Here is a 72,089-nt window from a genome sequence, read left to right on the forward strand (position 1 = left end):
CCATGCATAAATGCATTCTTCTTCTCACAAATTAGCCAATCTGGATCCAGTCCTCAAAATGAGAAAGAGCTTTAGCAAGCATGCTTATTTCCCAACTAATCAATATGCAATTAGCTTAATGATAGGCCACTTTCTCTTCTTGCTTTGTCAATATGTGCAGGCTCTGGGAACTTGATCAGAACTTCCTTTGAGGTTCCTCCCTATTGATAAGAAGTATCTAGTGATGATGTAGTGATCTCAGCATACAATGTCAAAGTGAGAGGCTGCTTCACCCCCATTTCATCCTTCTTCCTCTCAAACTCGCTCTCTTCTCACATTATAATATCAGAGAAGTCATCATCAGTGATCACTTGTGTTCGAGTAAGATTGTCTTCCAAATGTAGGGTCTTGGCAGTGGGTCCATAGATGACTGTAGAGACCTATTCTTGATCTGCATGTTCTTTCACAGTGAGGACACCGGTTTCCAGATGGAAGGTGGTCCCTGGCAAGGTTGGCTTGACATGCCTTCCTCTTGACATGTTTCTTCCTTTCGCCCTCCATTTGTGCCTCCTTCAATCCCACAGCACTGTTGGTAACAGCTGACCTCCATTTAGAATACTCATGGGCCAGGTTTTCCCAGCTCTTGGTGTCTATGGCACAGTTTTTAAAGTTGGCTTTAAGCCCATCTTTAAAGCTCTTTTCCTGTCCACCAACATTCTATTTTCCATTCTTGACTTGAGAACATTGTAACTGTTTTGGAGATGGTGATCAGGCATTCGGACAGAGGATCATCGCTTCAGTGCTGGTGGTCTTTGCTTTTTCCAGCACACTGACATTTGTCCGCCTGTCTTCCCAAGAGATTTGCAGAATTTTATGGAGGCAACGCTGATGGAAAGAAAAGTATCAGAGTATCAAACTCCCCTTCTCCATTTCCATTACCAATAAAGAAGGGACACAATTATCATAAGAACCTAGATGAGGTCTAATGACTTCATTACATGAACTTACAGATTTGTAGAGAAGCGTGGGGGCTTGTCCCTATAGCAATGGCAATAATGCTTTTTGATAGCAAATCGATCTGTGAAACTTTTACTCCTTCCAATCCCACTGTTTTCTTGAAACATTCTTGACTCTTTGTTGCCCACCTTCACATTCATCACATGGGAGAAGGCTTATCAAGACTTCCCTGCTTTCCCCCCTTATCTATCAGTCAAAAAACCTTTTTTTTCTCTCTCTTTCTCTTTTTTCTCTGCTGACTGTCATTACCTTCCCAGCCAAACACTTTCTCCATTGCTCTGTGTCTGCAGCAGCACTTTCTGGCTTTGCAGCAACAAAATGGGACAGGGAGGGATACTCCCCATCCCATGTGTTTTCAGCCTTAAAGAGCGAATCAAATTGCAGTAGCAGCTCACAAGACAATTACGTATCCATGGTGGGAGCTCCCTCCTTCAGGCTCATTTCAATGATGGATAGGAACACATGATAGCCAGAAGTAGTTCAATGTCATGTGATTCGCTCCGTGCCTCTCCATAATTGAAATTAGCCTGAAGTATCATTGGACGGGAAAATAAATCAATGTGATGAGGTGGTAGATGCATCTCTTTTAGTAACATCTTCCAAACATCATCCATATGCATGGTTCCTGGAGGACCATGGAAGGTCCTCAAAATCAACAGATTTCCTGTGCTGCTCCTCCCTTGCTATTCAGACATCTGCTTCTGAATATGGGGCTGAATAGTGGGAGTGTATTTATGTGTATCTAAGATGCCTAAAGGGAGATTTCCTCAAAGCTTCAAAGAGAGGTAATAAACCTAATTTATGGCCAGAAGAAGTGTTCTTTGGGGAGTCTGATGGATCTAGAACTGTAAAAAAACCTTGAGTGGCTACCTGTGCTCGCCAATAAGTTTCAGTTGATTCACATGAGAAGAAGTTCTCAACCGACCAAACCAAGGGAAAACTAGTTATGCCTAGACTTTGACACACAGTAGCTGGGCTGAGACCACTTCATCTCTGCTTGCCTTCTCACCTTACCATTTGTGTCACTGTTGCTGCTATGAGATGGTTTCAGAGCTCAATGAGAGCTTCTAGCCATTGCAGGCCCCTCATGCTGATATCTCTTCTCCCCCTTCTCCCTTTTGTATCCAGTTTCGTTCAGTTGCTGCACACTGAATTAAAAGTGCAAAATTAGTTTTTTCTCAGGTAACTCAGAAAAAGGAAGAAGAGAAGAAGCAGAGCTTTGCCCTTCCCACTAGGCATAGGCAAAAGCAAACTGCTGCAGCATGTATGTTTTTCTTCATTAGTAATTTTTGCCATCTTGACCATATTCTGATGCTCTGATTTTCATTTTGGAAGTGCTGGGAAGTGTCAGAGTGATGAAACAAGTTCTTTACAGCGGTTCTTTCTTTGCCAAAGTGTGGGACAAAGCAGTACAGGTGCAATCTCACTATGCCCTTAATCCCCTGGCAAAGAGCTGAGGCCGACGTATGCTGTTCCACAGTTCTGTAGTCCCAGTGAGGCTGCTAGCTGGGAGCCTCGTGTTCTTCTTTCCGGTAGGGAGAGTAAATGGAGTAAACTTAATTTATCCGCAGCAGTGATGTTTGTCTTGTTTATGAAATATTTACACATGTTCATCATTAAAGATAATCTTCATGTTAAGTCTTGCTCTAAAAGGCATTTCTGAGTTGCTATGGCAAATACAAAGACCTCAAAGAAGCGTTAATCATTTCTGTCTTAACCAGGATCTAGTTCATAAAATTAATACAAACAATCCCAAATGACAATTTGCCATGACAATTTTCTGTCTGCAATATATATCATGACACCCTGCCAACATCTAGATAATGGCAAAATACTTCGGGACATGGTGTAAAATAGTCCTTATCACATCCCATGTTGTGCATGAATATGCTGGTACAGCACGTCTCACGAGTGGCTTATTAATTCACTGTACATAATTAAATTATTTCATTCTTCTAATATTTGATGAACTATTATGGCTAGCATTGTTACTTTTTGATTTTGTTCACAGAAGCTAAGCCTTAGCCTTCCACATAGCAGGAAGACATTCTGACATTTTTATTGTTGCTCCCTCTTCTCATAGAAAGTATCATTAAAGGAAATTTTTCATTTAAAAAAATGGAATTCAGGTTATATTTATCACACTCATGAACTAATAGCTAAAATAAAACAATGGATTTTGACACTAATCTCTCTGTGCCAAAGCTTTTAAACTTGCACTAACATCTACTTCAGATGTTAAGAAATAAATCCCTGGAAATATAAGCATATATTTATGTGATTGTTTGTTTGTTTAATGTTGCCATATTCCTCCCAAGAGCTTAACATAATGCCCCCTTCCATTTTACACTCACAATAATTCTATGAAGTAGATTCCTATCATGCTACACAAATCCAGCACTATGATTCAATTTGATCCACCATGGTTCCATACCATGGATTCCTGGAATGTGTAGTTTAGAGAGGGGCATTTACAATTCCTAGCTATTCTAGTGCCTTCCCAGAGTACCAGTCCCAGAATTCCATAGAAAGGAGCTATGACACTTAAAGTGGAATCATAATGCTGGAATTGTATAGAATGGGAAGTCCCAAGGTGGAGAAAGATAGTGGTTGTCTCAAAATGTCAATGTCCCACTGAGCTCCTGGTGGTGCAGTGGGTTAAACCCTTGTGTTGGCTGGATTGCTGACTTGAAGGTTGCTGGTTTGAATCCAACCCGGGAAGAGCGCAGATAAGCTCCCTTGATCAGTTCTAGCTCCATGTGGGGACATGAAAGGAGCCTCTGACAAGGATAGTAAAACATCAAAACATCTGGGCGTCTCCTGGGCATCGTCCTTGCAGACGGCCAATTCTCTCACACCAGAAGTGACTTGCAGTTCCTCAAGTCGCTCCTGACACACACAAAAAGTCCCAGAACGTTACTCAAAAAATTCCACCTGGACACATATTTATTGGAACTTAGATCTTCACAGCTGCAACTCCTAAATGTTAGAACTATCAACCGCATCACAAGGACAGATTTCAGCAGCATATACCATCTCTGCCCTACATCTTCCACAGAGCCCACTGGCTCCCATTAAATTACACTGGCATGGCTCATGGGTGATGTAGGGCAGGGCCAGCGCATGCCGCCACCACAGAAACACAGGAGGCTTCCCATGTTGCCATCAGAAACAATGAGAGGAGCAGCGTGGTCCATGCTCCCCCCCCCCATGGATCAGCTGGAACAGGAGCCGGGCAATGCGGGGCATGGGGCACCGGGGTCCCGATGCCACCCGACAACTCAGGGTAATTCTGGTGACCACGTGACAAGGTTGTTAAGCTTTTACAAATAAATAAAATACAGCTCCATGCCATCTCACAAAGAAAACAAGGGGTTCCTTCTTTGGAAAGGACTCTTAACATCCATTTCAAAGCTCACACATCTAGTTAAGCTAGAAAAACTATATCAATTTTCCTCTTTAAAAGGAAAAAAAGATTCATAAGAGGGCAGCATCATTTGAAAGATTGGATCAGAACATGTTTGAATTTAGAGAACCTTTGTGTTATTGTGGTTGGAATGTTGGGCTATAGTTCTGGAGACCAGGATTCCAACCTCTGCTTGGGCATGGAGTGACCCCAGCCAAATCATACTTTCTGAAATTCAGAGGAAGCAAAGGCAACCCCTTTCTGAACAAAGCTTGCTAAGAAAATACCATAGGTTTGTCACCATAAGCCAGAAATGACTTGAAAGCACCCAGGTATCCTGTTCCTTGTTTTTCTATTCCATTTTGTCATTTTGTACCTTTATTATATACTAGCTGTGCCTGGCCATGCGTTGCTGTGGCTTTTTTTAGGTGGTTCCATGTCTTAGAGGGGGGATTCCTTTGTTGGGAGGTGTTAGGTGGCCCTGATTGTTTCCTGGATGGAATTCCTTTGTTTTCAGAGTGTTGCTCTTTATTTTGTGTTTTGAGACGAGAGAGTGATGAGTACCGAATGGGTTTGGACCTTCAAAGAGTGGGTGTTTCCCTGTTTGAGGGGGGGGATCCTTTGTTTAGCGTAAGAATGTAGAGACGTGGATGAGGGGTTGTGTTGTCAATTTTCTAGGTTGGGGGGCCTTTCGTTTTGTTGTTTTGCCTGGTGGAGCGACATCATTATCCTTTTATATATATAGATGGTACATAGAGACACGTAAGCATCCCAATCCCAGCAGTCCAGACAATATAGAAGCTAATTTATGAACCACATTATTTCACCAAGAAGCTTTTCTAAACAGCCTGTTAGCACATAGATTGATCTGCAAAGCTGTCAAGATATGTGCCCTTCACAGCAACCATATGTACTGTTCTTGCAATTTCAGCAGTGGACCTCTCTTTATTAATGTTACCTGGTTGGTCAGCCACATCCCACCTTACCCTGGGAATCTAAGCCTCTCATGCTTCAAGGAGCTTTAAGTACCGTTTTATTCCTATTAGCTGTTTATTGTACATGAGTCAGTTCATGACAGCAGTGGAGGAGAAGAAAGGGCCTTTCTTGTTCTGGCCCAAAGGGTGTGACCAGTCACCCAACTGGTTAGATCATCTGTTACCTAAAGCATTTTGAGGAAGTTGGTTCCCATGAAGACAAGGGGCTAATGATAGTGGTGAAAGCCAGGTAAAGTGTGGGCAGAAGCTATTCACTCTCCTAATGGGAAGATCATAATTTGGCTGTTGCTATCAGCACGCCTCAGCTTTCACTGCTGATGGGATGTGATAAGCAGCGCTCATCCGCTTTAATAAGCATGTGTCTCCACTGACCTACAAGCCAAAGCTGCCTCTCCCATGGAGAAAGTGTTCGAGTAACAGGACAGCTTTGTACTGGTGGCAAAAGACTGCAAGGAAGAGACCTGTGCTTTATGAGTTCAGCAGGGCCTGTCTCTTGTAACATCACTGGGGGGTCATTCTTAGGTCTCAGTTTCTGCCCCTGAAAAATCAGGTTACAAGATGTTCCTGACCTGGAAATCCTAAAGGAAAGGCTTTTCAGAGAGTCAAGATGGGCAGGAAGGGATAAGTTGTTGAGAAAGCCCCTTTACCCTTGGAGAAGCATCCTGATTGCCGACTATTTTCTTTTACAAATATCTCCTTAATGTTATCGCATTATCCTGAATGAGATGTGCATTATATTTTCATCACAGTGCTGGTAGATACTAATACTACCTTGGTGTAGTATTAGTGCTAATATTTTCCCCCCAACTTTCCTTCCTAGTGTCAAATCCAGCTGGAAGAAAGAGACAGATTTTTCTGAGTAATACTCCAGACTTGGCATACTCTCTATTCTTTAGTAACTTGAATCAGCTTTTGGATGAAAAAAGGAAAAATGTTGCTTCATCTGCCTTTAATAACAGCCACCAACCCACGCTCTTCAAATGGCTGAGCACTTCCATTAACAACAATAACAAAAAAAAAACACCTCTTGGTACATAAATAATTGCAGGAGAGCGTTAGTCCTAAACTGGGTTATCGGTACATGTTTGGGCATAGACAGGCACACACTGAAGTCAGTACAAGTGAGGAAAGACAAACACCTCCTACACAAACCGGAAAGGGGAAGGGAGCAGCAAAAAAAACTGGAGATGGATCAAGAGACCTGTCAGGACAAGATTAGACCATTTCAGAAAGCACACTCATTGAAAGGAACCAGCATAGTATTTAACTGGGCATGTTTATTATGTTTTCAACTTAGACGTTCCCATTTATTATCCCGTCACCCCCTGCATCAATGGCATTTCTTTCTTCCTGACACACACACGTACACACACATCTTTTTTTCTACAATAACACAAAAGGTTTTTTTTCCTACCAATTGCAACACAATATTGCTAATGGTTGATATGAGATAGCATTTAATGGATCAGAGTGTTCCTGGTTCAGATCTAGCCCCTCAAATGCTGGGTAGTTTAAGAAAGCCTGCAATTTACACACACAAAAATGGAACTTTTGGAACTAGAGCTTCCAAGATCCCATAGCCCACATGATTACTGCCAGTGCATAATGGGTTCAGGGATGTGTAGCCCAAAAAGTAACATTTCCAAGTTCTGTATTTCTCATATTCCTTTACAGAATGGAGATAATAAATCTGATTTATCTTACAGGATTTAATGGATAAGTGAGATAGCATGTGTGAAGTGCTTTGGACTTTCAGAAACCTTTAAGCCGTATTTTTCTACTGTTTTATTAATAAGTGGGACCTCAGAAACCACTAGGCAATCTTGTCCCCCCATGAATACCAAAATTTGTGAGTTCTTGCTGTATTTACATAAAAACCATTTACTGGTGTTATTCTATTGTCTTCAGCTATAAAAACTTCCCACAGCGCTTCCTTGGGATTCTCGTTTGGCAAGGCACTAAAAATTATCTGTGTGAGATCTATAGCTTTGTTCTGGGAATAGCCATCCCCAGAGTCCTCTGGGAAGAGCAGGAATAGCTGTCAACCCAATTGCCTGAAAACAGGAACCCTGTTCCTCCTTGAACTAAATTTCTGGAGTGACTCTTACCTCATGCTTAAGAGGCCAGTACTATTGTTGGTGGTTGTATCAGTATCAGTACTGCATCCACTTCAGGACACATGAAGAAGAGCTAAGCCCCGCCAGCCCACCTGTGGTTTCTTAGCATGGATAGCAATCTGTGTCGTGCAAAAGATATGACAAATGGTGGATCGTGATAATTATGAATTGATTTCTCAAACTCATCAGACAGCAAAGCCAATGTTCAGGAATTCTGATACTATCCCAAACATATGAAAGGTCGAGTCTTGAAAACGGCTGCACAAACAGGTCTTTTAAATCAAATTCAGCTACTTCTGCTAATGTTCTTATGTTGAGTGATTTCAGCTCTGCTAAAACTTTGGATTTGGAAGCCCAGCATGTCTAGCCATTCCAGAAAGCCAAATCAGACACAGATGGGGTAGAAGGCAAAACCAGAGGTTTGTTCTCAATGGCCAAAGAGGATGTCAGTGAAGAAAGCACTCCAAAGTACTGACATGCCACAATTTCAAATGCAGAACATTTTTATTTCATTTGACTGCTATTCAAGAAACCTGCACCAGTTCCTGATTGGCTCAGAAACTGTCCAGCTAGGATCCATATCCTGAATGACTCAGGACTTCGTCGAAGATCTTTGCTGATTGTCTCTTTGTATGACTGGAAATTTAAAAAAAATTGTCATTGGATCATATGAAGGGTTAGTCTGTTTAATAGTCCATCTCTGAAGGGGGTGAGATCCCAAAGGAATGTAGTGTGGCAATATGTAAAGAGTCTTTGATGGACTTAATGGGTTAGCGCTGGTTGGCACAATAGCGTTAGTCCAGTGTACACAATGATCTTTGGGGAAGATGACAATCTCAATAGATGAAGCTGGCTTGAGGCATGTGCCAGATCTTTCCCACAGGGAGCAGGAAATGAACCCAGGGAGCTCTAACATACATCCATTGAGTAATCCCCCTCCCGCCTCTCATCTCACAGTCCATTGTGAAGGAATTGAGGAAATTAAAGTAGGGGTCTTGAGTGTGACCCAACAATATTCCAGAGGAAAGTTATACATGAGGTTAATGCACACTAGGTTTTGCAGAGCTGCGGCTTCTATTTTATACAAATTTTTATATTTCATAATTTGTGGGTTCGATTCTCAATATCACTCATACAGTCCATATACTGTAATCTGTTTTTCCGAGCTGTAGTCTTACATGCACGAGTTCAGGTGTGCAGCTACTAGGGGTGGGTAGCATAAAGGCACTATTACCTTAATAAGAATCCCTCTTTTGATGAAATTTTCCTTCAGCCTCCAAATTTCTGGAATTTCAATGTTTGAGCCATTGAAAATTGTTTACCTTTAAAACTTGTACATTTCCTGTGTTCATGCTCCTTTGGTAACTTTCCATGCCCCCTTTTTTGGGGTGCCTAAATTGTGTTTCTAAATTCTCCACTGAATGTTTAAGTTATTGCAATATTAGACATTTGGGGATTGAGGGAAAATTCCATTCAGGAACATAATTGTTATTTATGGGGGAAGGGTGCCCCTCATCCCCTCTCCCAGTGCTATATCTCTGGTTTAGAAATAGCTGTGAATCCCATTCCCTTCTGCTTGATCACTGGGGAAAAAGAGTCTAGATTTTCCACTTATAGGAAATGTACCTCTTGGTAGTAAGGGCTGCTCTCAAAATATATCAGGGCTGATGTTGCCTTGGTTCCACAAACAGAAATGAACCCATTAAACAATGCCGCAGCTTATAGTTAACAAGATGCCATGATTGTAAGACTAAATGAAAAGATACATGTGCTCCTGACCCAGAACTGGCAAGCCAAGCCCGCTGGGCAGCCTCTTGTTATGAATGCTAAAGTGATTTCTGGATGACCACATTGTCAACACGAGTTTAATCTCAATCTGTTTAATCTGCTATTTATGATGATATCCTTGGGGCATCAAGTAAACTGAAGTTTAATTCATGATAGTTAAAATAGCAGATTCATTTCAGTGTAAGAGCAATATTCCACTCCATATATTAGTGGAGATATTTAATTCTCTAATCCTTCTTAATTTGAATTTTTCTGGAAATTTTTCTACAGACTATAATCATGAGTTTAAGCATAGGCTGCAAAGTGCTTTTAAACAACTCCATGACCCCATGACAATTGGAGTGTTATTATAATGCTAGAATTATGTTGTGTGATCATCTGAATCCTTCATAGGATCCCTATAAGTTGAATGTTATTTGATAGCTCAAGAACAATATTGTTTTTCAGCCCCCTATGCTGAGGAAGCATACTTGTTAGTGAAGTTGGAGAATGTTAGCATTAACTATCACAGAATTGTGACTTTACTTGCTATTTTTTTTGGAGTTCTATAGCAGTTATTATGATATTTGCCTTACTTATAAAGCATGGGATCCACAGACAGTGTCATTCATTCCCTCATTGATAACTTGTGAATTTCCTGAGGTATCTTCATATTATTCATATTTTTAAAAACAATTTCTTAGTGATTTCCTCCTCAGCACTTCAATTGTCCTTTCATTATTTTATTTCATTGATGCCATGTTCTTTGGATGTTTGTTTATATCAAGCTAATGGCTTTTAGACTTCCTCCATGTGAATACGAGTTCACTTTTTACATAATAAAAATTATATCGCATGAAGGGGCATCAGGAATTTAGAGATACTTAGGTGAAGCATGGCCAAAAAAGGTTGATATAGATCAGGCATGGGCAAACGTGTGCCCTCCGGGTGTTTTGGACTTCAACTCCCACAATTCCTAACAGCCTACTGGCTGTTAGGAATTGTGGAAGTTGAAATCCAAAACACCCTGAGGGCACACGTTTGCCCATGCCTGATATAGACTGTGTGCTGATGGATATATTACTATTATTCAATATTTATTTAAAACCACTGGTGAGCTGAGTAGCGTAGCCTCCACAGATGAAGACTGGGACACATGTGACCAAGTAACATCCAAGTGTGGTCAAGAAGGAAAAAGAACCTTATTTAAGCTGAAGAGGGCCTAATCTTTATTCCTAAAGCTGCCACTCCTCTTCTCTCTGGGTCTCCATCTCTTTCTGAGTTGAACCAGGGGCAAATGTATCTTCTTTGGGATTTCCCCAGTGGACTAGAACAAAATATTAATTCATCAGGTTTCAATTTGTACAAAGTAGTTATAGAAAGCTTCCTTAGGCGATCCTTCGTTGTTCGAGTATGATTGTCTTCCAGGTGTAGTGTCCTGACGGTGAATACGAAGGTGACTGTGGAGCCCTATCCTTGACCCACATGTTCTTCCACAGTGAGGACATTGGTTTCCAGGTGGAAGGCGGTCCTGAGCAGGGTTGGCTTGATGCACCTTCCTCTTGGCACGTTTCTCCCTTAAGCCCTCCATTTGTGCCTCTTCAAATTCTGCAGCACTGTTGGTAACAGCTGACCTCCAATTAGAGCGCTCAAGGGCCAGGGCTTCCCAGTTCTCAGTGTCTATGCCACAGTTTTTACCTTTCCCGTTCTTGAGTTGAGAGTATAGTAGCTGCTTTGGGAGATGGTGATCGGGCATTCAGACAATGTGGTCAGTCCAGCAGAATTGGTGGTGAAGGAGCATTGCTTCAATGCTAGTGGTCTTTGCTTCTTGCAGCATGTTGACATTCGTCAGCCTGTCTTCCCAAGAGATTTTTTGGAGGCAACACTTATGGAATTGTTCCAGGAGTCGAGTGTGACCCGAGTATAGAAAGCATAGTGGGGAATCAGCAAGTACTGAATTTGGTGCTCCTCCAGTGCTTGACACCTGATACACTTAAACACCCTTCCTTCTAACAGTTAGCAATTGAACCCTTTAATGTAGTGGGTGTGATACTGCAGGTTAGACTCTGAAACTATAATAGCTCATCCATTGTACTAAAGAGATTCATTCTCCAGTCTGTAATCTGTATCCTTGCGATTTTTTTCCTTCACCAAGGGCAATGAGATGGAATTCTTTGTGCCACATTGTTCCCAGTGATAACAACTGACATCCTCGGGAACTCATCCACCCATGGTATGTATTGCCCATCCGTACATCCCAGACTTTCCTCTGGGAACTGCGATTAAAGCTGAATGCCTCACAGCACGTGCAATATTGCTCAGCAGAGGCCACGTTATCTTCATCAAAATGCCAGCCCTTTGGGGATGTAATAAATGATGATCTGAGCAGCAACAATACCAAGAACAAACAAGAGACAGGAGGAGGAAGCTGAACGGAAGAATAAATGGCACCATCTGATAAGGCTTCCTTCAACATGCACGTTCCCCACGTGAGCATGGCAAGTTATGCTATTCTCAAGGCTGTCTCCCCACCCGTGTTTAGCCGCAGTCGTTTGCTACACCCAGAGTTATTACAGTCCAGTTTTTGGGAAAATAAAGGACTGGCCATCAGCCTCACGTAGCACACAGCCTGTGTTCCTCCTGAGCTATTCTCTGCGAGGAGCTATCAGACAACCATCTCCTTCAGCATCCTGAAGGGAGCTAACATTGCGACGTCATTTTGGGACAATGGGGGGGGGGACATAAGCAATATCTCATCTTTTTAAAAGGTGCTTGGGAGCCACTAAAAATAAAACAGAGAAAGGAAGGAGATAAACTTTTTGAAAACATCCAGGGCAAAAAGGCAGGAGAAAAAGACCAGGGAGTTTGGGGGGGGGGGGGGGGGGCAGAATTTAGACTAGCTCCAGTGAAAAAGAGGAATTAATTCTGAATCAAAGAAATTGGATTTCTGAATGAAATTACATTTGCTTATTCAATGCCATGGCAACTGATAATACTGTTATATTAAAAGTAACTTCCTGGGAAACCAGAAGTGAAGTATCCCTGGCTAGGATAATTTTTCATTTCAGATTAGAATATATTCTTGGCTGTTCTTTTTTCAAGGCCGTATGGACGCCAGGGATTTGGCTTGCAGTCAAACCACCTTGGGCTCTTATCCTATTATCTCTTATAGGCTAGCCAGGGTCAGTTCAGGCCAGTTAAGGAGATCAGCAAATTAGTCCCATTGGTCTGACTGCTTTTTCTCTATGGGTTATATAAACTAGCACAACTTCTTCATTCAGCACAACTGATTCCCTCGAGGCACAACAAACCATCCATGTGCAGTTCATGCTGATCTGTGCCATCCCTGAAGGATGTATTCAGAAAATACCATCTGGGTACATTGCAACGTTGCCCACTCAGAAGAAGACACCATGCTTTCACAAGTATTTTTTTTTCTAAGCCTCTATTTCTGAAAAATACAGTTGCCATCTTTTCCCATATGAAGCTCCTGTGCATTTTTACAGGCATCCATTCAACAGCTCTTGGAGGGCAGATTGGTGCCAATGTTAACTTCATTGGGGCACCAAGCTAGAAACTCCAAACTTCAGTTGAGGAGTTCTGAACTCCTTGTGCTTCATGGTTTTAAACTGTTTTTAAATGCTTTTGTTGTCTGCCACTCACCCTGACCTTATATATATATATATATATATATATATATATATATATATATATATATATATGGCTGAATATAAATATTTCAACAACTAACAAAACAACATTATTTTCCCTATCACAGAGATTCTAGAAATACATTGGCCTATTGAATTCTCTCTGTTGCATTGTTCTAATTTGCCAGAAGAAGAAAAGGAAGAAATGGCAAGAAACTAAACTGATTTTTGCCCTAAAAACCTGGCATCAAATTAGGAGCACAAGTATGCCCTCAAAACTATTTTCAGAAACACAACTGACTAAAACTGTATTTCCCCTGCTTCCTCCCCATTGCTCTTCTCTAATTCATCCTATACTGTAAATCCCTTATCACTGTGGAACCCATATCAATTGTTCTACTTACCTGGGCTCTGGGGAAAATGTTCTCTCTAGGAATTTGCTAGGTCCTCCATTGGGATTTTTGTGCTTTCCTTGGAAGCTATCCTAGAGTCATGCTGGAGGATGTAGCAGATTTCTAGAGAGGATATATCCCCAGGAATCTCTAGGTCCTGCAGTCCAACTTTATGGTATGCTGAACCCAAAATCAGGTAATTTAGTGGCATTTGGATTGCCACATTTGGTTCAGAAAAAAATTGTGATCCAGCTAGAAATGTGTCCCCCACAGATACGGGGACCTTACTGTATATCCATTTGATATATTTCCCTCACTATAGAGATGCATTGTTCCCTCCTTTGATGGAAGTTATGCATTGTCTCATAGAAGGAAAAAGGTGCAACATATCCATTATGGGCAATTGCAGGCAAAACGGGTGTCAATCACATTTCCTAACAATCTCTTTTTTGCAGTGGGGGTTTTCCAGAACACACCCCAAAGGATGCTAAAACATCTACATGGCAATTCTGTCAACAGTAGGCAAGACTGATGGCTACATCTACATTTGCCTGTGGTGTGCCCCTGTCTTTTAAGTGACATGGGCATAAGCCTTTGAGGCCACATCTACACTGCCATATAATGCAGGTCCAAACTGCATTATTTGGTTAGTGTCGACTCATATAATGCAGTGCAGTTAAACTGCATTATATCTGTCTACACACTGACCATATAATGCAATTTCAAATGGTATTATATGGCTATGTAGATGGGAATATAGAGTAACCAAGATTAGAATATGTGTAGTTCACATGCAGCACTTCACATCAAGCATGTGCCAGTCTGCTATAAATAAAACAAAGTGTTGATTAGCAGAACTATTTACATGGTCTCACATTTTCAAGGCTACAAATGTGAATAAGTGGGAGATGAAGAAAAACCAAGCCTGCTGTCATAGAAAACTCGGAAGTGACATTTATTGCCTGTATTAAAAGTATAATTTCTGTATTCATTTTCCTTAATTACAACATGGAAGACACACTCATGTTCTGATAGTCAGGGTCCCACTGTTCATATGTCACACATTGGCTGTGGCAGTATATCAACTGTCAGATGCGATCAGATATCAGCATCCACCATATCAAATGTTCACTTTTATATGTCAAATATAGTCATATGTTAATTGTAAACCATGTCTACTGCAGACAGAGTGCTAAATAGATACTACAAAATGCTGGATGCTGTTGCATGTCATTTAGCAGATATTAGCTGCTATGTCAGATGTTAAATGCTAACTGTTCTTACATGTTCATGTCTACTAACAGAACTGTATCTGCCAAATATAGACTGATATTGAAAACTAATTGGATATGAAATGTCTAATGCATAAACATTCATCCACACGCGGAACGTTTACTGGTATTTAAATTTACAGTTGAGAATTTGGGGATGCAAATCAACTGTTTGCATTCAACTCTTGTGTGAATGAAAAACAAGGTCCCTTCTATACCACCATATAAAATCTAGATTATCTGCTTTGAACTGGATTATATGGCAGTGTAGACATATAATCCAGTTTAAAGGAAATAATGTGGATTATCTGCTTTGACAATCTGGAAAGTGTAAAAAGGGCCTAAGAGTCTAATAACAATCTATTCCTAGCAGGCCAGTTTACTTGGTGACCTTTGTGGTTAAAGAACTTCCATTCCTTCCTTCCAGGTTTATTGACGACAAGTACACACAGATCAGAGCAGCAATTTTGCTTAGGAGAAGCCACATTTGGTTCAGCTAAAATATGTTCATTCAGTTCTTATTAAAACTATTCATTGGCATTTACATAGAGACAAATGGAAAGCAGGAGACCATTGCATAAAATCATGGCCATAGCCTGCACATTATTTTTGTAGTTATTTTCAGAGACCACCTAACATTGAAGCAGATTTGCATACTAGTGCGATCCTCCACAATTATGAACACATTCTGTTTTTAAAATAACTCCATCTGGGTATATTTGCAAGAGCTTTCTTGATTCAGCAGCAGCAAAATCTCAAATCAGTTATCAGAACCAACTACTGAGAGCAGGATTTCACAGAATCAAATGTTCATCAATGAGCAAAGAAACATCTGCTCCTCTGGCTCTGGGCACTGGGAGCTCAAGGAGTGCATGGAGGTAAGACAGAGGACTAACCAGAGCATACGATGCCTCTCATACCCTGCTCTACTATTCATTGATGTTATGTTTTTATTGATATGACATTGTTTTATTGCTGACTTTGTTTTATTGTTTTATTGCTGTTATTGTATTGTTGTCGGGCATGGCCCCATGTAAGCCGCTCCGAGTCCTTTCAGGGAGATGGGGCGGGATATAAAAATAAAGTTATTATTATTATTATTATTATTATTATTATTATTATTATTATTATTATTATTATTACTAGATAGTTTTGTATGGGAGAAAAGCGGCAGAGAGGATGACTAATCTGTTACCAGAACTATGTGCTAAATGTGAAGGCATATCATAGGCGATCACTGTGTCCGAGTATGATTGTTTTCCAAGTGTTGTGTCTTGGTGGTAGGTCCACCAGGTGACTGTGGAGACCTATTATTGACCTGCATGTTCTTCCACAGTGAGGACACCAATTTCCAGGTGGAAGGTGGTCCCAGTCAAGGTTGGCTTGATGCGCCTTCTCTTGACACATTTCTCCCTTTCACCCTCCATTTGTGCCTCTTCAAATCCCACAGTACTGTTGATAACAACTGACCTCTAGTTAGAGCGCTCAAGGGCCAGAGCTTCCCAGTGTCTATGCCACAGTTTTTAAGGTTGGCTTTGAGCCCATCTCCAACTTTACTAACAAGTATGTTCCCTCAGCATAAGGGGCCAAAATAAAATATTGTTCTTGTGCTATTCAACTTATAGAGATTCTATGAAGGATTCAGATTCTCACACAACATAATTCTAGCATTATAATAACACTTCAATTGCCAAGGAGGTCTCTGTTAAAAATTCTAAATGACCCTCACTAAGCTGTAAAACTCATGATTTCATAGGAGATTTTTTGGAGAATGGTCCAGAAAGCACTCCGATTCATTGTGTCAAATATGAAGACATATAATTATATGTGAATAGGGTGAATTGGAGTGTATAGAGCAAGTAGGAAAGAGCTGGCCTCATTCTTGTCTGGGACAAAAAATCCCTTTGATTCTTGTAGCTGAAGAGAAGCAACACTGGAACCAAAACCAGCATGAGCTTTAACAAGGATGTACCCATGGAGGGGGGTGGGATTCTGCCGCTCATGAAATTTCATTCAGCCTTCAAATTTCTTATATTGCAGTACTTTGAAACTTCATTGGAATATGCAGAAATACAGTTTTTTCATCCACAAAAAAGAAGGATGAGAATGGGAACACAGCAAATAGAGATGCTCCAAATGTGAACAATTTTCACTCTCTGGTATAGTAGAAATTTGGGGACCAAAGGAAAATTTGATTGAGGTGCCATAATGCCCATTATAAGGGGCAATACTTTCACTTTGACCCACGTGCTGCTTAGTAACAGTAACAATAAATATAGGGATGTACAGTAGTCCAATTGATTTGACACAAATGTTGAAATAATTGGAGCTATGCACCCCTCCGTTATGACATATGCATTGCAGACAGTCCATTTGTCCTAACATCTTGACACGCTTTCCATTTCAGCATGTGTATCAATCAATCTAAGCAGGATTTTCATGGGTGAGCAGGGAGTTGAATTCCTAGTCTCCCACCATCTTATTTCAGCACTGGAACCACTATGCCACACTGGTTCATTTTCTCAGCTAATTACTTTCTAGAAAAATACTTTATTCTATCACCCATTTTTCTCTAGCCACTTGGCAATGTGTACTAAGTCTTTCTCGTGAAATATCTCTTGCAATGCCCCCAAATCTCTTTCCCTGTTCTATACTTTGCAGCTCATCCTCCATGCCCCTGCCTTTTTTCTTGCTTTGACTTCTTTTGGGGTTCTATTTCTAATTCCTCACTATTCCTTCTGTTAGAAGATGGTAGAAGAAGTACACAAAGCTCTCAATTTTCCAGCAATTTTTATACTTTGAGAGCATCTCAGAGGTGGGCCCCACCACAATGAAACCAAGAAGCTATTCCAGTCCCGTAACTGTCAGCTTTCCTACTTTTCTGCCTTTAGTTCTCTGGTCCTCAGTGCTCCTAGAGGTATGTTTCCATCCTGTAAGAAGGAAACTCCAAGAGCTCTTTACAGAAACATTTAACCACACAGCAGAGTTAACAAAATGCTCTATCTTTGTTTCCAGCAGCCGGGGCCAAAAAGGTTCTCTGTGACCACTGGAAGATACTATGAGGGTGTGAGGATGTGGAATAAACCACATCATGCCAAAGAGGACTGGTCATTCAAACCCACCAAATTTGTAACATTTCTAACTACAGCATGGCGGTCAGCGTAGGACAGCCTTTGAATCAAACAGTTTAAGTAACACAGAGTTGCTTCCACAGAAAATTAAGCTTATGCTTATGTCTTCCAGTTAGATGCCTAAAAATAGTGGCAGACGGAAAGCCACAATCGAGCTACTGTGAAGAAAGGAGAGAGAAAAAAAACCCCTCTTACCTCAGATAGCTGATCCTAAATGCTATTCTTAATCTGAATTCTGTCCAAGATGTCTTAAGAGAAAACCAAGAGAGTAATACCAGATCAAGAAGAGAAAACAGACTGACTCCAACAAACTGTGTGATCAGCAAGAAATATGCAAGCTTTTCTAGAGATTCCTCAAGAGCCATTCTTCTGTGTAATCTAGTAAGAAAGCCATTAAAAGCAGTTCCCGGGCCACAAAGAAAACATTTGCTTATTGAGTCATATCCTTTGAAATATATTTGTGCATTAAGCTTTCTGTGGGGAAACCCACAGGGGCAAAACACAAAAACACACACACATGCCTCAGCAGACTACTCTTTTAACCTCACCCGATATATGGCATAATGGATGAGTGCTAACATTGTATGCACTTAAATCAAAATGTAGATATGAAGAATTGTCTTTCTTCCACCCCCTTTTCCTACTGCTTTAGCACATGAGATGAAACATTAATAGAAGGAGTTGGATGTGCCTAAAGATAAAGCTGCCACCTACTCATCATCCAGAATGCTGACTTCCTCCTCCAAGCTGTCAAAAAGTAAAAATAAAAAAGGACCTACTTACCTCTCTGTAATGACTTTTCAGAAACTAGTGAAAAATCTTTCCTCTTTGGTTTGTGGATTCTTCTTTTGTTGAATTGGTTGAACTGGGATGAGGATGATGGTAACTGGGATGAGGATGATGGTTGATGCTGCTGTGTTTCCTGCTGGCCCAGGGTTTTTGTATTAGATTGTAGGTGATGCATTACATTGCTAATGACATTTCACCTTTATTCTTAGCTGTCCTGTTTTCAGGAAAGTCAGGGTATCAGTCTTATAAATAAATAAATACTGCTGCAAGGTGAATATATGACACTCAGCAGAAAGATCCATCACAATCCAGCTATCCAAAGTCATAATAACCTTTCCATGAAATCCTTTTTGTCTCAAAGAATTCCAGGTTATGCAAAATAACCATCAGCACTCAATTTATTTGTCAGATTAGGCTCCTTTTGGGCCACCCTGATGTGGAATTTGGTTAGCACCTTAAAACTTGTTGTAGTGCATAAAGAATTACAAAAGGAAACGGGGGAAATCTGTAGCGTCCAAACACGTTGTGACCATGTTTATTTTAGGTAATTTTACCCTCTTTCTAGATGAGGATACAAGAAGACTCCATATCTATGGGGGATATGTTCCCTCCCAGACCATGGTTACCTGAAGCCGGGGAGATGACTGAACACTATTAAATTATCTGACTTCTATTTCCGGCATAGTTGCATTGGAGGATCTAGAGATTCATAGAAAGTTGTCTTCTCAAGAAATTTGCTTGGTTCTCCAATACATCACTTTTGGGAAAGCATACTATAGAATTTCTTGGAGGCCTATCAAATTCCTAGAGAAAGCATTTTTCCTTGTGTGCAAATAAGTGAAACCACAAATATGGGTTCTGTAGTTACAGGGCTCTTACTGTAGTGTTTGACGCATCCACTTGCATGGAAGCTGTCACAAGATTCAGGTTATCCCTGCAAAGATGGCCAGGGTGGCTTTTTCTAAAGCTTTGTTGTTTATAGATAGGGCAGATTACGTGCCATCTCTGATGAGGATGAGACTCAGCCTCTCACACACAGAACTTTAGCCCAGTTCATTCAGAAAAATTCAGGAACAGCTAAGATTATGTTTCCTTAATAATCCCTTCTTTCAATTCTGTGCTGAAGGTGCAGAACCTAACTGAAGGGAATTTCTAAATTCCAGTATTTCCTGTCATGGCACTGCTTGAAATTGAGTCTCTGGACTTGCATATAACCAGACACCAAGGAAGACTGGAGGCTTTGGGAAGAATTTTGTATCCTTGCTGCTTTTGTTTATGGGTGCTGCTTAATACAGTATTTTCTCATGCTTGTAAGAGACACTTATTTTTGGCATTCACTTTGCCTCCTCAGTGCCTTTAATGCACATTGTTGTCTCTGTACCTGAAAGATTGCAAAGTGTGATGGGCATAAATTGTACTGGGACATGCAAATGGCCACTTTTCTTCCTCCTGAGGAAAGTCAGTTCAATTTTATTGCCAAAGAGGGGAGAACAAGGCCATCATGTTGTCAAGTTCACTGGTAAATTGCCATGAAAAATTATAGTTTTGCTCTTGTTGACAGAATTTCTGACAAAAAGGATTCGGCACAGGTAGAAAAGGGAACGCTTGAGATGAAGTTGCGTCCTGCCCTCCCAGTCCAACATGCGATTTCAAGTGCCATTCACAATAATACTCATCCTGCTGAATGAAGCAGCAAGAGTCATGACCCTGTCATGGTTCAGAAGCACCTGCCATCCTCCCAAATAGTGACTTCTGTCAGGAGCTTAGCATGTCTGTAAGGATCAAGCGCTGGGAGAGCTGGATTAGCCAAGGTACTAGCCATCTACAAAGATCCTATCAACTTGGGCTGCAATTTTTAAAGGCTGAACCCTTCTTACAGCTGAGACTCCCAAGTGATTTAACCGATATAGCACATCTATATCCACCATTAAAGTAGTCTGCAAGATCTCCCCAGGAACTTGTTTCATGCACATACCATCCAAAGAATATGTTTTGGCCAAGGAGAGGCGCTCATGTCTTTCAAAGTATTCTTTATGCTTCAGCCTGATTCAGATGCTTTCTTCCTAGAGTCTACCACAAGACCTTTACAAAATTAAACTATATGTGTAACCTGATGCCACAAAAAACACTGGCAAGCAAATACAGAGTAGCATGTTAAATGCGAAGAGAATATATATTTTTATTTTCTTTTTTTAAAGGATGCCTATCTGGCAGAGCAAGGTGTGTTATGTGTGTGCATGGTGTTTTGAAAACACAAAACCCACAAACATGGTTTTTAAAGAAAAAATAATTTTTATTTGCAATATAAACAAAGTCCCAACCTTGGGTTCAGGATATACAGGGCCACTCATTTTTCCTTCATAAACACATAAAGCAAAAGTTGTTCCTCACTAACAAAGTCTCATTTGTACGAAGAGGATGCATCTTTAAGACAACCACCATTGGCACAGGAAGCCTTTATGCAAATCAGCTTAAGATACAGATGCACTAAATCCCTGAAAAATAAAAAAGCTCTCCTTGAGGTAAGATGCAGTTAGGAGATTCCTCATTTGCTTGCTCATCCACATGTAGTGCTCCACTTTCTCCTGCCCTGATGATCCCACAACTCCAACATTGTTACATTTTAAAAATAAACAACAAAAAATAAACATACCAACAACAAAAAGAAACCATTCCAATATTCTGGTAATATTTCTTTTTCCTCCAAAAATACACGCGTACACACGCACACACCAGTTTCATGATGTGACAGAATTAAACATTCTTCCACATAGAAATTTATTTACTGGGATAGGGGAAATATAAAAACTGAATATTTGGAGGGAGGGGGGGGCTCCGTGGCTTTTTAGAAGTTATTTTGAGAGTGAAAATAGAAAGACAGGAAAAAACGAGGGACTACACTGCAGCCAGTATTATTTTTTCCATGTCCATTCTTGCCCTCCTCCCCAAAATCCCACAAAATTAAGCACCACTTCTCCCTCTTCCAGTATTGTACATTAATGAGAAATATAAACAAGTCTTCTTGTTGTAGAAGGCACAGCAAAGAAGTTACTTAGAAAAAGCAGTTCAAAAAAAAAGCTCCAATGGCCTCAGAAATTCAGGAGTTCCCCCTCACCTTTGCTCAACAGCATAAGCTCCATGCCCTCTTCTCCTTGTGGTTCATATACAAGTTGGCTATGCATTTTCAAAGTCTCCGCTCTGGCCAAAGATTTTCAAAGAGCAGGATTGTTTTACCCCTCCCTGATACTCTGTCCTCGAATACATACACACACACAAGAATCAACTGTGCAAGATAAATGACAACATCACTGAAAGTATTTTCATTGCTTTGGAAGCTGGAATGATTTCAGGCCAGCTGGGTGACGTTAACAGTCATAAAAGGTTGCACACAGCAACCGAGAGCCTTGAAACATGCTTCTACCAGCTCTGGGTGATGGTGATATGAGATGTCATCTCAAGTAACACCAAACAGAGTGGTAACTGGTGGCAGGTTGGGTTGCGGGGTTGGTGTTTTCTGGGAGGGTTTTTTTTGGCAAAGGTGTTTTTTTGTTTGTTTTTTTTAAGAAAAAGCACATTGGCACTTAGTCACCTTGGCTGATTCAGTGCAGAAGAGATTGTGAATGTGGGCAAGGTGGAGAGGGGCACTGTCACAAACCAGTCCTCATAAGTCATGAGGAACTCCAACCAATTGCTAACAACCATTAGCAACAGATCTCTTTCTGCCTCTTAATCTCTCCCCTCCCCAGCCAAGTACCCAGTAACATGCCAGAAATATATCAAGGCTTTACAATGTGTGCAAAATGCATTTGGTCAATAGAAACATTTGATTTTTTTGTTACTTTCTCACTTATCTAAAAAACATGAAATCAAACAAGAACAGAATAAAATACTGGTTTTGCAACCTTGTCTGTACAAACAGTCAGGAAACATACATCTTTAAAAAGAGTTTGAACTCTATAAAGAGTATAGATTTACCTCTTTTTTAAAAAAGTAAACTCAGTTTTAAAACAACAGTCTTAGGCCAACACTTATTGGTCAAGGTTGCCAAGTGCATAAGTCTCCTTTGCTCTCCACATTAGCTAACATACACACACACACAAGTTGATGTTTTTTACATGTGCGTGTGATACCTGTGTGTCTGTGTGTACACACACACGTGTATGTGTGTTGTGTGTGCATTACATCAGTCTCGACACACACAGACAGGAAAGCAGTTATTGCCAGTAACAGCTGCGTTCATAATGCCAGGCCATCCCCTGCATTAAATAACTCTGATAAGGTAACTCCTCTGAACCCATTTTGATTAGCATCAGAATACTAATAAATGGCATAAACCTTTTTTCAGTAAAGCAGCAATCAGACAGCTCTGCTTGAGGAAACCAGTTCTTTCAAGAGTGACTGGAAAGACTTTTCTTCCCCACTAAGGAATTTGAAATGCTCAAGAGAAGCTATTCACGACTTGGCGTCACCCAAAGAATATCTCCTTCATGTGGATTCCAAGGGGTTCAGCTGGAACAAGTTGTGATTAGTTGGAGTGGTGAAGTAGAGCTGTTCAGCGGGTGAGCGGTTGTCGCATGGACTGTTGAGTCCCAAAGTCCTTTCAAAGTCCAGCAGTTGGCCCATGAAGTTAAAGTTTGGTGAGATATTGGACTTTTTCCTCTTTACGAAGTCATAGGCGTCATTCAGGGACAAGTTGAGCTTCTGCATTAAATAGGCCACAGTTACGGTGACCGACCTGCTGATACCAGCGAGGCAGTGAACCAGGATCCCACACTTCTTTGAACGAGCCTCATCTGAAATAAGGAGAAAGGAAAAGTTTAGCACTCTGGACCAAAGAAGCAGCCATCTTTCCTTAAATAGACAGAGCTAAGCTGACACCTCTATTTATCAGGTTAGCTCAAATACTGCAATATTCTCATGTTGTATTGAATCAAGTGCACTTTTTATTATACAAAGAACTGCTTAGGGAATCAGAATTGTGCTTCTGCCTGCAAAATTTCATAAATAATCTTAATATTCCAGATAAGAGAAGAATAGGTTTAATTGTAGCCTTAAAAAAAGTTCAGCTAGCTAGCGGCAGCTAATTAAATATGGCAGCACTGACAAAATATTTATACAAAAGGCAATTGTCAGCTCTGAGGGCTTTGAGTTTTTTGGACAGTCAAACCAGTTTCAGGTGCAAGCTGATGAACCCTGATTTTCTCTAAGTTATTTTTAAAGGAAAAATAATGGTATTAATGATTAATAATTATCTTCAAACATGACAGGCTATTGCTTCATGGCAGAAACTAAGCTTTGGAGGCTAAAAATTGCACTGGGGGAGAAGAAAGGTTCAAATGCCAAAGTCCCACCAGAGACAATTTGTATATTTCTCTGGAATTAATCTCCAATAAACTCTAGAGTACATTCTTCCAAGTAAATATGCCTGTGATTGCATTGTTATGATCTGTAGCACAATGTTCCAAACAAAGCCCCAAATTTTCAAAACACATTGACGCAGAACTACATTCCATTAATTTCAATAGGATTTACTTCAGAGTACACATGCTTAAGACTGAAGAAGTTTACAGCCCAAGCATGTAAGCCAGAGAGCAAAAGATGAGAGGCTGTAAATAAGCTAGATTGCTGGTAATAACAGGGAAATAAAGTTTGGACTGGTTGACCTTTTAGCTCTCATTGCTGTACAAGTCACAAAGCAGCGTGCCACCTGACAAGGATGGTTTGCTATTGTTAAGTCTCAAGCAAAAATATTTACCCCCAAATATCCTGGTATCCAGGAGTTTGTTTGGGGTTTTTTTTGTTTAAAGTGAGTAACTGAGATAATAGTTTCCTGTTATTAAAATACCCAAAGTACAAAATGTGTGGTTTTCACAGAAAGGATGTTTTTAACTAAACCACTATCTAAATACCATATTACGTCCGCATACCTTTGATAAAAAAAACCTGGTGTGTGTGTGTGTGTATATATGCATCTACACATAAAAGATATTTCCCTTGTTTTTTTAAAAAAAAAACTGGTATAGTGAGGGTTTCATATAACCTAAGATACAGGGTTGTAATTTCTCAGAATATGTAACTTTACAACAGAAAAAGTGAAAGGGAAAGAGTCAGCAAGCACTCTGAGCAGCTTTACAATATCCAGGCTTTACTGTGTGCTCAACCCAGGTCCACTTTCGTTATTATCACAATGAAACAGCTCTATGGTAGGTATGCAGGACTATATTATCAGTTCTATCATATATGACATAGTCACATAAATGTAGGAGTCATAAATATGCCTAGGCCATAAAAGCCAATTAGGACAGGGAAAATTATCCTAAAAAGTTTCCATTTGGACACAATGATGATAGGCACAGTTCAAAGTGATGGTGGCTTCTCTCATGGTCTGAAGTCACTTTTAAAGGTTCATCTTTGTGTTTGCCTACCCTCACTAGCTACCATTTCCCTCACTTTAGCAAAGATCTTTTTAATTACAGCACCAAACTGTTTAAGTAAATCAAGTTTTAACCACTTTAGGTAATCAACAAACAGTAATAATAAGGTCCTAATGTAACGTTTTATGGTGCTAATTCATTCTCTCAAGCATATCTGTCACTTGGTGACTTCAAACATCAAGACATATTCAAAACATTATTCAAATGAGTTAATGACTGTTATATCAGTTCACATGTTCAATTCCAACTTTAGCTATCAAGCAGAAATACACATGTAGACACAGCCCAAAGTTCTCTCATTCTCAGAGGTTTCCAAACTGTGTCCCAAGCCATCTTAGGAGCATTTTAATAAAATTAGTATGGCAAAAGGGGCAAAAATACTAAATAATAGTAGTATTTTTGCCCATTACTAGGGCAAAAATAGGAAGATAGGGTGCTCAGCACCATTCTCTTACTATTTATACAAGAAAGGCTATGTACTGGGCAGCTTTGATGACGTGCTGACACTTGGTTTAGGGTGATAGTGAGGCCCAATGAGCCAGGGCAGTGTCCCACATGAAGGACACATACATTGCAAAACATAGTCCTAGAAACCTCTGCCCTTCTGTAGCAGATGCTTACAGAGCAAAATAATGCTTGGAAGGTTTCCTGGAGGTAAACACTTTTGGAGATAACAGCTCTACTGATTTCCCCAAAGACAAATTGCCTTTTAGACAAGTCAGCTTCTTCTCCCAATTATGACATTTATTTTGTAGCAAGTTCTCATGAATAACTATAATATGGAACTGCAGCATATAGTCAATGCAAAGAGACCACTTAATGCCAACAAATCTTGACTCTTCTGAATCAAGTCTAAAAGTTTTGAGATGTAATCTTTCCAACTCCAAATATTCACAAGAATGTTTTATAACTAAATACACAGCAGAGACCATGGAAGAAAGCAAACAATAAACCGGATATAATCTTTGTCCCACTGCAGTCATATGGAGTAAAGTCATTTATCTTTAAATGGAATAAGGCTTGTAGACAAAGTCAGTTGCCTTTAGGTGCCCATCACTGCCTCATTTATCAAGCACTAAAATTTATGAAATTGGGCAAATTAATCTACACTATGTCAATAATAATAAACAGTTACTCAAGTCAGTAGACTACTTATGGAAAACTACCAATTGCTGAAGGGGCTGTTCTGTAAAGAACAGGATGTCCAACACCTACCAATGAAAGCAATGGCCTCCGGAAAGAATTGGGAGAGATTCTGACTCCAGTGATCCGAGATGGGAATCTGTTTGTACTTGAATTCTCCGTCATGCTCAAACATGTTGGGAAGGTTGGGAGTAACGTTCAGGATGTACTTGATGCCATATTTGCCCAAGACATCCAAGTTGCTGGAATCTTTGGCACAACCCAGATACAAATAGGGAAGAATCTGGACAGGAAAGGCTGGCTGGTTGTTTGGAATGGGGCTCCCGTCCGACTCGGTGGCACTGCTAGGCTCCCGGTCAGACTCCCCATCGGAGCAATCCGAGCTGATCCTCAGCCCTCCCAGACCAAGGACAGAGGCAGGAGGAGAGTTGGTAGGAGAAGAAGTGTCGAGACTGGTCTCACAATGCTCTGAGTATTCTGTCTGAAATTTGTTGAATCCACCTGTGGAAGTGAAGAGACAATGTATTTTAATGTCACGGCAGCTTAAAAGCTACAGACATCCAAACATAAACATTACCAGGGAGAACTTTCATGTTTTAGCATTTCTTTCTTTCTCATCTATAAGATGTTAAATTGCCAACCTCCCTGAGTTCTTTATTTTGAATGCAGTCCACTGCTAATAATGGCACCTGCTCCTAGTGAAGACATAGTCACTTGCTTGGACCCAAAATCACATCCACCAGCACAGCCAATATTCATGCTGGCTGAGTAACCCCAGACTTGGTAGTTCAGAAAGTAACTTTCTGCCAACCAGCATCATTCTTGAGCTTGTAATAAAAAAAAGGTTTTTCCAAACTCCAAGAATAAGGGTATCAAATGAAAAGCCCTAAAGATAAATGAGAGCACAGTCATATATTTGGCTACCCAGGAATAAGTCATGGGAGTGTTACCTGGTTTTCTCAATTCTCTTTTCAGTAGTATTTATTATTACAGGTAAAAACTCACCCCAAACAGGCCTGGCCTGTTCCTGTACCTTGAGAGAGCAATTTAAAACCAACAAGTGAAAGTTTTTCTCAGCCTGAAGCTGAACATGACTGTTTCCTAGTTTTTGCAGATTAAACAGCTATTAATGCATGGGGCAGGCTCCAGCAGAACCAATATAAAAAAAAAACATTCAAGGGAATGCTACAGTTTATACTCAGATCCATGATAACTTCAGTTGACTAAACTGCGTTGGAGTTCTCTTCCCTTCCCTTGACACTTGAAATTAGTTATTTTTAAAGTATGAGAGTACCAAGAATTTACAGAGATCTAATGGCTAGATTTTCTATGTTAACAAAATTGAAAGGGGGCAGCTATTGTGTGCTTCCTCATAACATAAACCCCAGGTTCATCCTAGCAGCCTTAGGTGCAGATTATGAAATGGGCTTAACTTTTAGGAGAGCCTAATTAGAATGTCTGCTGCCTCCTTTCACGTCTTCCTTATGACAGTGTCAGAATGCCGACTCCATGGCATCAGACAGATTCTTCCTTCCTCCATCCTGTTGTATTTAACACCTAGCCTGATGACAAGTTCTGGAGAACTCAAAAGCTTGTACATGGTTTTCTGATATTGCCCTAAAACATAGTTTGAAATCTTATTTTAAAAGATAGCCGGCACAAACAAGTACTCCGCTCAGGCAAAAAAAAAAAAAAAACCCCACAACAACTCTGTGTACAGAAACTTGGTATGTCAGAAAGAATACTAAACTACAATATCTTCCCCACCACTACTACCATCACCTCCTCCTCACACTTATTTTAGGAGGAACACGTAAACACTAGTTTAACACATGCCATGTGTGTTTGATTTGAAGGGAAAAAAGAAGGCAAAATTAAGGTCTCAACAACTCCATCTTGGGATGTATCTACACTGCAAAAGGAATGCTATTTGACTCCACTTTGATTGCCATGGTTCAATGCTATGGAATCCTGGGACTTGTAGTTTGGTGAGGCACCAGCCCTCTTTGGCAAAAAGGGATAAAGACCCTGTAAAGCTACAGCTCCAATGATCCGATAGCACTGAGCCATGGCAGTTCAAGTGTTGTCAAACTGCATTAATTCTACAGTTTAGGATGCACCCTTAGAAGAGCTCCCATGTTTTCTGACAGCTTCATGACATGAGATGGCAGTGTGGGTCACATTCAGTGGCTCTACCCTTTTGTACCTCAACTGTGCTGTTATGAATAAGCAACAGAGTTATGAAAAGCTTCACCTGATGAATGGCTGCCTGTAGACAGCTACTAAAAGCATAGGAGCCCTGCTGAAAAGGAGTAATAGGAACACTGTTTCACTTTTCCTTGAATTACTAACACACAGCTCTTTACTAACTGAATATTTCAGTTAACTGAAGATACAGAAAACACTAATTTATCTGAGTTAGTCAAAGATATTGCTCAACATATGGGGAAGGCATGAAGTCTGCTGGGGAAAGGGAGGAGAGGACAGACCACAGCCGAAGTTTCCTTTTTAAAAAGAGAACTACAAGGGCACTGTTCTGAATCAATTGCAACATCCGTAGTAGGAAAATAAAAACAAAACAGTAGCTATGCAGTCCACAAGTTAAGAAACTTCCTGCCTGTGGTTTTAAGTAAACTCATGGCTCTTTGATGCCCAAAGATAAGTCAGAACTGAGTTCTGCCTGTTGATATTTTTTATCTTTTTGGGTCTCCGTCTTTCAGCTGACCATTAAAGGAGAGATTAACAGGCATTTAGGCATCATGTTGGCCATCTGATAAACAAAGTCTGCTGGAAACTCAAGGGAATAAGGTCACAGCCCTTGACATCGAGGAAAGGGGGAAACAGGCCCCCTCGCCCTCTCCTGAAAGAGAAAGACAATATGGAGAAGCCATTTTGGAATTTTAATTGGAAACATTTCCCACCAAAAAAAAAGCAAAAGGAAAGAAAAGCCATAGTTTAAACTCCTTCCTCCGTTTTTAGGGGATGGTCCAGAAAGAGGAGAACTAGCACAAGAACAGAGTTCAGGTCACAGAGCACACTAAAAATTCATGAGAAGTGTCTCTGAGAACTAAAGAGGATGGATACTGCACTGAGTCACGAAGGTTGAAGCAACTTCCACCACATCGTTGTGTAAATCCAGCCACCCTCTCCAAAAAAAAAAAAGTCATAGGAAAGCCCAGAAGCCCTAAGGTCAGCTTCGTCTTTTTTGCACAGCCCACTACCTATTGCCCAAGACTTCCTTTTCCTCCTGTCACTGAATGTTTTTAATATACATATTGTGCTAAAAGTAACCGCTTGGCTTGGCTGGGTCTTGCCTGCTATTTCTGCCTCAATCCTGCCGCCCAGTGACTAACCACAGAGAGAGAAATGCAAAGCACTCAGAGCAATGTTCCTTGTGAAAGGGAGGACACCCATCGCTTCAGGAAAACTGAATGGAGAGTTTTGATGAATTAAGGCATTTATTCACAAATGGAAAGTAAGAGGACAGAAACAGAATGGGCCAGAGAGGCCCACTAGCTCAACTCATGGCCAAAAAGTTAGCGGATCTACAGGTGAAATGTCACACAGAGGTCTCTCAAAGTAGTCTCAACACACACAAGTGATTCCTCGACTGCTCTAACTCAGCCCCCCCCCCCAAAAGGCAAGGAATGGCAAACAGCATTAGAATAAATTACAGAATGGCCACCAAATTGGGGGGGGGGGGGGTGTTAAAGCAAAATTCTGGGACAAGGGAGGCCCTGAAAGTTAGAGCCATTAATTGCTTTGAGTCTTGATTCCCAAGATAAAAACATCCTATAAATAATAATAATGTGTTGTCGAAGGTTTTCATGGCCAAAATCATTGGAAAATGAAAGGCAGTGCAGACTAACTCAACCAGAGAAATCAGCCATAGCAGAGCACCTGATGAACCAACTTGGACACAGCATATTATTTGAGAACACAGAAATACTGGACCACTCTAACAACCACCATGTCAGGCTACATTATGTGAAATCCACAAGCATGTGGACAATTTCAACACAAAGGAGAAAAGCATGAAAAATGAACAAAATCTGGCTACCAGTCTTTTAAAAAAAACGCTAAAATCAGGACAGTAAATAAAGAACAATAGTCTGAAAACAGAGGAATTCAATCAGGGCCAGCTAACAAAGGATTTCCCCCAGGCAGGAATCAGCCAGGCCTTGAAGCTGCAAGGCCATTCAACGCCAATCAAGATGGCCAACTGCAACATTCACACTTGCCTCAAGCAGTCAATGGGCCAGCTAACAAAGGATTTCCCCCAGGCAGGAAGCAGCCAGGCCTTGAAGCGGCAAGGCTTTTCAATTATACTCAAGGCGATTCATTGCAACATTAACAGGCAAGAGAGTTCTTTCTCCCACCCTGGACTTTTCCACAGATATATAAACCCCGCTTGTCCTAGTTTTCCAACAGACCTCACAACCTCTGCCTGCCAACGATGTGGGCGAAATGACAGGAGAGAATGCTTCTAGAACATGGCCGTACAGTGCGGAAAACTCACAGCAACCCTGTTAATAATAATAATAATGCTGGCATCTCTTTTCCCTGCTCGCTCCATGCACTTTGTACAGGAAAGGACTGCTACAAACCCAGACTGCGAGTTAAGTTGCGGCAGATATTATGGTCGCCAGTGTTATTGTTGTGGCTAAGGATTTGCTAAGCCAGGTATCGGCCAAGTTGGGTCCTCCAGGGGCTTTGGACTTCAACTCCCACCATTCCTGACAGCCTCAGGCCCTTTCCTTTTCCCCCTCGCCGCTTAAAGGAAGGGGCCTGAGGCTGTCAGGAATGGTGGGAGTTGAAGTCCAAAGCCCCCAGAGGACCCAACTTGGCCCATGCTTGTGCTAAACAAGGAAGGAAGGAAGAAAGGCAGCCCTGGAGCCCCTCCGGCCTCTCTCCTTACGCTCAACACATGGAACCATTTTGAAAGAACAAAACAATATACTGAAAAAAAAGGAGGGAGGAAGGAAGCCCTAGTAAGATTGAAACCAGAGCATTAAAACCCCCACTAATTGAAAAAAGACCCCGTTTTGGAAATCCTTTGCCTGGCTCAGAGGTTTACTTTGCTGGAATTCAGTCCTTCCTTTTCCCATGTGTGCCTTTGGAGGAGGGAGAACAGCTTCCCTTCCTCCTCCTCATTATCCCGAAATCTTCAGGAAGTGAAAGGGAGAGAGAGGGAAGGAAGCGCCAAGAAAGAGGAGAAAGAACAGGGAGAGTGTAACGAGGAAGGAACGGGTGACAGTTCTTCTAAGGCCCCTTCCACACAGTTGAATAAAACTCCACATCTTCTGCTTCGAAATGGGATACATGTCAGTATGGGCTCAGATAACCCAATTCAAAGCAGATATTGTGAGGTTTTCTGCCTTCATATTCTGGGTTATATGGCTGTGAGGGAAAAGGGCCCTTAGAGAAGAGGCCCCAAGGCTTGCTCCTTTCCCCCAAATCTGTAGGAAGTGGATAAAGGGAGAGGGGAGAACGAAAACTGGAAAGATCCAGTTCACTGTAAGGGAGAGCAGCGCGGAAATGCGGGAGAAGGGGAAAAGTATGGGAGAGTAACGCGTTAAGCGGGAACGGGAGAATAACGCGTTCGGCGCCAATTCCATGGCGAAAGGGAGAGAGACAGATGTAAATGGGAAGATCCACAATTGGGAAGAGAAAGAGCATGGTAACGCGGAAGGAACGGGAGAGTAACGCGTCAGGAGGGGCACGAGAGGGTAACGCGTTAGGCGCCAATTCCACGGAGAAAGGGAGCGGGACAGAAGCTGTTTAGAAGATCCGCTGTAAAATTGGGAAGAGAAAAAATATGGAAAAGCGGAAAGAACGGGAGAGTAACGTGTTAGACGGGAACGGGAAGGTAACGCGTTAGGCTCCAATTCCATGAAGAAAGGGAGAGGGACAGAGGCAGACTGCAACTGGGAAGAGAAACAGCAGGGCAACGCGGAAGGACCGGGAGAGTAACGCGTCAGAGGGGAACGGGAGAGTAACGCGTTTGCCCAATTCCAAGGAGAAGGGGAGGGGGAGACTCGGATTGAAAGATCCGGTCGGCAATTGGGAAGAGAAAGAGCATGGGAACGCGGAAGGACCGGGAGAGTAACGCGTCAGAGGGGAACGGGAGGGGAACGCGTTAGGCGGCAATTCCTTGTAGAAAGGGAGCGGGACAGCCACAGATTGGACGATCAGGTCCGCAGCTGGGAAGAACATGGGAAGGGACGGGAGAGTAAGGCGTTACTAGGGAGCCCGGGCTACCCTCCTCGTTACCTTTGAGGTAGAAGGCCTTGCAGCCGTCGTCGCGGAGCTTCTGGAGGAGGAGGCCGAGGACGGAGGCGCCGGAGGCCGGGCTCCCGCCGTGGGTGCCGTTGCCGTTCTCGTGGAGGGCGCCCCACTCGGGGGCGGCGCCGGCCTCGTCGTAGAGCAGCACGGTGTCGGCCTTGCAGCGGCGGGCGAAGCGCTCCTTGTCTTCGTGGCTGGGGATGATGGAGCGGATGGGCAGGTTGCCCTTCTTGAGGCGGCGCAGCATGAGGCCCGGGATGGCCAGGTTGATGGCGCGCTCGATGTGCGAGGACTCGAAGAGCTCGTGCGGGCGGCAGTCGAGGAGCAGCAGCGCGCTGCCCCCGCCGGACTCCAGCTCCTCCTGCAGCCACGCCGCGCTCTTCCACGGCGCCGGGGAGGCCATCGCCGGGACCGGGCTGCTCCCGCTGCTGGTGCCCAAAAGGTGGTTTTTCATCGGGACCCTCGCCCCCCCTGCCTCCCCCCTCCCCGGCAAAAGAGACGCCGAGACGCCGGGAAAGCCGTTCCCGAAAGAGTTGCTTGCTTTAAGCGGGAGAGAGAGAGAGAACGCCTCCGCTGCCGCTCCTTCTTCTTCGTCCTCCCGGCGGGGCTTCTGGGCGCCTCTCCCTTGCCTTTCTTTCCCTTTCCTTCCTTCTTTTCTACTTGTGCTGCTTCTGCTTCCTCCGGCTCCGTCGCGAGCTCAGCCTGACAGCCTCAATTAAAGAGGGGGGCTTCGCCATCGGCTCGGCGTGTCGGGCTCCACGGGGCGGGGCCTGCGTTGGGAAAGGCAGGGGGCGGGGCCAGCCTTAAAGGGGACGCACCCTCAAAATAAATATAAATAAAGAGCCGGGGTTTCCCGTTGGGCTCCCTCTATTAATGCAGTTTTGACACCACCTTAGCTGACACGGCTCAATGCTATATCCCGGGAGCTGTGCTTTGGTGAGCATTGTTTGACCTACATAGGAGACTGAAGACTGGGTTTTCCCAAGCTGTATGGCCATGTTCCAGAAGCATTCTCTCCCAACATTTCGTCCACATCTATGGCAGGAATCCTCAGAGGTTGTGATGTCTATTGGAAACTAGGCAAGTGAGGCTTATATATCTGTGGAAAGTCCAGGGTGGGAGAAAGAACTCTTATCTGTTTAAGGCAAGTGTGAATGTTCACCTTGATTAGCATTGAATTGCTTTACAGCTTCAAAGCCTGGCTGATTTCTGCCTGGGGGGAATCATTTGTTGTGATGTGTTAGCTGGCCCTGATTGTTTCATGCCTGGAATTCCTGTTTTCAGTGTTCTTCTTTATTTATTGTCCTGATTTTAGAGTGTTTTAAAATGTAGTACAGTAGAGTCCCACTTATCCAACATAAACGGGCCGGCAGAATGTTGGATAAACGAATACATTGGATAACAAAGAGAGAGTAAGGCGAAGCCTATTAAACACCAAATTAGGTTATGATTTTACAAATTAAGCACCAAAATATCATGTTATACAACAAATTTGACAAAAAACGTAGTTCAATATGCAGTAATGCAACGTAGTAATTACTGTATTTACGAATTTAGCACCAAAATATCACGATGTATTGAAAACATTGACTACAAAAATGCGTTGGATAATCCAGACCGTTGGATAAGCGAATGTTGGATAACTGAGACTCTACAGTAGCTAGATTTTGCTCATTTTCATGGTTTCCTCCTTTCTGTTGAAATTGTCCACATGCTTGTGGGGAAAAACCATGAAAATGAACAAAATTTGGCTACCAGTATTTTTTTAAAAAAATCTCTAAAATCAGGACAGTAAATAAAGAGCAACGCTGAAAACAGAATTCCAGAAAAGAAACAATCGGGGCTAGCTAACACCTCCCAACAAAGGATTCCCCGAGGCAGGAAGCAGCAAGGCTCTTCAATGCTAATCAATGTGATTAATGGCAACATTCCCATTCCAACAGACAAGACTTCTTTTTCTTGTCACCTGGACCGCCCAAGTTTGCCCATGCCTGGCCTAGGCCTTTCTTTAAAGCCAGGCAGTACTTCTAAAAGCGAACCGTTAAAACGGATTGGGTGCATGACTGCCGACTGCCACGGATACGAAAAGGACGCAGCAGAACCAGATGTACGTTTCAGGCAAAGCACGCCACGGGCAGAACGTGTGTATACATCCCGCCTCGCGATTGTGATTGGCAGAAGGAATCCTTGACTGACAGGACTGATGGAGCCACGTGACCTGGTTTAAAAACACGACGGAGGCGGCTTTCCCTACCCTGTTCCCGCCAATGGGCGACTTGCTCGTGGAAGGGGCGGGGCTTAGTGGTAAAGGAGGCGGCCGTTTCGACTGAAGCTTCAGTCGCTCAACTCAAAAGCGCGGGAAGAAGGCGATGGAGGTGGATGGATAGGTATTGCTGCGGATACATTCATATTATTGTTGTACTTATAATCATATTTCCTTCATATTGGGCTGCTGTGAGTTTTCCGGGCTGTATGGCCATGTTCAAGAAGCATTCTCTCCTGACGTTTCGCCCACATCTATGGCAGGCATCCTCAGAGTTTGTGAGGTCTGGTGGAAACTAGGCAAGTGGAGTTTATATATCCGTGGAAGGTCCAGGGTGGGAGAAACAACTCCTGTCTGTTGGAGGCAAGTGTGAATGTTGCAACTGACCACCTTGATTAGCATTGAATAGTATTGCAGTTTCAAAGCCTGGCTGTTTCCTTCCTGGGGGGATACTTTGTTGGGAGGTGTTAACTGGTCTTGATTGTTCCCTGTTTTCTTTCGTGTTCCTTGATTCCTTTCTGGGCAATGATGCGTTTGGTGTAGACTTGTCCACAGCTGCATAGTATACGGTAGACTCCTCCAGAGGTGAGAGGATTCCTCTTGTCCTTTGCTGAACATAGCATTTGTCCCTTATTATTTCTTACCTGCCTTTCCCCATGGGACAAGTCAGGGAGCAGCAACATAGAATCATAGAATAGTAGAGTTGGAAGAGACCTCATGGGCCATCCAGTCCAACCCCCTGCCAAGTAGCAGGAAATCACGTTCAAAGCACCCCAGACAAATGGCCATCCAGCCTCTGCTTAAAAGCCTCCAAAAAAGGAGCCTCCACCACAGTCCACACAACATACTAAATTACAGCGTTTAAAAATACTCAATGCTTAAAATCAATTAAAATATGAGTTCCAAGAACATTGCATTTAAAACAATGCATTTTGAAAAATCACTACCCAGTTTAAAGTCTATAATGTAAAATATACAGTGGCACTTTTGCTTTCAGTGTACCAAACTGTTTCGTGCACAAAATTATTTTTAAAATAATTGTGTATATAATTACGGTAGAGTCTCACTTATCCAACATAAACGGCCCAGCAGAACGTTGGATAAGCAAATATGTTGGATAATAAGGAGGGATTAAGGAAAAGCCTATTAAACATCAAATTAGGTTATGATTTTACAAATCAAGCACCAAAACATCATGTTATACAACAAATTTGACAGAAAAAGTAGTTCAATAAGCAGTAATGTTATGTAGTAATTACTGTATTTACGAATTTAGCACCAAAATATCACAAAGTATTGAAAACATTGACTACAAAAATGTGTTGGATAATCCAGAATGTTGGATAAGTGAGACTACAGTAGTTTCAAGCTAAAAGTTGAACATGAAAGATCAGTGAATTTGGTGTGTTGACCTGGGTCTTATCTTTAAAGCATCACATACACACATCTCTCTCTCTCTTGCTATAGATGTGTGTCCATGCCTTAGTTACCTCTAGACTGGACTATTGCAATGCACTCTACGTGGGGCTGCCCTTGAAGACGGCCCGGAAACTCCATCTAGTTCAACGTTCGGCAGCCTTGCTTCTGACTGGAGCAAATTATAGGGAGCGGTCAACCCTCCTGCTTAAGGAGCTCCACTGGCTGCCGTTCACCTTCCGGACCCAATTCAAGGTGCAAGTGATCACCTACAAAGCCCTGAACGGTTTGGGACCCTCCTACCTTAGTGATCGCCTCTCCCCCTACGAACCTGCACGATCTCTTCGTTCGTCGGGGGAGGCCCTCCTCTCGCTCCCACCTCCGTCACAAGCACGGTTGGTGGGGACGAGAGAGAGGGCCTTCTCCGTGGTGGCCCCCCGGCTCTGGAACTCGCTCCCCAGGGAAATCAGGCAAGCCCCCACCCTGGTAGCATTCAGAAACAGCTTGAAAACCTGGCTCTTTACTCAAGCCTTTAGATAAAGATTGCTAATCCAGAAGCAATCTGTATCTGTGACCATTCTTGTACCGGTTTGCACCTTTTACCTTTGTCAACTCGATATAGACACAGGGTCTATTCCCATCCCAATTTGCACTTCCAGAATTTGCAGCACTTTATCAGTCACCTTGTGTTTACAATATTTATATGGTGCACCTTACCCAGTCTACTTTTACAATCTCTCAGTTTTAATCCATGTTTTTATTAGTTCTTGTTTTTTATTGGCTAATGTTTTATTTTTATTTTTTTTATTTTATTTTTATTGTGCAAGTTGTTGTCTATTGCTGTGTTTTATACTGCTACTGTTTTTATTCGGGCTTGGCCCCATGTAAGCCGCCCTGAGTCCCCTCCTGGGGAGATAGAGGCGGGGTATAAAAATAAAGTTATTATTATTGTTATTATTATTAACTTATGCAAACAGTTGTTCCAAAGTCAGGGAAACCAATATTTCTGCTTCGAAGTATTTCAGTGTATTAAATGACTATCAGGATAATTAAATTGAAGAGCCTTACATTTCTTTTTATAAGCATCTTTAGCTAAGTCTTCAGCTTGATATTGATACTACAAAGTAAAATAAAAAACTGAAGTTACATTTGCATGAGAGATGCCAATATGAGCCCATGCTATTCCAATAAGAGAAAAGCTGTCACGTTCCTTTAAAAATTCAGGTACTGGCCCAATAAGCAACATTGTATTGCTTTGTCCTTTTTGCAGTCACTGTTGCTTAGCTGTGGCAGTTTTTAAAGTAGCAATCTGCCCTTCATTAAACTGTCATCTCCAAGAGGCGGGAAATTTGAATTTTGTAGTTCTAAGGCTGAGTGGAGGAGGAGGGATATAAGCGAACCAACCAGAAGGCTGTGGTGATGGGGTAACTAGGTGATAGGAGGCAGCAATTCAGACACATGGCTTGAAATTATATCAAGCATAGGCAAATTTTGCCCCTCCAGGTGTTTTGGACTTCAACTCCCACAATTCCTAACAGCCTACCGGCTGTGGGAGTTGAAGTCCAAAACCTGGAGGAGCGAAGTTTGCCTGTGCCTGATCTAGACCATAGAAGTAATGCAAATTGACACCAGTTCAACTGCCATGGCCCAATGCTATGGAATCATGGACATTGTAAACTCTTTATAAACTCTTCAGGCTTCTCAAACTAGGAAACTAGTCTTGCATATTCTATAACATTGAGCCATGGCAGTTAAAGTGGTGTCAAACTGCAGTATTTCTACAGTGTAGATCAGTGGTTCCCAAACTTATTTGGCCTACTGCCCCCTTTCCAGAAAAATTATTACTCAGCACCCCTTGGAAATTATTTTTTTTAATTTTAATAGCAATTAAACAGAAAGATATATGTATTAATGTTTCTACCTTTTTCTTAAAATATAGTAAAGAAAGGTGTCAATTAGAAACATTGAAGTTTGAAATTATGGAACTATTTTTTGAACTCAGAATAGAAAGGTAATACAGTTATTCATCGCCCCCAAATGCACCTGTGGCCATCACCGCCCCCCTGGATCGCTGCAGCGCCCACCAGGGGGCGGTAGTGCCCACTTTGGGAATCACTGGTGTAAACACAACCTATATCCCAGAATGGGGAAACAGGAAATGTGTCCTTGGAATCTGTCACAAATGATCTCACTTAGGGACTGTGATTTGAATCCATAACGCAGGATGCATCTACACTGTAGAAGAAATGAAATTTGACACCAATTGGACTACCATGGCTTAATGCTATGGGATCATGGGAGCTGTAATGGAGCCTCCGGTGGCATAATGGATTAAAGCCTTGTGACTTGAAAGTTGGGTTGCTGACCTGAAGGCTGCCAGGTTCAAATCCCACCCGGGGAGAGCGCTGATGAGCTCCCTCTATCAGCTCCAGCTCCATGCGGGGACATGAGAGAAGCTTCCAACAGGGATGGTAAAAACATCAAAACATCCGGGCATCCCCTGGGCAACGTCCTTGCAGACGGCCAATTCTCTCACACCAGAAGCGACTTGCAGTTTCTCAAGTCGCTCCTGACATGGAAAAAAAAGGAGCTGTAGTTTTGCAAGGCCTGTTGACTTCTCTGCCAAAGCGTTCTGATGCCTCACCAAAGTATAACTCCCATGAATTCATAAAATTGAGCCATGTGGAGTTAAACTGGAGAAGGATTTAAGCATTTGTGGATTTTGGGATCCAGGGGAGGATACTAGAACCAAACCCCAGTGGATTCCAAGGCAACAGACAATGGTTGTGAAAAAGGTGAGGAGTATTTGTATCAGAATCTGGTTTCTTATCAAAGAACAAAGAGAAAAAAAAGAAGAAAGTTCATAAAGGTTTTTTTTAAGGCATAGAATGCACAGAGGTGGTTTGGCCAGTTCCTTCCTCTGAAATATAGCCTACAGCACTTGCTAGTCATTGGAGGTCTCCCATCCTAGGACTAAACAGGATTGATCCTGCTTAGCTTCGAAGACTAGATGGGATCTGATGCCTTTAGAATTTTTAGGCTGTTTTTGTTACCTTAGGGTGTCCATAAATCAGAAAAACCTTGAAGGCACACAAGAAAGATTTCTAGAGCCCTGAAGTGGTGAAAAGGCAGGAAATCATTATCCTCATCACCACTACAATCTCTTACGACATTTGCTTTGCTGCTGTTGTCATTTTGGAAAAGCAGACGCATATAGCTCTTCTTTTTCTGTCTTCTGGATTCCAAGTACTAAGGGCACTTTCAGACAGCGTCAAAATGCGGGACAAATAAATGGGGCAAAAAACTGTGGGACCTGACAGCAAGTCCAAACACAGATCTGTCAGTCTCACTAAAAGGTCCCCCGCCATCCTGACACCTTTATTTGTGATGGCTTTTACAAATCCGCAAAATTTTCTTTTTTTGTGTCAGGAGCGACTTGAGAAACTGCAAGTCGCTTCTGGTGTAAACGAACTGGCCATTTGCAAGGATGTTGCTTAGGGGACGCCTGGATGTTTGATGTTTTACCATCCTTGTGGGAGACTTCTCTCTTGCCATCCTTGTGGGAGACTTCTCTCATGGGCTCGGGCTGTGGCGCAGGCGGGAGAGCAAGCCAGCTGCAATTAACTGCAATGAATCACTCTGACCAGGAGGTCATGAGTTCGAGACCGCTCGGAGCCTATGTTTGTTTGTCTTTGTTCTATGTTAAAAGGCATTGAATGTTTGCCTATATGTGTAATGTGATCCACCCTGAGTCCCCTTCGGGGTGAGAAGGGCGGAATATAAATGCTGTAAATAAATAAAAATAAAATAAATAAATGTCCCCGCATGGGGAGCTGGACCTGACAGAGGGAGCTCATCAGTGCTCTCCCCGGGTTGGATTCGAACCGGCAACCTTCAGGTCAGCAACCCAGCCTTCAAGTCATCAGTCCTGCTGGCATAAGGGTTTAACCCACTGCACCACCAGGGGCTCCAGTGATGATGAGACATTCAATGAATGTTGTTCTCTTTTGTAGCAATATTAGTCAAAGTGGGGATGTGTCCCAATATTCCTGAATCTCCTTAAAGGCTGCTGATCAGGGGACGCCCCGATGTTTGGAGCTGGAGCTGACAGAGGGAGCTCATCTCTTTGTGGGAGGCGTCTCTTATGTCCCTGCATGGGGCTGGAACTGATAGAGGGAGCTTATTCACGCTCTTCCCAGGTTGGATTTGAACCGACAACCTTCAGGTCAGCAACCCATCCTTCAAGTCAGCAGTCTGCCAGCATAAGGGTTTAACCCATTGCGCCACTAGGGGCTCCATTATCCACAAGATGGATGGGGGACATCCAATGGAAGTTTACTTTTTTTTAAAAAATTGACTCTCTGAGATGCACTGGACCTCATATGTGCTTATGCTGGTGCCTAAATGTACACACAAGCAGATTTCTTATTATCTCCCCTTGCCCTTATATAAATTCAAACTCTGTTTAATTTCATAAAGATCAGAACAAAGGAATAGTTGCAGAGAGTTCTCGTAATTGTTTTCCATTTCTGCTTCCATTTAGCCACCTTTGTGCCCGTGGCTCCATTGAGACCCCTTTGAGGAGATAAAGCGGGGTATAACCAAATATATTAATAATAATTTCTTTACAGCTCAGATCAGCTGTTTTAGGATTTTAAAATGTTCACATGCACTTGAGCAGTCTACACCAGGGTTTGCGAATAAAATCACATGTTTTCCTTAATTGCAGGGATATACAGTCATGGGAATATGCACATTTTTCAGCCGATAACGGGTTTTAAGTGCATATTTTTAACACACGTTTTTCAGCTGTTAATCCGAATCAACACGCATGTTCATGTAACATCGTTTAGTCACCCCCTTTTTTATCCTGGTTTCTTCCGCGTTTTAGGGTATGTGTAGAAGAGCCCTAAGAATGTCTGTGTTGAAACTATTCAACCAGGGTAGCTACGAGAAGGTGGTACCAATGTTGAAGCATTCTTACTTAGAGCAGGAAAAAAATCAGAATTTAAAGTTTGGTGACAATTTATTTTTATTAGCTTCTAGTTCTCTTTGAAAACAGGCAAATTATTTTCTACGTTTAACAAAAATTATTACACTGTCATGCATGAAATCTTCATTAGGCGCTTTCTCAATGGGCATCATTTTCTGACCCACTTTAGATGTGTGTGAAAAGAAAGTGTACAAAATGGAACCATATCACCATGAGAATTTTATGTGTTTTCTTTATACTGCTATAAACAAAGCTGCCAAGTCTGGTACATACTAGTTTAGTCTTAAAACTTCAGTACAAAAAAAAAAAACCATTAAGACAAATGGCTACTTGTGAGTATATACTTTTATTAAGGCTAAAGAAGATACTTGACTTGGCTCATCATACATTTAATTTATGGCTTCTTGGTCTGTCAAAAGCTTTTGTTTACAGTTCTTCATACACTTTACATGGGTGAATGTTAAATAGAACTCACAATTATTTATTAATACAGATACATGTACTAATGTGCTTTCAGATCTGACCATCATTATTACAACTGACAATTTGAAAATGTTTTAACTATTTTAACCATATTTTAGGGTCACGTTTCTCAACCTTCACCCTGCCACATGGGTTTCAGATTTCAACTCCTAGATGTTTATCCAGTGATCAGGGATTATTGGAGCTGAGATCCAATCCTCCCCTTGGACCCACTGCAAGCCTCGGCTCTCACTGATTCATATTGCTAGTATTGTGCAGCAAGAGTGCTACTATAAAGCTTTGGTTTCTAACCAAAATCAGACATGCCTAGCTTTGCGGGCACCATGTTTTAAAGAAACATCAACATTTCCAGGATTCTCTTTATTTTGCAGGAAGCGTGGGTAAAAACTGTGAAGGGCATAAAATGAGAACATTGCCCCTTTTAAAAAGATCTATGCCCACTATGACCTTTTGCTTCAGTCCCCAAATTTCTACCATTGAGTACCTTAAAATTTCAAATGACCATTTAGAAACACAATTTAGGCATCCAGAGAAAAAAGCAAGCGATGTGACCAAGGAAATGTAAGTACAGCAAATGTGAGAAATACAAGTGTGAATAGTTTCAAGTATCTCACTCTGTTGGGTGCTAGAAATTTGGGGATTGGGGGGAAATTCCAGTTTACCCCGTAGCTACATCCCAACAGTTAATGTGTGCATGTGGAATTGATCTCGGAAAAACAGATGAAAGCCTTGTATGGTCCACATCTGGCTGTGACATGTATGTAAATATCTTAATTCTATTCATTTTTAAGATTGCATGCAAGTGTTATATTGATCTAAATGCCTGGAGTTCTCGTCCCTGCCATCTCAAAGCAAAAGTATGTCAGGGCTGTTCAAACATTGTGTTGCACAGAATAAGCCATACATCTTAAAGTAATGCCGAAGTTTTGTGATAGGAACCACATACTATAAAGAAGTGCTGAAGCAGAGCAGCTGGACTGTACAGTGTTTTTATTCTTTATTATTCAGTGTATTTTCTCACTCAGTAGACTTTCCTCTTATTTTCCTAATTTTTAGGTGTTATTATGAAAAATAAATTTAATAAATAATAGATTTCTCTGAGCTCCCTTGCTCTGTGGCATCTTTCCTCTCAGTTTGGAGAATATATATGTTGTTTTAAAGTTTAGTTATGGGAAACACAAATGCTCTAACCCTAGATAAACCAATGACTGTCATCTTTGATGTGTGTGTGTGTGTAAAATCTTTGTCCTGGTCTAAATTACAGGAGGTAGAATGGAATCTCCTCATGGATTATGACTTTATAGTTCTTTAATCGGTTCTCCCTTTGAAGTTTCTTTGTTCATGGCTTTTGGCCCTATCTATCTACATTGCCATATAATGCAGTTCAGTGCAGTTAAACTGCACTATATGAATCTACTACACTGGCCATATAATGCAGCTTTAAACTGCATAGTATGGCAGTCTCAGATGGGGCTACTGTGGGAATCTAAAATGTTATCGGCAATAACTATTTTCTGAATAGCTGAGGAAAATGCCATGATGTTCTTTCAGCATTTCATTTCTCAATGGTAACTACATGCATCTGATTGATTATAAAAAATAAAGGTTTCCCCTTGACATTAAATCTAGTCATGTCGGACTCTGGGGGTTGGTGCTCATCTCCATTTCTAAGCCAAAGAGCTAGCATTGTCCATAGATACCTTAGATCATGCGGCCAGCATGACTGCATGGAATGCCATTACTTTCCTTCCAGAGCGGTACCTATTGATCTACTCACATTTGTATGTTTTCGAACTAGGTTGGCAGAAGCTGGGGCTAACAGCAGGAGCTCACCCCGCCCCCAGATTTAAACCACTGATCTTTCGATCAACAAGTTCAGCAGCTCAGTGGTTTAACCCACTGCACCACTGGGAGCTCCTGTGATGGATTATAGTTTATAATAAATGTGTTATTTCTATAACACACTATAAAATTTTCTGTCATTTTTGGGCAATGGGCCAACTTGGCTCTCCCTGGAAGGTGTGGGGAATATATGGCAGGATTCATCATATTTCTGTATACTAGTCATTGCTCTGAAGCCAGTACAAAGCCAGGGCTTAGGAAAGCCTACTATATTGATTGTGCGCCCCCAAAGGCAAGAAGCGGAAATCTATATACTGAAAAGGATGTTTACCCCTTAAGCATTATGAAAAAGCAGCTAAGGCCTCTTCTACACTGCTATATATAATCCAGTTCAAAGACGATAATCTGGATTTTTATGGCAGTGCAGAAGGGGCCTAAGAGTTTTGTGGGACCTTAAATCAGACCTTTCTAAGCAGTATGTTGTGACACATGAGGGGAATATCTGAAAAGGAAGAGGGAGGCATCTGTGTCTGCAAAGTAATGTTTACAATTGATTTCAAAACAACAAAAGGAGACCAAGCAACAGAAAATGGCCCAGTGAAGTTGGGTTGCTGTGAGTTGTAAAGGCTGTATGGCCATGTTCCAGAAGAATTCTGTCCTGATGTTTCACCCACATCTATGGCAGGCATCTTCAGAGACTGAGCTCTCACAACCTCTGAGACCTCACAACCTCTGAGGATGCCTGCCATAGATGTGGGTGAAATGTCAGGAAAGACTGCTTCTGGAACATGACCATACAGCCCGAAAAACTCACAGCAGCTCAGTGATTCTGACCATGAAAGCCTTTAACAACACATTAGCCCAGTGAAGACCTAGCATGCACAGTCACCATAGAAAGCTCATTGTCTGTTGAGCAGAATAACCTAGAAGAGGCATAAAGAGAGAGACATCACAACGTTTTGTTGCAAATGCTAGTTGTTTCCATAATATTTGAATATCTTAACAAGAGTCTCTTTAATTCAGATAGGACAGTAGGCTTTATTTGAGAATGTATTTCCTTTTCTTTCTTTTTAAAGATGACACAATCCTTTCTCCGTGTTATACCATTCCTCTTCAGCTCAACCCTGTTTCCCCCTCAAATAAAGCTTAATTTCTCTTGCTACAGTTCTCCAAGCACAAAAGGATCAAAGCAAAAGTGTGTCCTAAAGAGTGAAGATAGACACTTTTGAAACCCTTCAGAACAGGAAGTAGAGTGAGTTTTAATATTCTGAATCTCCTTTTCCCTATTTGATTCCCCACATTGAAAGGTCCCTTCCCAAAGGAGTTGTGAGCACACGCATATCCTTGCCCTGCCCTCTGCTGGGGGGAATAAGTGAGGCAGGATCAAAGGATGGCGTGTTTTCATGGGAGCACACACTGTTAGGCACAAACTCTCTATGTAGGACATCAGATCCCAAGGAGAGTCATCAAAGGAGGACTGAAACTTGGAATGGTTCCTTTTTTTGGCTGTGAAATTCTTGGCAACAATTTCCGAAGAACTTCAGCTCAGTCCTAATCAAGTTTTACTTGCTTACAATCATGTAAAAACAAAAAGATTATATCAATACAATATAATGAATTTAAAATATAGCATTGGATTCCCCACTCTATTTCTAACACTACTTACCAATAAAAATTAAAATACACAAAATAAAGCAATAAGATTTCAAACTTCTGGGAATGCCTTATAATAATGTAGGTTGCACGGGATTTAGCTTAAATGCTATTAAGAAAACTGCAGCTCTTCTAGCAATACTAATTCTTTTTATAGACATGAAAAGATTCTAAATGTGTTGTTGAAGGCTTTCATGGCCTGAATCACAGGATTGCTGTGAGTTTTTCAGGCTGTATGGCCATGTTCCAGAAGCATTCTCTCCTGACGTTTCTGAGGATGCCTGCCACAGATGTGGGTGAAATGTCAGGAGAGAATGCTTCTGGAACATGGCCATACAGCCCGAAAAACTCACAGCAACTCAAAGATTCTAAATTTTGGTAGACACACCAATTGTTTTAAATAAATAACCCCACAAGGGATTTTCCCTAACTTCCTTTGAGGAAAGGCAGCTAAAAATAATAATAGAAGTCTTCAATTTCATCTAGACCACGCATGGGCAAACTTTGGTCCTCCGGGTGCTATGGACTTCAACTCCTACAATTCCTAACAGCCAGTAGTTTGCCCATGCCTGATCTAGACTATTTCCAAAGATACTGTGTGTTTTCTCTACTTTTGTGGTCCTAGTAGTTCAAGGACTCAAAATTTACCATGACCTTTTTGAAAATACATATGATCAAACCTGCACTGGAACCTAGAAAGTTATCATCTCTCCTTCCCATTAGCATCCTGGAATAATAGATCCTTCTTTTTACCAGTTAGTTCTTTGTTATTGTGTGACTTCAAATTGTCTCCAACTATCAGGGTGTTTCCATCAACATTCAAACCACTGCTACACTGGCTCTCTAGTTCATCTCTATTGATGGAGAAATCTCTATGTCATTTTTTTCCCATGGTTACAGGGTTGTTGTTTTTTCAAACCTAATTATAAAAAAAATAGAAAAGATCAGAAATTCAACCAAAATTTATCTTAAAAATATTAATCCATTTGCACCAGCCAAATTAAATAAATACAGCTGTTCCCACACCAAAAGGACCATGCTGTATCCTCATACTGTATTGATGTGAAAGTTGTATAGTTCCTCTCAAAAAAAATATAACAACTTAATTCAGTACAAATATAGTTTGAAGTCACAGGGATTTCTAACTAATTTTTAAGAGATAGGCATGCAAAGCCCTGATTGTGAATGGACAAATATCAGTTTCTCCTACACTCTCCTTTTTTCATTTTCAAGGTTGTTCTAGTCTGACTATGAAGTACTTTTCAGAATTTTATTTATTGTTGGCAAAACCAAAGAAACACTTCTCACCCATTCCTAATCATTCCTGCTGCTGTTTCAGGTTTTGAAGTGTGCAAAGTTTAGAAATCATTGGCAGTTGAATATGATTGAAATGAAACTATTTCATTGTTGGTAATAATATTGAATTACATTGTTGGTTTGTAAAGAAGCTGGATTTTTTAAGAGGACATGTTTTGTTGCCACCATTGCCCTCCAGCTGACATTTTGCTCTTAATTTCTTCAATAGTTTCTAAGTTCATTTCCTAGCCAGATACTTTTCAACTGATTTTGAGTACAAATCCCACATTCTGACAGATGGCAGAAAAGTATGGGACATGTTGTTCAAGGCATCAGGGACCTACCAGATTGGAGAAAGCCTCCTATGATATGGAACTTAAATACCTGTCCAATGAAATTTTCTCACATATCTTGGTCAGTCTTCTCTCTCCCCTCTGCACATTCCCCAATTTATACAATCAACTCTTCATAACCACAGATTCTTATCCACAGCTTCAGCCATCCAAAGCTTGAAAAAAAATTAATCCAAAAAGTAAAGCTTGGTTTTGCCATTTTATGTAAGGGATACCACCTTACTAAACTATTGTATACAATGGGACTTGTGCATCCATGGATTCTTGTATCCACGGGGATCATGGAACCAAATGCCAGGAGATACTAAGCAGTGGTTCTCAACTTGTGGGTCCCCAGATGTTTTGGTCTTCAACTCCCAGAAATCCCAACAGCTGGTAAACTGGCTGGGATTTCTGGGAGTTTTAGGCCAAAACAGCTGGGGACTCACAGATTGAGAACCACTGTACTCAGGGCTCACTGTATTATTCACTAACCTTCCAAGCGGTATGGCTAGTTTATATGAATTAGAAAAAGTGATTAAGGAACAGTGCTCATTCCAGATGCAGGATACTGCAGTGTGACAATAAGTAGCTATCAAGATAGGTTGGTGAATCAAGGGTGGAAGAGCATTTGAGCATGCCTATAAAATTTTACATAATTATTGAGCCGCCCTGAGTCCCCTATAGGGTGAAAAGGGCAGGATATAAATGTTGTAATAAATAAATAAATAAATAAATACTTGCTTTAGTCAACAAAATCCAACTAGTTATTCTCAAAACCTGAGACTGAGTTTAGGATTTCCTATAGTCCTTTTTCTTATCAAGACTACTTAACAAAGGAATAGGAAACAGTTCCAAGTGTATGCCGATGAATGAATGATAATTAGAAACACATACCATTTATTTCTTAGGGACCCTGATGTTTAGGCAGGGAGTGATATCTCAAGCCCCATTTTGAAAAGACTGTCATAACTAAAAGAACCATTGCAAATGTTGTCATTAAGTTCCATGGCACATTTTGTCCCTGTTTCTACATAGGATGCTTTAAAACACATCTGATATCCTTGACAAAACTTGATATTCTCCTCATGATTCTGATTTTCCAGTCCTTAGTATTAGCTGGCTCAATTCCACCTCTCTCCACATATTGAACGAATGCACAAGGCACTCTCCCTGAATGGTATATGATGGCTATTTCTCTTTCCAACCTTGCAGTTTAAGTCTTTATGCAGCAATGAAAGTCTGCATTCTACAGGATCCAACAATGCTGATCTTCCATTAAATTCCACATCACAGAAATGCAATTAAAAGATCATATGTATCTACAATGCCAAAAATGTGTGTAGTACAAAATTAATGCATTGGGAAGACAGTCCATGGCAAAACCCTTTAAACAATCTTGCTGGGAAAACCTTTTGATTAGGTCACCATAAGTTGGAAGTGAGTTTGAAGGCATACAACAACACATCTAGAGAGGCAACGTATCCATGAGTCATATCAAGACCTATAACTTTGTACTCAAAACCTGCCCTTGACTTATACATAAGTTTGACTTATACATGAATATAGGTAATATATAGGCAGTCCCCAAATTAAGATAGATTCTGTAGTTTTGTTCTTAAGTTGAATTTGTTTGTATATTGGAACAGGTACATTTTTAAGTGTAATTCCACACACACACATGCATGCTTTGTATAGCATAGGAAAGGGTTTTGTTGTCTGTGCCCCCTTCAGAAGATTTCACCTCACTTTCTGTGATAATTGGATTGTGAAAAAATTGGCTTATTGTGGAGACAAGGACTGGTAATAAAGCTTCAGTGGAGACACCTTTTCCCCATGATAACTCTTTCATGGGTGAATTTCCCTTCTGAGGGTTAGATTTCTCTCACTTCCTGTGGTCATACCCCTTAACTATGAGTTGTTTGCAAGCTGGATGTTTGTTACTCGGGGACTGCTGTATATCTCTCTATCTCCCACCTTAAAAAGGCGACTTCCTGTTTGTCAGGAAAACAGTTCTTTAATTATTCCTTTCACACTTTACATGTTTATATTAAGTTCATTTTAATGTCTATTTTCTAACTTAAACATAAAAAACACAAATGCTTTCCTTATATTCTATCTTTGTCTTAAAAGTTTTTAGATTGATTGATGAAGAACGCTTTTAAGCATCCATTGTACACTTTGTTGGACCCTTAATATGAATGAATGGCAGCCGTATGACCACGACATCTGAGATATTAGCAGAAAGAAGTGTTGGTTGTTCTCTCTTTAAGGCTTAGTTACTTGAAGTCCCCTTTGGCAACCTTTTGGATAATTGAATCAGACTGAATAAATAAGTCTTTCAATAAATCTGAATCTGGTCTGTATCTCATTTTCTGACCTCTAGCTTTACAGGGGAAAATGTATTCCCTGTGGAAAATGATACAACTCACATTTCACTGTGTTCACTAGAACATTCAATTGTACAAATGGTCTGTGCTCAAGAATATCTTTGGGTTTGCTTTAGTATAAATTGATAAAAATCCAGGCCAGATGCAGTAAAGATGACAGGGAGATATCTTAAGAGATAAGGGGATAAACGAGCTGAGCAATATTTGGATGACTCCATTCTTCAGCTGACTGACATGCCCTGCAACTGTTCCAATTCGTCTGGGGAAGTCCCAATTAATGTCATCCCACCTTTTCTGACGTTTCCACGAGTCCCAGTTTCTCCCATCTTCTCCCACTTTACCCCTTTGTCCCCAGCTTATTTACTTACTACAGATTAAGTTCACAGTTTGCAAATGTGGACCACTTCCTCACATGTATTAAATTTCACTGACTGCTACACTTAAAATCCAGGCAGCCACTGCTCCCACCACATTAGTTTGACTTCAAGTGTAGAAGAGAGCATTCCTTGTGTATTTTTAACCGTGGAGGCCAGCAGTCTTTTTTAAGGTTTCAGAAGGTGGTGGGGAACGGGATTTTTTGAATTCGTCTGGAAGTTTGTCCTTTTCTGTAATGTAGTGGCCTTCATTGAAAATGTGGGAGGGGAAGTTGTGGGAGGAGCTAAATCACCCACCCTGTAAGGAAGAATTCCGCAGCCATTAACTTTTCCTCACCGAGCAAGTTGCCAAAACAATTTCTTTCTTTTAAAAAAGTCTTTCAGGGTCCCTCCCTTCCAGAGAGAGAGGGGGGGAGCGAGAGGAGGGAGGAAGGCAGCAGATCTATCGCTGTCACACAGAGAGAGAGAGAGGGAGAGGGAGAGGGAGAGGGAGAGGGAGAGGGAGCAGTGCACAAGAGATAGAGGAGGGGGAAAGAGGATGGTGAAGGAAGGCAGCCAGCCACCATCGCTGTCAGAGAGAGAGAGAGAGTAAGAAAGAGGAGGGGGGAATAGCCCTGCTGCTTCAAAGTCTGGCTGCAATAATGTTACCAAGCAAGTATCCAGATCTTTGGGATTCAGAAGCTGGATTTCATTTCACCCACATCCAGGGCCAGTCCAACAATGAGGCGAATTAAGCGGTCGCTTCGAGCGCAAAACATACGGTGGCGAAGTCGAGACTGCTTTTTCTGTTGGTTTCTTGTTAAACATGTTTTGGTGCTTAATTTGTAAAATCTTAATGTAATTTGATGTTTAATAGGCTTTTCCTTAATCCCTCCTCATTATCCAACATTTTCGCTTATCCAACACATTTATTTTTCAGTGATTGGTTTGGGGGGGGGCGCCAAAATTCTGTTCGCCTACACTTGAAAAATACCTAGGGCCGGCTCTGCCCACATCTGGCAGGCATCCTCAGAGGCAAGTGGGATTGTTTCAATTGTCACATCAAGATAAAATTCCTTGGAAATAAGGCCCACTGAGTTCAATTAAACTCTAAATTATTTTAGGACTGTTTGGCCATGTTCCAGAAGCATTATCTCATTATTATCAGAGGCAAGTGGGAATTCAGCAACTGGCCACCTTGGTTAGCATTGAATAGCCTTGCAGTTTCAAAGCCTGGCTGCAATTCTGCAATGATCCAAGTATCCAGATCTTTGGGATTCAGAGGCTGGATTATATGGCAGTGCTGATGGGGCCCTGGATAATATCACTTCAAGATAAAAATTCCCTGGAAATAAGGCCCACTGAATTGGATTAAACTCTAGCACCTTTCAGAGCTGTCTAGGCAGTGTTCCAGAAGCATTCTCTCATTATTATCAGAGGCAGGAGGGAATGTTGCAACTGGCCACCTTGATTGGCATTGAATAGCCTTGCAGCTTCAAAGCCTGTCTGCAATTACACTATGATGAATGTATCCCCTAGTAATTTGTTTGCATATGATGTTTAATTATAGAGTGTATAATTCTTTGTTCCCAGAGCACATACAACTAAGTTGCAGAGTTTTTCCCTCTTCCCTCATTTCAGAAATAACACTGAAATGCCTAATTTCTCTTGTTCCTATCTTTCTTTCTTTCTTACTTCCTCCTCTCTTTTAGGCAGCATCCCAAAGGGACAAACTGAGTATGCTCAAAAACTTCTCAGCTCTCACGTTAATACAGAGCGAGGCTGAGATTTCAAGGAGAGGAGGATTTCTTCCAACAAATAATGCGGGGGAGGGGTGGTGGGCGGGGCCTCAGATCTGTAATGTGGTGAGAAATTTACTCAAAGTCTGTGGAGAACAAACTAAGTTGCATGGAAATGTGGTGAAGGTACGGAATGCATCTGTTTAATCAAAAATTGAACTCTACTGAGCTCTACAGAGCAAAACATTTTCATCCATTTCATTGCCTTAATGTGATGAAGTCCTAACTCAAAAGGGGAAGAGAACAGGAAGGAAAAGAATCTTGGTTTTCTCATTAGACTTAGGCAAAAGAAAATCACTGCAGCCTCTCCTAGCTTGTGTGTTCATCCTCACTAAGAACTTTTTGCCATTTTGACCATATTCTGATGTTGCTTGACCACACATCTTTCAGTGAGATGCAGGAGAGTAATAATTCAACTCCATTCTTCAAGAGATCCCTTTTCCTCTTTCCTCCACTGGCACTACTGCTACATAACCACAGGCTCTTTGTGCCACCTGGTTCAGAATTAGGACTACCCTCCTATTTTTAGGAACTATACTGTGCGCTGAATCCATACTGAGTATTTTGTTGCATAGAGGTAGGAGAGACTGAGTGTGAAGCAGTTCGGTACAGTAAATTTAGTTTCTTGTTCCTCATGCATCGCTTCCTCTCTTTGGACCACAGGAGTGAGATAATATGGACTATGCACACTTTTATTCATGTTCATCAGAGGTTAACCCTCTCCAAAAAATGTATGCAATGAATTCAGAGTTTTTATACAATCCTTTCAGCTCCTCCACTAATTTGTGCTATTTTTACCTATGCTAATTTTGTGCTAGAATAATAAGGTTCTATAGGAAAGTTTTCTTTTACAAGCCACTCAGCAGAAAGTTAGCTTTGCAGCCTCCACAGTATCTAATCTTGATTCATTAACTTCATCCACCCCCGTGAAACTGTCAGGTAGCTTCGGCCTGGCAAGTTAGAGCTCTGCTACAGTACATATTGTAGAGAAACACAAGAAATTACTAAAAGACTTCTGGTTATCCTCCACTCATCTATCTCCTTTGGGGGTGGGGGGGGGGACATGCCTCATTTATGACCATTCTTATAAGATTTTGATCAAGTCAGTTTGGTAACTCAATCTGATGAGGCCATCATTGTTGTGTTGTGTGCCTTCAACTTGTTTCTGACTTATCAGGGCCCTAAGGCAAACACATAAGGAGGTTTTCTTGGTAAGATTTGTTCTCAAGGGCTTTGTTCTTGCTTTCTACTGAGGCTGAGAAAATGTGATTTGCCCAATGTCATCAAGTGGGTTTTCATAACTAAACAGAGATTCCTGGTCTCCTATTATAGTCTAACGCTTAATCTTCTGCACCATATTGGCTCCCTCTGGCCACCCTACTAATTCTAATAACCACATCCTACTAAAATTAATAAGCTAAAATGGCACAGGTGGATATTGACTAGAGGTGCTGAGACTTGTCAGAATGAGGAATTAAGGAAGAGGAAGTCTAAAAAATCCAACAATGTAGTATGCTCAACGGGTGAAGAATACTAATTATCAGTGGGAAACGGGATTGATGCAGAATGAAGTACCAGAAAAGAATTTGATTTTTTGTCTTTTGTATCCATATTTAATTTTATTTATTTACAATTTTGTTAAACCTAACAATAACAACGATGACAACAACAACAGAATATCATGAAAAAGAGCATAAAAGAGTTTTTATGTGGTTAACAATTTGTAATGTAAATGTATTTTATGGTGATATATTTTAATTTTTGTTCTACTGGGCTTGGTCCCCAAGTAAGCTGCTCCGAGTCCCTTCGGGGAGATGGGGTGGGATATAAGAATAAAGTTATTATTATTACTATATTGTTATCTGAGACTTTTAAGCAACTGAATGAAAAACCACTGGTGACTTTCTACCTCTGTAAGTGTTCTAACCTACTGCATCTGCATATGGTTTGCCAATTGTATAGCAACAGATAGAAAGGCATTCCAGAGGGTTATCACTACTGCCCAGAAAATTATTGGTTACCCCTTCCCATCTTTAGAAGAACTGTATAATTCCCGCTGCCTTAAGAAAGCCCATAATATGCTTAAGGATGCATCTCACCCTGGATATTCTTTTTTTTAATTGTTACCATCTGGAAGACGGTATAGGATAAAAAAATAAAAAAACAAGGAGAACTAGGCTGAGAGATAGCTTTTATCCTAGAGCTGTGACTATATTGAACTTTCTGGCTTCACATTGATGTGGCATTAAGGGTTGTGTAATATCGATTAGAATGTGGAAGGATGGGTGCTTCTAATGTTCAACAGAAATCTACCCTCCTATCTACCCTCAAGCTATTAGACCTACTCCTACTCTCTAGACTCAACAGAGAATAGACTTCCACCCCAAAGGGTGCTCACCAATGCGTCGTCTTCATCATGGAAAGAAGTGACAAGTGGAGTGCCGCAGGGCTCCGTCCTGGGCCCGGTTCTGTTCAACATCTTTATTAACGACTTAGACGAAGGGTTAGAAGGCACGATCATCAAGTTTGCAGACGACACAAAACTGGGAGGGATAGCTAACACTCCAGAAGACAGGAGCAGAATTCAAAACGATCTTGACAGACTAGAGAGATGGGCCAAAACTAACAAAATGAAGTTCAACAGGGACAAATGCAAGATACTTCACTTCGGCAGAAAAAATGGAAATCAAAGATACAGAATGGGGGACGCCTGGCTTGACAGCAGTGTGTGCGAAAAAGACCTTGGAGTCCTCGTGGACAACAAGTTAAACATGAGCCAACAATGTGATGCGGCTGCTAAAAAAGCCAATGGGATTCTGGCCTGCATCAATAGGGGAATAGCGTCTAGATCCAGGGAAGTTATGCTCCCCCTCTATTCTGCCTTGGTCAGACCACACCTGGAATACTGTGTCCAATTTTGGGCACCACAGTTGAAGGGAGATGTTGACAAGCTGGAAAGCGTCCAGAGGAGGGCGACTAAAATGATTAAGGGTCTGGAGAACAAGCCCTATGAGGAGCGGCTTAAAGAGCTGGGCATGTTTAGCCTGCAGAAGAGAAGGCTGAGAGGAGACATGATAGCCATGTACAAATATGTGAAGGGAAGTCATAAGGAAGAGGGAGCAAGCTTGTTTTCTGCTGCCCTGCAGACTAGGACACGGAACAATGGCTTCAAACTACAGGAAAGGAGATTCCACCTGAACATCAGGAAGAACTTCCTCACTGTGAGAGCTGTTCGACAGTGGAACTCTCTCCCCGGGGCTGTGGTGGAGGCTCCTTCCTTGGAGGCTTTTAAGCAGAGGCTGGATGGCCATCTGTCGGGGGTGCTTTGAATGCGATTTCCTGCTTCTTAGCAGGGGGTTGGACTAGATGGCCCATGTGGTCTCTTCCAACTCTACTATTCTATGATTCTATGATTCTATGATTCCATCCTCCTCTCTGTGACAGACTTTTATATAGTTAAAGAGTGCAGTTAAGGTATCCCTAATTCTTTTGATCACCAGGCTGAATGTGCCCAACTTCTTCAACCATTCCTCATATGTTTTGTTCTTTATGCCTCTTAATATCCTTCTCTGAACTTGCTTCAACATGTCTATATCCTTCCTGTAATGAGATGGCCAGAACTGAACATAATTATCCAGACAAGGCTTGGCTAGTGCACAGTATAATAGCACTATTCCTTCATTTTTCTTGACTATTAATGCTGGCCAAAATATTATTTGCCTTGTTTACGACATCCCACTACTGGATCATGTTCTTAGTTAGCAGAGCCTGGAACATGACTTTTTGAAACTGTAACTCATAGAATCCCCAAGTCATTTTATTTATAAAAAGCAATGTATCATTTTATCCACAAAATTTTTCAACTTTATCCCATTCCACACTACTGAATTACTGCAAGGAGCCAGCATGGTGTAGTGGTTTGGGCATTGGACTATGATTCTGGAGATCAGGATTTGAATCCCCACTTGATCATGGATACCCACTGAGGTACCTAGGGCAAGTCAAACTCTCTCTGTCTTAGAGAAGGCAATGGCAATCCACTTCTGAACAATTCATTCCAAGAAAATTATGTGACTTTAGGATCCTCATATGACAGAATGAATTTGAAAAAAGACAACACAACACACTTTCAGTATACAATGGCTATGTGTATCTCAATTCCCTACAATTCCATGAAAATATCTCATCCTAAATCCCATTCATAGGACCCTTCCACATTGGCCAAAATGTGGAACTGATTTTTGACCCCGTATCATGCCGCATTTAGAGGCTCCACTAGAGCAAACCTATTTAATCAATGGGGTGTGGTAAATCTTATGTAATATTAATAATTGGATTTAGACCTTTGGAATCAATGCTATTATATGCATATAAAATAACATACTTTTCGTATTTATAGGGTGGGAGGAAAACAGAAATTTTGTGGTGCAGAAACCAAAGGTACCCTTTTGGAACAAGGTGGAATCCATTGAAAACTGTCAGAACCTAAAGGTTGCAGCCTTGTCTGTTGGATTTAATTGGATAACAAACTGACTTTTACAGTACTTTTATGTAAGTTAAAATAAGTCTCATAGGCATATGTTATCTGCTCACTGGGGGATTCTAGGAGTTGCAATCCAAAATAAACATTTCTGAGCTCTACTTTGTACTCATTGGCCACATCAGAACACAGGAAAGCAATATCAAGTTTACTTCTTTGTAAAAATTTGAATGGAGCCCCTGCTTAAACTGCTGAGCTGCTGAACTTGCTGACCGAAAGATTGGCGGTTCAAATCCGGGGAGCGGGGTGAGCTCCCGCTGTTAGATCAATAGGTACCGCTCCAGTGGGAAGGTAGTGGCGCGCCATGCCAGCCACATGACCTTGGAGGTGTCTATGGACTAAGCCAGCTCTTCAGCTTAGAAATGGAGATGAGCACACCCCCCCCCCCCCGACTAGACTTAATGTCAAGAGGAAACCTTTTAAATGATTGAATAGAAAGATTTCTAAAGACTTTAGACTTCAATTTTCATTTATTATATGTTTTAATATATATTGCATTTGAAAGCATGCAATGTATTTAAGTATAAAATATCAGAAATGGTTTCTGGACATACTAATTGACAATCGTTTATTCAAAATGCTTGGGACCAGAAGTGTTTTACATTTCAGATTTTTTCAGATATTGGATACCTGTATTTGCATATAGTACATCATGCATTATTTTGGGATCCAAGTTTAAACACAAAATTCGTTTATGCTTCATATATTCCTTATACTCATAGCCTGAAGGTAATTTTACACACAATATTTTAAATAATTTTGTGCATGAATCAAAGTTTGTATACATTGAACCATCAGAAAACAAAGGAATCACTATCTCAAGTGGACAATTTCAGATTTTGGAGTATTTTGGACTTCAGAATTCCAGATACGGGTTGTTTAACCTGTACATATGGCCAGTACAGCATCTACTTAATCATGTACTTTATGCAAAAATAGCTTATTTAGCAACGCAAATAAACTAAACTGAATATAATTAGAGCCCTTCCTATGCTCAGGGAATTTAATTATGCACTCAAGGTTGTGTCATAACTTTTTCCCCAGCAGGGGTAAGTGTATGAATGACACCTATCAGAGGAGACATCATGACTCCACTTGAATATATATCTTGATGGGGGGGGAAATGAGTCATTCCACACCAGCTGCGGCATATTCTACTTTGATCTAGATCAGGACAAGAGGAATTATCAAGGGAGGAAAAGAAATCAGAACTACCAGAGATTTGCCTGTGTGTCATCAAACACGACAACATGGTTATATTGTGAATTAAAGGGTAAATCAATTGAAAGTATCCTCCCAGGTTTGAAGCTATGTCACTTGACCCCTTTGTCTTTTCCAGTCCAAACACTTGGTGATCCATCTCATCAAACAGAGAGAAGGAAAAGGTATGTTTAAAGGGGGTGACTTCTCAGTTAGGACGGAAAGGTAAAAATATACCTCATGTGTCTCTGCTTTTTTTGTGTTTCCTTGACAACTGAAGTTCCAGATCTTCCAGGAATATTATGAAATTGCTTACAATCTTCTGTGTCATTTAAGGCACTTCATCCAGTTGTACATCTTTTTTCATTGTTTGTAAATCACAGCAAAGCTAGTCCTTCAGATAGTCTCTGCAAGCCTTAAGATACATTTGTGTTGACTTCTGTTCTCAGCTGCAGTCAATGTGAATCAAGACCACATGGATTCCCTCCTTTGAAATATTTGCAAGGCAGCCAAAGATATTTTGGCAGGAAATCCTAGCAATGTTTTCCCCCCAATAAAATATACTAGTGGAGAGCTGGCTGCCCTTTAATCATATCCCAAATCTTTCACCCAAAGTGGGTCCTTTCGGTGTAGTGGAAAGGACAGCTTTGGTACTTGGTAGAGAAGACTGTTCCACAGTACAAAGTGTCAGACCTTCAGATCTTTATTGTCCTCACAGTTTTATTAGTTCATGAAAACATAGCCCATAAACTCCAAAAAAAAAAATAGAGAGAGAGAGAGAGAGAAGTATTAATGTGCACACAATCTTCAGCAAGGCCCCCGTTGCATGACAGCTCCTTTCACGCAGCCTATTCTCCCATGAAAAGGGCAGGAATAATCTACACAAGGACTGTCTGCATAGGAGTCATTGTTCATTTATTAATCACATAGAAGTGAATAAGAGTCATGTGATCTGGCCAGAGGCCATTTCCCACAACGCACCCCTTCCACTCCTTGGCTCAAGGGACCCTATTCAGTGGTTTCTCTCTTTCTCTGCTTAGAGATTAGGCCAGTCCCAACAGCAATTGCCTGTCATATTTACAGCTGGCTTTAGGTTCTCTATTGTCTGCCTGTTTATATTTCTAGGCTGGATTTGAGCAAACATCTGTATTCAGTTAAGCTAGCTTGGCGGAGTATGTTACACACTGAATCATATTGTTCAAAAAGAAGTAGAGGAGGAAAAGGTCTTGGAAGCCTGTTCATTCCTGAGATCTAGTTGTCCACTTGGCAGACTGGTGGAAAAACAAAATCAGTTCCAGGAATAGAAGGCCCTTGAGCTGACACATGCTCATTACTTTGCCCTTCTGTTTTGTTTTAGCTTAAGGCCCCTCCCGGTCTTCTGTCATTTCTCCAGCCTACCCCATTCACAAACCTGGCCAGTCCTTTTTCGAGGTATTAATGCCCAAGTTGTTTTAGCAGCCTGAGGCCAAAGTCAATAATGCAGAAAGAAAGAAAAAAACCCGGCCAGGCTCCAATGAAGCCATTAGGCTGCTGTGCCCTCATCTTCCACCACAGCTGGCCTTAGCCCTTTTATGCTTCCACTCAGTTTGAAGAGCTTAACTTGATCTAATGCATCAGTCACACTGGATTTCATAACATTCAGCATTACAATGAGAGTGACTCATCCGTCTTGAAGTGCATTGTGTGTTTGACTAACCATTAACTTTTGCTGAATGGGAGGATTCCTGGAATGGGAATTGGCATTAATTAGCACAGGATTCACACTTTCTCCAATTGCTTTGCTGACCCACTTTCTAACTTCAAAAGCCCATCCTCCTTCCTCACAAAAAACAAAACAAAAAAACCCAAGATTCATTTAGTAGCTTGCTTACATGGTCTCAGTTTCCTCCAATACAAAAAATCTGGTCTCAATTTGCAAGAAAACAAAAGAGAAATCCAGAACTGTTGATTTAGATCTTTACAGTAAAGGTGGAGACTTTAGTGGCTTTTGAGATGCTGTCAGACCATTATCCCTCATCATCGACTCAGAAACCTGGGGCTAATGGGAAGTAGAATTCAACAATATCTGGAGCACCACAGCTTCACCTGTTTTATTGTATACTAGCGTAGGGCCCGAATCCTGTTTCATCTGTTTCTTTTGTGGTTTTGTACCGTTCTGTCCATTTGGAAGGTATGGAATAGTACAATCCCCTGAGAATGAAAGAAGCAGTGAAACAAAAGAAAAAGGGGAACAGTAGCGCTCGATGGCTCGTAGGTCTGGCCTGCTCGGCTGTAGGCCCTGGCTGGCAGGCCCTGGCACTTTGCCGCCCAAGGCCCACCAGCCTTTGTTTTTTTCGGACCTTGGATGGAAAATCCCATTTGTATGGGCCAGTGTAGAAGAGGCATTTTCTCTCCTCAGAGTTGAGATATTCAGTCTACCAAACCAGTGAAATAATATTTTTTTTAAGTTTTATGTTACTGTAACATTAGACATTTGAGAACTGAAGGAAAATTGCATTTGGAAGGGATTGAATTATTGTTGGGGTGGGACAATGCCCCCATTTCAATTTCTCTGTAACAATACCCCATGTAGATTTGTCACATTCAGCATTCATAGCACAACCCACATTTTCATGCCATGGGTAACAGCAAAACCATGTTTAGAACACCAAGAGTAACAGGAACTCATTGCCAGGGCTAATACATTTATTACCACGGGAAATCTTCATGGATCACAATCCCCTTCTGTAGATACACAAAATGTAAAACAGTTGTTGATTGATAGACAAATATCCTTGCAATGATGAGCCAATTAACATGCATTGTATTTAAAAAATGTAGCTTGTCCCTGACCACACAACTGGAGGCAGAACTGAATCTTTTCATGAACTGCTATCTATCTGCCTGTCTATCTATTTTCAAACAACTAGAAATTGAACTTAATATCTTGCTGAATTATATGTGTGCCCCCCCCCCCCCGAAACCACAGGTGTTCGATGCTTTGAATGTATGGACTACTCCTTTTACTTGTGCTATCTTCCCACCGTTTTTCCCTCCAGTAAGATTTGTGGTTCTGAGTTATTCTGTATATGCTCACTTGGGTTATATGAAGAGCATCAAGTCCTTACCATGGGCTGCTGTCCATTTGTCTGTACTATGTTTTCCTACACCATACAACCCCATATCTATGTGGTGAGGGATACATCCCCAGACTTTGTGTACACATGTTAAAGTGCAGATAATACTGAGCCTTATTATTTTTGATGGGACAAATGATAGAGGAACCAAGAAGAATGTCTAATATGTACAGGAGGTCCAGAGTGATTAGTGAATCCAGGGATTACTGAAACCATGTACCCATTCCACAGATACGGGGATCATATTGTATGTGAAAGAAAATAGAAAACCATTTCTGCTTCAAGGAAAATAGCATTCAGTTCACAAAAGCAAGAGACTCTTGTAAATATTTGTATCAACATAGCAGTTGAGGTTCTGGAAGCAAGATAAGGTTGCAACAGCAGTCCAAGTTTTTCTGCCTGTAGTGCTTCATCAATCCAATTGGATTTTATATCTGTGCAATCTGCCATATATTTAGACTCTCTTTTATATGCAACATTTTCACATTATTTTACTCTTAAATAGAACTATTAGAGCAGCTCTCAGAGAACAAACAATAATGTACATTTTTCCCAGGCCATTTCAGAATCCCGAGAAGATATCACTATCTAGGACAGTGGTTTTCAACCTGTGGGTCCCCAGGTGTTTTGGCCTACAACTCCGAGCAATTTCAGTCAGTTTTCCAGCTGTTAGGATTTTGGGAGTTGAAGGCCAAAGACATCTGGGGACCTACAGATTGAGAATCACTGACCTAGGCCCCTTCTACATATGCCCAAAACCTGTGATGGGTCATATAAAATGCCAGTTCCTCTCAGTTTTTTGGCCTGTGTAGAAGGGGCCCCTAGTAACAAATTCGCATAACTTTTTATATTACTTTTATACAATGGTCAGTTTTTTATATGTACATAAAACTGTGGTGGGATGATTACATCCACCAAGATTTGTGCTTAGCATTTTAAATACTTTTTGTTGATCTTATTAGGTAGCGTAGAGTGTCTGAAGGGATCTTTTTTCATTTTATACAAACTAAAAGAATGATTCCATTGTAAAAATGGAAGGCCAGGTGGGTTCTGTTACGATTGACTGTAGCAAGTTTTTCCAGCTCTGTTTGAAGTTATTTCCACTCAAATGATCAGCTGACCTCTTTAATACAATCCTTTTCTCTGGCTAGTTTTCAAAAGCAATGTACTTTCCTTCAGGTTGTGCCTCTTAGAGCTGCAGATATTTCCTGGTGAAATATCTACTAAATGAGAACAGTCTTTTTAAGCTTTGTTCCCCTGGTTTAGCTTGTTAACTATTCAACTTGCCAAGATTACTTCGGAGTTCCTCCCTACCAACTGGGGGCTGCTGATCAGATGTCTCTTTTGCATGTGTGTGTGTGTGTGTGTGTGTGTGTGTGTACACAAACACATATAAAGAGTTAAAGTTCTAGGGATATCCAAAGGACTTTTAACTGAGGTAAAATTTAAAAGAAACATGCACAAGAAATGGAAAAGGGGAAAATCACCAAAGAGAATTCAAACAAATAACCAACATATGTAGGGAAAAGGTCCATAAGGCAAAAATGGAAAATGAGCTCAAACTTGCCAGAGAGACTAAAACCAATAAAAAGGGTTTATTGGTTATATCAGTAGAAAAAAGAAGGATAAGGAAATGGTAGGGCCTCTGTGTGGAGAATATGGTGGAATGCTGACGGGATAGGGAAAAGGCAGAACTACTCAACATCTTATTTGCCTCAGTCTTCTCCCAAAAGGAAATGGGGTTCAACCTGAACAATACAAAGCAGACAAGGTAATAGGGGAAATGCAATCCAAAATAAGTAAAGTAGTAATCCAAGAATACCTGGGAACTCTAAATGAATTCAAGTCTCCAGGGCCTGATGAACTACACCGTTTCAGAACCACTAGCAATAATCTTTGAGAATTCTTGGAAAACAGAAGACGTCCCAGCAGACTGGAGGAGGGCAAATGTTGTCCCCATCTTCAAAAAGGAGGGGAAAAAGAATCCAAATAATTACTGCCCAGTTAGCCTAGCATCAATACGATAGAGTTACAAGCTGGGTAGATGTGGGGAACGCAGTGGATGTAGCCTATCTGGATTTCAGTAAGGCCTTCGACAAGGTCCCCCATGACCTTCTGACAAACAAGCTAGTCAAATGTGGGCTAGACAAAACTACGGTTAGGTGGATCTGTAATTGGCTAAGTGAATGAACCCAAAGGGTGCTCACCAATGCATCGTCTTCATCTTGGAAAGAAGTCACGAGTGGAGTGCCACAAGGTTCCGTCCTGGGCCCAGTTCTGTTCAACATCTTTATTAACAACTTAGATGAAGGGTTAGAAGGCACGATCATCAAATTTGCAGACGACACCAAACTGGGAGCGATAGCTAACACTCCAGAAGACAGGAGCAGAATTCAAAACGATCTTAATAGACTAGAGAGATGGACCAAAACTAACAAAATGAAGTTCAACAGGGACAAATGCAAGATACTTCACTTAGGCAGAAAAAATGAAATGCAAAGATACAGAATGGGGGACGCCTGGCTTGACAGCAGTATGTGTGAAAAAGACCTTGGAGTCCTCGTGGACAACAAGTTAAACATGAGCGAACAATGTGATGCGGCGGCGAAAAAAGCCAATGGGATTTTGGTCTGCAAAAATAGGAGTATAGCGTCTAGATCCAGGAAAGTCATGCTATCCCTCTATTCTGCCTTGGTCAGACCACATCTGGAATACTGTGTCCAATTCTGGGCACCGCAATTGAAGGGAGATGTTGACAAGCTGGAAAGCATCCAGAGGAGGGCGACTAAAATGATTAAGGGTCTGGAGAACAAACCCTATGAGGAGCGGCTTAAAGAGCTGGGCATGTTTAGCCTGCAGAAGAGAAGGGTGAGAGGAGACATAATAGCCATGTACAAATATGTGAGGGGAAGTCATAGGGAGGAGGGAGCAAGTTTGTTTGCTGCTGCCCTGCAGACTAGAACGCGGAACAATGGCTTTAAACTATAGGAAAGATTCCACCTGAACATTAGGAAGAACTTCCTCACTGTGAGAGCTGTTTGGCAGGGGACCTCTCTGCCCCAGAGTATAGTGGAGGCTCCTTCTTTGGAGGCTTTTAAACAGAAGCTGGATGGTCATCTGTTGGGGGTGCTTTGAATGAGATTTTCCTGCTTCTTGCAGGGGGTTGGACTGGATGGCCCGTGAGGTCTCTTCCAACTCTATGATTCTATGAATACCAAGGAAAATTCTAAAAAGATAGTAAGAAAGAAGTCTGCAATCACTTAGAAAGGAATGCTATTATTTCTCAAAAACAGGTTATATCAGACTAATGTTAATTCTTTTTTTGATAGGGTTACAAGTTTGGTCGATGCAGGTAATGCTGTGGATGTAGCATATCTTGATTTCAGTAAGGCTTCTGACAAAGTCCCCCATGACTTTCTTGCAAGCAAACTAATCAAATGTCAGCTAAGTAATACTACTATTTGGTGGATCTTTAATTGATTAAGTGACTAAACCCAAAGGGTGCTCACCAATGATTCCTCTTCATCCTGGAAAGAGTGCTGCAGGATTCGGTCCTGGGCCCAGTAATGTTCAACATCTTTATTAATGACTTATATGAAGCCTTAGAGGGCATGCTAATCAAGTTTGCAGATGACATCAAATTTGGAGGAATTATTATTATTATTATTATTATTATTATTATTATTATTATTATTATTATTATCCATTATTAATTTTTGGCCAGAAAACTCCCTCCTAAGCCCTTTAGTACAAGTCTATGGTAAAGTCATTCAGGAATGTATCCCCTGCAGATTCTGGGATTGTACTGTATAGACAAAACACTGTTAACCTAGGATATCTGCATGAAACTACTGTTGGAACATTATCTGTACTCTTAATGAATGTCACTTCATTCAGACTGAAGTACATTCTTCAAATACATTGGTTAGAAAGCGGAGACATCATACTATTAAGCACAGATTTCAAATCAGGGAAGAATAAGAATTGTGGAAGATGGGCGGACAGAGTAAGGGAAGAGGCACTCATTGAAAAAGTGATGCACTAACTACAAATGACTTTTAAAATAATTGCATATACGGTAGAGTCTCACTTATCCAACATAAACGGGCCAGCAGAACGTTGGATAAGCGAATATGTTGGATAATAAGGAGAGATTAAGAAAAAGCCTATTAAACATCAAAATAGGTTATGATTTTACAAATTAAGCACCAAAACATCATGTTATACAACAAATTTGACAGAAAAGAAAGTTCATTACACATTAATGCTATGTAGTAATTACTGTATTTATGAATTTATCACCAAAATATCACAATGCATTGAAAACATTGACTACAAAAATGTGTTGGATAATCCAGAACGTTGGATAAGTGAGACTCTACTGTATGTTTCGTTAACACCCATCAGCTATGCCCTTCAATCATCCTTTCATTACCAATCTCTGTTCAGTAGTTCTACATACTACATGAGGACCTTTTGTGAAATGCCATTTTCACACATAAACTGAAACCCTATTTTTCTTACCTGAAATGAACATTGTCTTGGGTTTCCAGCCAAAGCCTATCATAGAATCACTCTGGAGGACTTGGCAAATGCCTAGAGAAGTGTTCTCTCTAGAGCTCCTACACAATTCCATAGTTAAGCTCCAGGGAAACCTCTGGTGTTGGAGGCCTAAAGAAAACACTTTTTTCTAGGTCCTCCAGAGTGATTCTATGGTATTTAAAGCTTGTTGCATATAAATCACATTGAATGAGCATATTAACCAGGCCTATGCAATTCCAAGTTCGGATAAGAAACATTCTCATCCGTTTGAGGCTCACAGGCTTTTGTGCCACAGCTCGGCCACCAAATACATTGTCTCTACTTGTAATTGTTTTTCTCCTCTTGGTTATTTTTGCAATCATGTAAGATGAACACAAATATTGGAAGATATAGACAGAATTAGGTGGTTATATCTATGGTTTTTCATGCATTTTTACTTGCCAGAGTCGAAATATTCAGTCCACCTAACCACTGAAATAATACTATTTTGCTATATTTCCCCTTAAAAAGATATGAAGAAGAAATATTTCATATTCTTCTAGAACAGCTTTAATCAATTTTAGGGAGCAAATTAATACAAAAACATGTCAATAATATATACTTTGTGTGGTGTCTTTATTGACATGTACTTGTACATTCTATTGTTAGGTACTTTCACAGAATGAAGAGAGTTGTTAAAATAAAATTGCTACTTTGGTGGTAGGAAAGTGCTATAACCTTCTGTGGGCAGATGGTTAGATTTCTAATGCAGGATGTCTGTAATGTCTGTCTGGATGGTGAGCAGACACCATACACATCCTGCATAAGGAATCTAATAATCTGATGATTAATCTATTAGTGTGTTTGAGTCTACACTTTTGCTTATCTTGGGATATTCACTGGAAGGGCATGTCCATGATTGCTGCATGGACATAGTGGTATATTGAACTTTGCTGCAGCAAATATTTGAGGTAAGGTTGACAATACACTTGTCTCTTTAAACAACAAGGTAAATATTCATGTCTAGGACTTCTACACTTACTAGGTGAAAACATGATATCATGATCACAGCAATACTTTTGCTAGGTTTCAGTTGTTGTTGTTGCCTCCATGCCCTATGACAGTAGTTCTCAACTAGTGAGTCCCCAGATGTTTTGGCCTTCAATTCCCAGAAATTCTAACAGCTGGTAAACTGGCTAGGATTTCTGGGAGTTGTAGGCCAAATCTGGGGACACACAGTTTAAGAACCACTGCTGAGAAGTTGTTTATAAGGGTTTTTTTTGGATCTGCTCTAGGGATCTTCTAAAGGCCTTTTTAAAGGCCATAGTTTGCTGAGTTCCTATGGTTTGAAAGGCAAATTTCCTGATTCCTCTAAATTTAAATGTATAGGGTTCTCCACTGGTTGGAATCCTCAGAGGGAGGGTTTGTGCCAGCCACCTTTTTATAAAAATGCTATTATACTGATCCATCAATATACAAATGCACTGAAGAACTATAACTCAAAAAATAATAATCAATATATATATTTAAAATGAAAAACTCATGTGGGAATAAAATGTTGTAGCTGATGTTTGGAATTGCCAGAAAACACAGCCCAAGACAATAGAAACATTGCTTATTTTTTAAAAAAAAAAACCCTGAGAACTACAGAAACAAATACCACATCCCTCTGACACATTTGCTGTCTCTCGATCCAAGTACAGTTATTAATGTAGAAAAACTGATGTAATCCTAATGGCATACATATACAATCCAGTTTCGCAAGGAACGTGTAGAACTGCCTCAGCATAGTAAAGTCTGATGTACTATTTGTTCCCCTTTTCATATTGAAAAATGAGTTAGCTAACCAGAGGTACTCTTGGAAAATCCCTCATGTTTATCATCATTTTTTTCAACCATTGCTTTCATACACTTTCAGTCACATGCATTCCAATCTACGTAGAAAAATGACAGCTGATTTTAAAGTGTCTAGACATGTTTTATACTGCATTTGCAACTCCTACCTCCCCTCTGGTTATGAACCTATCCTTGAGAGTTCATTGTCCAAGAATAAAGTAGACACATATGGACAGATATCTGATGGACAACAACCCAATCCCCCTCCAGTTCAAGTAAAAGTAAAATCACCAAGGCCCTGGTAAAGACAAAGGTGGCTGTCACAAACCCTCCCAACACCAGCATACCATAATGTGTTAATTTAGACAGGGACTTAGAAGCATGGATGTGGTGTCATGGATCAAAAAGTGTGTTGTGACTTTCTAGTTGACCATTAATTTTCAGGCACAACTCGACCAAAGTCTTCAGGGTTCTAGGGTGCTTCACTCTCGCCAGTTCATTCAGGATCTGATCTACAAAGCCTTCCTGGAACTGGGCCTCATTTCACTGAAGACCCTGGCTCAAGAAGGGGAAGACATTGGCATATGTGGCTGCAGTCTCTTTGCCTTGGCTCAGGCACCAAATATGATGATTAGCATCAGCAACCTCCTATGACTCTGTTGCACCTCTAGGCTGTGTAGGAACCTCAAAACCACACTGAAGCCCCAGAATATAAGCAAGCAAGTTGTTTATTGATGATTATAAGTAAAAGCAAAATATAGTTCAGAGTCAGTAAATTAGGTTTAAATCCAAAAGAGCAAGGTACTTAAAGTTCATGATACAAGAGTCTATAAAAACCACTCAAAGAGCATAGTCCAAAACTGGATTATTTCCCAAAACATGAATCAAGGATAATCACAGGAAACAAAGACTGGAGTGCAGGATTAATTCCAAGGTGGTTCCAGGTGTGGAGTCAATGATGATCCACAAACAAGGCACAGGAAAACAAGACTTGAATGCAGGAATAGTTCTAAGGTATAAAGTCAAAGATGCAACCCAAGACAAAGGTCTCGACTGGAATAAACTCCAAACAGCAAAGTCACTGGAATATTCCTCTGGATTCACGGCAAGGCTGATACTTGAAGCAAGATAAAGGAACACGGAGCAAAGATCCTTCTTTCTTGAATAAGCAAAATTGCCACCTCTTGCTGTGGCCGAGAAAAACAAGGCATTTTAAGAAAAACCCAAGGTCTTGCTCTCATGAAAAAACTACTCATTAGAGTGCTTCAAAAACAAACATTTGTTTCTTCTAAACTGCTGGGAGGAATGTGGCTCAAAATGCCTGCTTGCAACCATTCTGTCTCTGGTCCCAGAATCCACTGGGACAGACTCTGGCTGCAACTCAGGCCCAAACCCAGAGTCCTCTGGCAAAGCTGGTGCAGGGACAATAACTGGCTGAATGGGCCCAACCTCAGGCTGGGCTATAACCGACTCCTCATAAACTGACTGCACCTTTGCCTTGAATGCAGTGTAGTTGAGTAAAAGTGGACTGGCCTGCAAAAAGTACGCTGTCAACCGTTTAGTACAAGCAAACTAATTACAAACCCCACCTTAGGAAAATCTTCGGGGTAAAGCTTTATATAGAGGTCATATTGTGCTATAAAGGCAAGATTTTTTTCTGGAGCACCCTCAAATTTTTCAGGCAAGGCCACGGGGTTCTAGGTGGAACTGGAGGTGGTAGGGGTTGGGCTCTTAGTTGTCACAGCCCTCAGAGGGAAGGTTTGTGCCAGGTGCCCAAGTCTTCATCTTTTCTGAGGAACTGATGGTCTTACTTCCTCCTCGTTGTTGTTCTGGAGAATAACTTGGCTGAAACTCAGGCTGAACTGGAGCAGGCCTCAGCTGCCTATAAGGTGGGTCTGCATCATCCTCTAATGATGAATTCTCAATGGGAGGGTTCTTTCCAATTTTCCTGGCTTTTTCCTCTTAGGGATTTTGGTTGGAATCACAGAGAAGAAATAATGAATGTTCTTTGGAATTCTTTTCCACTGTGAAATATTTGGTGTGGTGGGGGATTTGAAATGGCAGGTATGACCTCCACCCCTTCATCTGTCTTCATGTGTATTTTGAGGAGATTTGTGAGGAGCAAATCTTTGATTTTCCTCTCTCAAAACTATTTTTGACCTAGTACTTAAAGCACTGCACCACTGTGAATAACCATAGAATGAGGTTCTAATACCTTTATTCTTTCACATTCAGATGTTGAGTGGAGTGGTTGGAGTTTTGGACTAAGATCCCAGAAGACAAGGTTTTGAATCCTTGTTCAGTCATGGACACCCTTAGACCACTGGTTCTCAACCTGTGGGTCCCCAGGTGTTTTGGCCTACAACTCCCAGAAATCCCAGCCAGTTTACTAACTGTTAGGATTTATGGGAGTTGAAGACCAAAACATCTGGGGACCCACAGATTTAGAACCTTTGCCTTAGACAAATCACAGTCTCTTAACCTAAGAGGAACACAATAACAAAGCTTCTCTGAATACATTTTTCAAAGATAACTTTAGGGTGAGGTCTTCATAAATTGCAGCTCCTTTGAAAACACACAAGTACTACATCATTTTACAGTTATATTCAGTTACTAGATTTAAGAAAAAGGGAGAAGACTGAAATAGCAACAATGGTCTCCCAGTATAACCACAGCTGCAGCCCTGTTGGTATCCACGGGAGTCTGGAACAAATCCCTGCAGATACTAAGGACCCACAATAACTCGTTAGATGCATTTAGCAAGACAGTGCAAGTTGAAAGGAAAGGAAAAACAATAATACTAGATCAGTATAAAATGGGTCTGCTGTATTGGCAGATATGAAGAAACGTGAATTGCCATGCTCCATATGATTGAAGAGAGGCAGGATCTGCAGCTAAGCAGCAAGAATAGCTGGGTCACGATTTGGATGCTCCTCCTCCTTCTCCAGACGCCAAAGAGCCCTGAGGCTGCCACCAACACCGGGAAGAGCTTCTTTGTGTGCTCCTCCTTCCCTGTTCAGCCTCTGGGATTCCTGATCCCTCTGAGCCTTTTCACACAGGTGGGTTTATGTGCGTGATTCTAATGCACCCTCAAATCAATGCACACCTCAATTTTGGCAATGTAATTTACTCAAGTAAATATGGTAATTTCCCAATACAGGGCTTGATGGTCCACAGTAAGTAGAAATTGTGGATCTGACGGATGATGATTATGTTTATGTATACTCTACTTTTTCTCTCCACAAGACTCAAAGCAGCTTACATTAAAAGAATGTCAATACAATTTAAATTTTACAAATATACAGTCATTAAAACAGATTTAAATATTGATATTTAAAAATTCACAGTTAAAATCCATAAAAACAAATTCAAAACTAAAAATCACACCCCAAATTGATCTTTAAAACTTTCTTCTTTAAAAGCCTCCCTGAATAAAAAGGTCTTAGCTGTGATGACCCATGGGCCTTGTAGTCCTGCTCAGGACATTGTAATTCCTGATGAAGATGAAAACTTGGGTTTTTTACCTTCCCAGTCTGAACTGGATTCCTCTCAGCCAGATCTTTCCCAGGCAGATCTGGGAACCTTGCACCTGCAAGAAAGTTGTCTCCCAGAAGTATGTCAAACAAGCCCAGAGCCTACTTCTCCCGTATTCTTGCGCCGGGAGTTTTGTAAACAACAGAGAAGTTTGGATTCAGCTTCGCGCAGGAGTGCGAGGATTGCAGCTAAGAATGTGGCCAATTAAGACTGCTTCTCGTGAGAATCTTTGGGGAGTCTCACATCTGGTCTCAGAGTTAGCTTTCGGTTCTGATTCCCAGAGAACTGCTTCGGCGGGAAAGCTAGACTCTATTTAGGTGTTTTACCCGCGTAGTAACTTCGCGGAGTCAATTCGTCAGCCTACGGAGCGAGTTGTGTCTGGACAGCGCGCTCCGATTCAAGCCTCGCTCCTGCTCAAGCCTTGCCTAGCTATCCAGCCTTCGCCTTGCTTCCCAGCCTTTGTTTATCTACGGACTTTGCCTTGTTTCCCAGGATCAATCCTTGCCTTGTTCCACGGATTTATCAAGTTATTCCACGGACCTTGTTCTTGTTCTTAGTTACCTTGTTCCACGTTCAAGCCTTGTTTCAAGTATCAAGTTATTTCCTAGCCTCGCTCAAGTTTCATGGACTAAAGGACCTTGTCATCTCCCCTCACTTTGCCTGGCAAAGTGAGTGTTTCGGTTATTGGATTACAACTTTGGACCTTAATATTTCTTATTGGACATTGCTTTTTTGGACTAATTCTGACCTTTCCTGAAAGGTCTAATTCTGAACTATTTTCTACACTTGTTTTTATTAACTTTATATATTCCTACAATAAAGATATTAGATAGATTCTGGCCTCTGTGTATGGTTATTGGTGCTCTGCAGCCTGGGTCGTGACAGTTTGACTCCGCCACCCTAAGCACCAATTAACCTCGGCCAGAATGTCTACCGGAGTCGTACCTGGGCCGAGCGGCCAGCCGATTACCTACACCATCGACAAGGAAGAGGTGGACCGAATCCGTGATAAGCTCAATGCACAGGATGGAGAAATAAGGGGTTTGAAGGAACGCGGTGTTCGTCTTCCGGCCATGGCGTTGCCAACCAAGTTTACTGGAGAAGCTTCTAAGGTTCATGTCTTCCGTCGCCAATGTCAAGCTTATCTGGAGGCCCGTGCTGCCGAGTTTCCCCAAGAAGACATCAAAGTGGCATGGGTTTACAGTCTTCTAGACGGGCCAGCGGCCAGCTGGGCGACGGCACTGTTCGACCAAGCCTCTCCACACCTAAGATCAGCGCAACACTTCTTGGACCACCTCAAGGAGACTTGGGGAATCGAGGACAATTTGGAGGCAGCCGGTCACAAACTCCGTCGCCTTTTCCAAGGAGACAGACCTATGTCTCAGTATATAGCCGAGTTCCGAGTGTTGGCCCACAACACCGGCTGGAACGATGTAGCCCTCAGGGGACAATTCCGGGAGGGTCTCAACATTGAAATGCTGGAAGAAATCTCCAAGGTGGATCCTCCCCAGACCCTCGAGGCACTCATTGATCAATGTTTACGGGCTGAAGTCATGATTGCCAACAGGAAACAGTGGGTTCGAGGCCAGGGCAGTAGAGCCGGGGCAAAACCCCCCGCTCCCGCCAGCGTTCAGCCACGTCCGGTGTGGAGACCCCCACCGCCAACCCCATACCCCAGAGGAGGCGAGGAGGTGCCGATGCAGTTGGGCAATGTGCGTCCCAGACTAGATGCCGCCGAGAAGGCCCGTCGTCAACGCTTAAACCTCTGCTGGTACTGCGGGAACGGGGGCCACTTCGCCAGAGAGTGCCCAGCCAAAGGGAAGCCTGCCGCCCGTCTTGCGGCGGCGTCCTCCACGGAGACGAAGGCGTCTGAGCCGACTGGCACACAGCCGGCGGGGGAAGCCAACGACCGGGTGTAGAGAGGCTCGCCAACCCGGTCAAAAAATCCATCCAAGAGCCGCCAACCGGGGTCCTGTTCCTTCTCGTGGTCACATTATGGTCAGCAAAAAGGGGACCCGTCATGATCCACGCCATGATAGACTCTGGAGCTACCAACAATTTCATCGATAGAGAGTATGCCGACTCTCTAGGATTACAATATCATGATTTCAAGAATGCCCGTGTGGTGCAAGCCATAGACGGCCGT

At 41.4% G+C, this 72,089-nt stretch overlaps 1 protein-coding gene and 1 long non-coding RNA gene across 2 annotated transcripts; one reads left to right on the top strand and one right to left on the bottom strand.

Annotated features, from left to right (window-relative positions):
* Positions 1 to 4,485: 4,485 nt before the first annotated feature.
* LOC134296083 (uncharacterized) lies at positions 4,486 to 18,633 on the top strand. The gene is made up of 4 exons (XR_010002660.1): positions 4,486 to 4,734; positions 11,437 to 11,514; positions 15,022 to 15,472; positions 17,838 to 18,633. It is a non-coding gene; the product is annotated as an uncharacterized LOC134296083 (long non-coding RNA).
* A 2,153-nt stretch (positions 18,634 to 20,786) lies between these two features.
* dusp7 (dual specificity phosphatase 7) lies at positions 20,787 to 33,125 on the bottom strand. The gene is made up of 3 exons (XM_003217683.4): positions 32,365 to 33,125; positions 26,164 to 26,592; positions 20,787 to 23,307 (listed from the first exon to the last, which is right to left on the bottom strand). The coding sequence occupies exons 1-3, from the start codon at positions 32,828 to 32,830 to the stop codon at positions 23,000 to 23,002; spliced, it is 1,203 nt and encodes a 400-aa protein (XP_003217731.2). The 5' UTR covers positions 32,831 to 33,125; the 3' UTR covers positions 20,787 to 22,999.
* Between the last annotated feature and the right edge of the window lie 38,964 nt (positions 33,126 to 72,089).

Source organism: Anolis carolinensis, chromosome 2 (genome assembly GCF_035594765.1).
Source record: "Anolis carolinensis isolate JA03-04 chromosome 2, rAnoCar3.1.pri, whole genome shotgun sequence".
In the NCBI taxonomy this organism is placed as follows: domain Eukaryota; kingdom Metazoa; phylum Chordata; class Lepidosauria; order Squamata; family Dactyloidae; genus Anolis; species Anolis carolinensis.

Excerpts from the sequence above, each read along its gene's own strand:
- dusp7 (XM_003217683.4), bottom strand. The coding sequence starts at position 32,830 with ATGAAAAACCACCTTTTGGGCACCAGCAGCGGGAGCAGCCCGGTCCCG. Across the intron at positions 26,593-32,364 it reads CAAGGCCTTCTACCTCAAAG|GTGGATTCAACAAATTTCAG; the intron begins GTAACGAGGAGG and ends TCACTTCCACAG. Across the intron at positions 23,308-26,163 it reads GGAGGCCATTGCTTTCATTG|ATGAGGCTCGTTCAAAGAAG; the intron begins GTAGGTGTTGGA and ends TCCTTATTTCAG.